At 36.3% G+C, this 72,089-nt stretch overlaps 1 protein-coding gene across 4 annotated transcripts; it reads right to left on the bottom strand.

Moving 5' to 3' along the window:
- Positions 1 to 7,221: 7,221 nt before the first annotated feature.
- chl1a (cell adhesion molecule L1-like a) lies at positions 7,222 to 52,485 on the bottom strand. 4 transcript variants are annotated; one of them, XM_060893866.1, is made up of 26 exons: positions 52,345 to 52,485; positions 45,504 to 45,663; positions 40,025 to 40,133; positions 39,675 to 39,865; positions 39,458 to 39,580; positions 35,815 to 35,985; positions 35,516 to 35,545; positions 35,311 to 35,413; positions 35,006 to 35,187; positions 34,328 to 34,462; positions 29,468 to 29,608; positions 27,171 to 27,282; positions 26,813 to 26,979; positions 26,369 to 26,534; positions 25,924 to 26,048; positions 25,376 to 25,477; positions 25,046 to 25,243; positions 24,821 to 24,891; positions 24,275 to 24,497; positions 23,403 to 23,518; positions 22,821 to 23,025; positions 22,109 to 22,231; positions 21,533 to 21,712; positions 18,568 to 18,699; positions 13,391 to 13,463; positions 7,222 to 9,315 (listed from the first exon to the last, which is right to left on the bottom strand). In XM_060893866.1, the coding sequence occupies exons 2-26, from the start codon at positions 45,583 to 45,585 to the stop codon at positions 9,129 to 9,131; spliced, it is 3,447 nt and encodes a 1,148-aa protein (XP_060749849.1). In that variant the 5' UTR covers positions 45,586 to 45,663; positions 52,345 to 52,485; the 3' UTR covers positions 7,222 to 9,128. The 4 variants fall into 4 exon arrangements, with proteins under 4 accessions (XP_060749849.1, XP_060749852.1, XP_060749850.1 ...); XM_060893869.1 differs by having other exon boundaries at positions 45,504 to 45,645; positions 52,345 to 52,479; XM_060893867.1 differs by lacking the exon at positions 52,345 to 52,485 and adding an exon at positions 47,889 to 48,026.
- Between the last annotated feature and the right edge of the window lie 19,604 nt (positions 52,486 to 72,089).

The raw sequence follows: 72,089 nt of genomic DNA on the forward strand, positions 1-72,089 counted from the left end.
TGTGTGTCCTTTTCTGGGTTCATTTGTTCATATGTGTTTGGGGTGTGTTTTATGTGATAATTCCTAGTTGCCCGTGATGCGTGAGTGCAGATAAATAATAAACCGACAAAACCTTTTTGACTCGCGTGTCCTTTTATGTTACTTGCCCCCTCCTCTACGAGCATTATTGAAAGTGGGGGTTCGTAACATAAATGGGGGATCGTCCGGGATAATTGTTTCCCGAGGGTTTAGTTGTTTGTAATCCACATTGATTGGTGCGGAGTGCATTGAGTTTGTCCTACACATTCTCCGGTGAGTTAGAGTAAGCCAACAGGACTGTGCTTAGCGCCAGTTTTGGCTACGGTTTACTGTTTGTTGTTTTCTTTATTATTTTAGTTTATTTTGTTTGGAGGTATTCCGGGGGAGAGAGTAAGCTCTTAATCGGTACCCTCCGAAGACTAGAGATAGGCTATAGTTAGGCTTCCGGTTAGGCAGGTAGGACCGGAGTGTGTGTGTGTGTGTGTGTGTTTTTGCTTATTTTGCTTCCTCACCTTTTTTTTTTTTTTTTTTTTTTTGTTTTTTTTATAAATGGCAACTTTCGACCTAAACATATTCATAGATCAGCCTAGTGTTGAGGCGTTAGAGGGATGTCGAAAAAATGATTTGTTTCTGGTCGCTCAGCATTGAGATTTCTATTTTTAAAACACAGCGTAAAGCGGAAATAAAATCTTGTATTATGTCGGCTTTGATTGATAAAGGGGTTCTTCCTCCTACGGAGACGGTTTCTGTGGAAGCAGCTGGTCCCGCGATATCTGCTGCAGGAAGTCCTTCTTCACAAGTTCCGGTTGGTGATCAGTCGACTCCCGTGACTGTTAGTGCAGCGGTAGGTCCACCATTCTCCATGCCTAAATTCGACCCAAGTTCTCTTTCTTCCGGGGCTTCGCCTGAAATTCGGGCGGATATGCGTTTAAAAGTTCGTTTAGCTCGTCTACAATTAGAGACTCAGGATAGGGCTCAGGCGAGACAAGATGATTTAAAACGTCAGATTGAAATGTATCGAATTGATGCTGATGCAAAAGTGCGGCTTCGGCAGGTGGAGTTGCAGGCTGCACAGGATCTCTCTAAGCCAACGATTCCTAAAACATCTATTAGTTGGAATGAGCGTTCTGAGGCGGCTGCTGGTCCATCTAATCCTAATGTTGTCTCCAGTCACTCTGTTCCATCAGGTCATGTATCTGAGTCTGTAGTTGAGTCATCCCTACATTTTGACGTGGCTAAAAATATTGCAATCGTCCCGCCTTTCCGTGAAAGAGAAGTTGAGGCTTATTTTCAAGCTTTTGAACGCATTGCGAGTGCTCTGAAGTGGCCAACTGAAGTTTGGGCCTTGATGTTACAGTGTAAATTAACCGGTAAAGCACAAGATGTGTGTGCGTCTCTTTCATTGGAAGGGAGCGTTCAATATGATGCTGTGAAAACTGCGATTCTGAGGGCGTATAAATTGGTACCTGAACATTACCTACAGTGTTTCCGTTCCACGAAAAAATCTGCGTCTCAAACTTTCGTTGAGTTTGCTCGTGAGAAAGCAATGTTGTTTGACCGCTGGATTAAAGCGTGTAAGGTAACGGATTATACTTCTCTGCGAGAGCTGATACTGATTGAGGAATTTAAGAACTGTGTTCCAGAGCGCACGGCTTTGTATTTAAATGAACAAAAAGTCAGTACGGTGCAGCAAGCTGCTGTATTAGCAGAAGAATATGCTCTGATGCATAAAAGTGTTTTATAAGCGTTCAAGTGATTTTGGAGGTACAGCACCACATGAGGTTGTTTCAGATGTTAAAAGCAAATGGGTTCCTAGTAGTCCAAAGGCTCGTAAAGAGTGTAGTTATTGTCACAAAATGGGACATGTGATGGTTGAATGTCATAGCTTGAAACGAAAACGCGAGCGACAAGATTCTTTGCCTGTTCAACCTCGAGGTACTGTTTTAGTAAAAGCTCTAAATCTACTTCTACTCTTGATCCCTGTTTCCAGCCTTTTGTGTTTGAAGGATTTGTGTCTATACATGGTGTAGAAGATCACAAACCAGTGCGAATTTTACGTGACACTGGAGGGTCTCAGTCCTTCATACTGTCGAACATTTTAGATTTTTCTGGGAGTTCTGCTTGTGAAACCAGTACGATTGTGCAGGGTATTGAGATGGGGTTCGTAACCGTTCCTCTCCATCGTATATGGATAACTTCTGAATTAGCATCTGGATGTTTTGAAGTCGCAGTTCGCCCTTTGCTACCTGTGAAAGGTATTGACTTTATAATGGGAAATGATATTGCTGGTGGTAATGTCATGCCAGTTGTAAAGGTAACTGCTGCTCCGAGCAAAGGGATGCAATCTGATGTGCTGGCTGAAATGTTACCTGATGTTTTTTCTATAAGTGCTGTGACAACACGAGCACAAGCAAAACGTGACGTACCGGAGAAAGTTAATCTTAGTGAGACTGTCTTCTCAGGTATTTTAGGAAACGATGCCTTTCCAGAATCTTTGCATGCTGCTAAAATAACGCAGAGTTCACAAGTTTGCTCTGACTTCCTTTCTGATGCGTCAATTTCTCGTGAAGTCCTGATTGATGCACAGAAAAATGATGCGACCTTACAAAAATGTCGTGCGAGTACCGGGAATCTACTGTCACCGCGTAACCAACAGTTTTGTTGGTGTGACGAAGTGCTGATGCGCAAATGGAGCAGTATGCTTAATGCTGAGCAGGTAGATGATTGGAATGTGGTGCATCAAATTGTGCTTCCCTCACAATTTCGACAACATGTACTACGTTTGGCTCATGATCATCCTTGGTCTGGACACCTCGGTATTAATAAAACCTATAATCAAGTGCTCCAACATTTTTTCTGTCCAGGTTTAAAATCTGATGTCTCTAAATACTGTAAAACATGCCACATCTGCCAGGTCGGGGGGAAGCCTAACCAGGTGGTGCCACCTGCTCCTCTCTGTCCTATCCCTGCTGTAGGAGAGCCATTTGAGCGTGTTTTGGTAGATTGTGTGGGTCCACTTCCTCGTGCTAGGTCTGGGTGTCAATATTTATTGACTATTATGTGCGTGGCTACCCGGTTCCCAGAAGCTATTCCCTTAAGGAGTATAACTGCTAAATCTGTGACAAAAGCCTTTATGAAATTCTTCACGACTTTTGGCCTCCCAAAGATTGTCCAAACAGATCAGGGGTCCAATTTTTTTATCTTGTGTTTTCCGTAATGTTTTAAAAACTCTAGGAGTGTCTCATGTGGTGTCGAGTGCCTACCATCCTGAATCTCAGGGGGCTCTTGAACGTTGGCATCAGACATTGAAATCAAGATTCGTTGGGATTCAGCCCTTCTGAATTAGTGTTTGGACATAATGTTCGTGGGCCTTTGAAAACTTCGAAAGTATTGTTACCTCTTCCCACTCAACTGTCTAATTTGCCCAGTGAACACCAGCAGGACATTAAGAAATTGTTGGATAGATTTCCAAACTTATTTAATGATGTCCCTCTGGGTACTAATGTCATTGCGCATGATATAAATGTCGGTGGTGCATTACCCATTAAGCAACATGCATATCGTTGTCCGGTAAGAAAACGGGAAGAAATGAAACATGAGGTGACGTATCTTCTGCAAAATGGATTTGCGGTTCCAAGTACCAGCAGTTGGAGCTCACCATGTATCTTGGTGCCAAAACCTGATGGAACCTTTCGTTTTTGCACAGATTTTAGAAAGGTTAATTCCGTCACTGTGCCTGATGCTTTTCCGTTGCCGATGGTATCGATAATCTTGGTGTGGCAAAATATATTACAAAATTAGATCTACTAAAAGGTTATTGGCAGGTGCCTTTAACTGAGCGTGCCTCCGAGTTCTCTGCGTTTGTCACCCCAGATTCTTTTCTCCAGTATACACGGATGGCGTTTGGCCTGCGAAATGCACCGGCGACGTTTCAGCGTTTGATGTCCATGTTCAGCGTTTGATGTCAATGTTTGATGTCCATGTTCGAATTGTAACGTCTATCTGGATGACGTAGTCATCTATTCATCTACCTGGGCTGAACACTTGTCAATTTTGCACGATGTATCATCGTTTATCTACTGCATCTCTTACATTAAATTTAAAAAAAGTGCGAATTTGCTAAAGCTTCGGTCACATACTTGGGAAAACAGGTCGGAAACGGGCAGGTTTGGCCATTAGATGTGAAAGTGGCAGCGGTTCTTGAGTATCCGGCACCCACTACGAGGCGAGAGCTGCGTAGATTTCTTGGAATGGTTGGATACTACCGGTGTTTTTGCAAGAACTTTTCGAGTGTTGTTGCTCCTTTAACTCAATTGTGTAGTCCTAAGGTTGATTTCTGTTGGACTAATGACTGTCAACAGGCATTTTTGTCTGCAAAGTCTCTTCTTTGCAGTGCTCCAGTCCTCTCTGCTCCGGATGTATATCGGGCGTTCCAGCTGGAGGTGGATGCCAGTGATGTCGGAGCAGGAGCTGTTCTCCTGCAAGAGGGTGCTGATGGAATAGCTCATCCCGTATCCTATTTTTCTTCTAAGTTCAATTGTCATCAGCGTAACTACTCAACCATTGAGAAGGAGACCTTAGCACTCTTATTGGCCTTACAACATTTTAATGTTTATGTGGGAGCCAGTATGCATCCTGTAATAGTTTATACGGACCACAATCCGTTAGTCTTTCTCAGCAAAATGTACAATCACAACCAACGTTTGATGAGATGGGCTTTAATGGTGCAGCCGTATACTCTAGAGATCCGTCATAAGAAGGGATCTGAAAATGTGGTCGCGGACGCTTTGTCATGGGGTTAACTCACCTCCTGTATTTATTTATTTTTTTTCTCCAAACGGAATAAAAAAAAAAAAAAGAGAACTGTTTCTAAGCCTTGATTTATGATTATTGATGTGTGTTTCCGTTCTATTGACTGGGTCTTCCTTTTCTTTTTTTTTTTTTAGGGTAAGTTCCGCCCCTGCACACCTGCGGCCCATTTCTGATTGACGCGCCGGGTGGGGATAAAAGGGGGGCCGACGTCGTACTTGAGGGGAAGAACTCCTGTCGCCAGGCCCCTCCGACTACCAGTCTTTAGCTCTCTGTGAGAGCGGTACACACTTGAGGGGAAGCTCTTTTTTGGCCGTCAGATTTGTGCTGACGACCGGTGGTGTTGAACTGAGCTTCGTGTGTGCGTCTTGTTGCCCAGCCATTGCTGATACGCTGTGTGTCCTTTTCTGGGTTCATTTGTATTCTCCTTTTGCTTTTGTGTATGTGTTTGGGGTGTGTTTTATGTGATAATTCCTAGTTGCCCGTGATGCGTGAGTGCAGCTAAATAATAAACCGACAAAACTGTCCTTTTTGACTCGCGTGTCCTTTTATGTTACTTGCCCCCTCCTCTACGAGCATTATTGAAAGTGGGGGTTCGTAACATTGTTTATTGTTATTGCTCTGCAGACAAAGCAATTTTAGAATGGATAAAGGTTTATACTGCTATGACTCGGATTATCACTGCGATTGACCAGTATTTGAGTGGAAAGGCATGAGTGGGGGTGCAATGTCACATGATGGATGGCAGAAGCAATATAATTTGGCTAAGTAATGTGTTATGGATGACAATTGTGTATATTTGTTTAATACATAATCCACACAGTCCAACAGCACTTTCATAAATGACATGAATAGTTCTGTGTATTATAAAGAGTTGGAGTCCTGATTAATAATTAAACAATATCTCACAAGAACGAGTGCACAGCTGTGATTTGGCCATAGATATAAGGCAGGAATTTTCAGAAAGATTATGGCCAAAGATTTTGTTCAATTTGCTCCATTAGTAAAAAAAAAGCCACAGTTATATAGAACATTGTGTGCTGCCACACAGACTGTAGTAATGGTTTCAACATATTGCTAGAACTAGAATTTTATATGGTGATCACAGACATTGAAACAGTGAAATCTGCCAGTGTTACACTACATATCTACATTTTTGGAACATTGCCTGCCCGATCAAGTGAGTGGACCAGAACTGTTAGTAATTAGACAAAAGTCACTAATCTGATTTGAAGAGCGATGTTTAAAGTGTGCTTATATTTAGTACAGTACAACTGTGCTGGGAAGTTTCACTGCTTATATTTCTCCATGTCCATGCTCACCACATAACATTTAAATAATAAAATCATTTTTCTGAAAACCTTGACAATTGTAGACTTAGAAAAATCATCAGCAGATGTGTCAAAAATAGGTTTTTATTCACATAACTTTTGACTTAAAATATGAAAGCTCATGAGTTGTAGATGAAATGGAAGAAGGGAAGCCAATTTCACTGGCCTGCACCTTTAAAATGAATGAGAAATCAATATCTGTCCAACCAGCAGCAAACCAGCCAGCTAGCTGACAGACTATCAGTTTTTTTTAGCCAATATTTACTTTTTATAAAAGGAAATAAAACATTTGGCTTCATTGTGTCTGTTAGTGTATATTAACTTTTGTATAAAAGTAATATTGTACTCACTCTGGTGCAGTCTGGCACTATATATTGGCACTGCTGATTATCTGCAGCCATTCTTAACCATGTGATATTGCTTAACTCTACCACAGCTAAGCCGTGGTAGAATAACAACACATATAGTATAGTTGTAACATGAATAACATGAATGAATCTATTAATGTGCTCATTCTAATACATCATTGTTTCTATAGTAACAGCTCATATACATGTACTTGTATGGTGGACGATTTTAATTTTCTCAGTAAAATGACAAGCCTTTTGTGTGTGTGTGTGTGTGTGTGTGTGTGTGAGTGTGTGAGAGAGAGAGAGAGAGAGAGAGAGAGGGAGAGATATGATGTATAACCGCACGGCCTGTCGTGTTATTCTTTACATAATAAGTAAATATACATAGGTTATGGTTATTACTGTTAGATTGCACATTATGTGATGAAGACCCAATCATGTAATAAAAGACAGCAGAGGCAGTGAGAGTTATTCGGAGAGACAGTAATTATTCTAAATGTAACATGCATTGTGTCATAGATATACATACAAAACGTAAGTGCTGTTTTGTGCAAGTTAGGGGCTACTTACCACATTCCCTATTCAGTTGAATTCAGAGCTTCCAAATAGATTTTGGTTGGCACACTGTTCACCCTTTAGATGGAAGAATAAGTAGCACCTCAAAAAACGTGAACAAGGAATTACTTTGCACGATAGAGATGTCAGAGACCATGTGTGTTTATATTTTATTAGGGTCTTTTTAGTCTAGTCTAGTTTAGGCAGGCTGTCCAACTGTATATTTACATCACTGTTATATCAATGTTATATCTGTAAAAAAAAAAGGAGCAAATTGTATGACAATACATATACATAAAGCAAAATACACGATCAAGGTTAGACCCACATTTCTCAAAAAACTTGCACAGGCTGACTAGTGATTCTTGCCCTGCTAATATGGCAGGAGATCACTGTATGAAGCTGGTTGCAAACAATAATGCAAATAATGCAAAAATAATAATAATGCAGCATCTAAGCTTCCCTTTGTCTATGCATGTATACACTGTCTAATATTCTGAACAACATTCTGAGACTTCAGTATGGACGACAGTATTTACTGTACAAATAAAGTAAAAAAAAAAAAAGAATGTGCAAACATACAAAAATATATATTCACTGAAAAGAAAAGAAAACTACATTATGTACATTAAACCTCTGAAAGATCTTTTAAGAAATGAAATAGAGGTAGGCATAAACTGCGATACAAGATAAGTGCCAAGCAGGTTTTAAATGTTTTAATGACTGTTTTTAATGAAAATCTCATGTATTGGAAAGGAATGGATTTTTCTGGAATGACAAATCTCTAGAAATTCTGTACGCTTTAAGTATGTTCATTAATCGTGTAAAAAAAAAAGTGAATGTATGTATGTTAAGTATGTTCGTTATGCTCTTTAAGTAATGATTGGTAAACTGCACCACTGTGTATCTGCATGCATAATTTATGTAAATAAGAAAATACTGCTATGCAAAAACAAAAGTATGGGTCATAACTTTTTTTTTAAAACACTTTCAGATGGCAGTGTAAATGATTATTTTAAATGAGTACCTTACTAGAAGTGCCACGTTTTCAGATTTACATTTCAAAACAATCAGAAATAATTATGTCAATCTTCTGCAACAATATAAAACTAGATTTGTAAAGTTCGTCGTGACAAACTTTGATGTTGGCTTTGACGAGGCAAGTATTCGCAAAGGCTGGTGCTTTTTGGAGGTGAGTGGACATAAGGGTCAGTGTTACTTTTGGAGGCAAGTGGACAGAAAGATAGGGTGCCAAAACATTTGGAGGCAAGTGGAGACGAGCATGTGACATCATCAGAATACACGTGAGGAAGTTCCCCTCATTGTTCTGAGTGTTTTGATATGTCACATGTCCATGTTGTAAAAAGTTTTTTGATTTTGCATATTTTGGGGGCGGGGCTGCGGCACAACTGAAAGGCCAGTCGGTACACCAATTTAAAACTTTGTTCAGAGTATTGAAAGCTTGCTGAGTTATAAACCTCCAAAGTTTATAATGGGAGTCTATGGGAAAAAAGGCCAGTTTGAGACCCAGTACCGGAAGTACCGGTACTCGGATCGCTTAGAAAAGTAATAGCAACAAACTTCAGACCAGGATCTAAAACATATCCGAATTTGGTTCATGTGGCTCGAAAGCCCTAGGCCGCATTAAATTTTATAAATTTTTGTCTAAGCTGAAATAGGAAAACAGAATGTTGGCTTCTACAAAGCCAACATAAAAATTATACCTATAATACCTTATGACTTTCTGAAAGGACATTTATGTGCTCATGTGTACCATGTCTAACAAAAAGTGTGGTGTCTTGACATGATGAATGATTTAACAGAACAGTTTTCTGAAAGAATAACGTCTAATCCTCCAAGGTGTTGAACAAAGAAGCATAGCTAGTTTTTATGTAAATAAGAAACATAGTTTGTTATGATAATTACACTTGTATGTTCCAGTGTTTTTTACACTTTACAGAAAATCACCATTTAGAGACACACAGATCCTTAATATACATCCATTTGCATCTTTAAATTTCACACAGCCCCACTCATTTAATAGTCTAAAAGAAGAAACAACATGTCAAACTGTCAACTCCATGGATAACCTTTGTTTGTAGTCAACATATTCACCAATGAAAGATCCGTCCTCACTGAACTCACAGTCCTCGTTCCCGTAGTCATTGGAGCCGTCTATGCTGCTGCTGTCTTCTTTGATGTCTCCCACTAGTGTAGGCCGGCTGTTCTTTAGAGGCTTTTCATCACTGTCGCTGTAATAAAAAACAAAACAAAATGACTAACTTTACCTGGGGAAACTGATGGAAAAGGTTAATAAGAAGGAGAAGGCCGAGGTCAGAATGGAGTCACTGTTTTTCCTCTAATTGTAAACTTCAAATAGCAATGCTTCAAAGGACAATAGTTTATAGTCTGTCCTCAGAGACAGACTGCTAACCAATGAGAGAAACAGAGTGTGTAAACAAACAGTCTGTTTGGCTGCTTTACCTCATTTAGGAACACACAGAGAAAATAAGTGGACAAGTAATCTGACTGATTGCTAGATTCAAATACTTGGTTGAACAGACAATGTGTTTAAAACAGACACACAAAAAGACACATAGAAGGCACACCATTTTAAACATTGCAAGAAAGTCTGGGACTAGAGAGGTGCATCGGCGGGGATCCAATGGAATGAAACAAAATAGGTCTTTTTTACTTCTATTCATTCATTCATTCATTCATTCATTCATTCATTCATTCATTCATTTTCTACCGCTTATCCGAACTACCTCGGGTCACGGGGAGCCATCTCAGGAGTCATCGGGCATCAAGGCAGGATACACCCTGGACGGAGTTTTACTTCTATAATTTATACATTATTTTATGTTTAGTTTATAAGTAAGAGGGTCTTTATTGTGATTGTATACAATACAAGAAAGTTTAGTTTAACAACTCTCAGACTGCAATGAGACCATTTAAACATAACACTCTGAATTTAAAGTAGGGTGTCCTAAACAGAAAGCTCTAAAAGTGGTGGACAGAGTATTGAGATACTTAAGTAAAAGTAATAATAACACTATATGAAAATATTCCATTACAAGTAAAATTCCTGCATTCAAAAACTTACTTAACTTAAAGTATCATAGTATTATCAGCAAAATGTGAACCAGTGGTAATGTATTCATCAATAGAGACTGCAAAGCACTTTTGTACATCACTCTAGATAAGGGCTTCTGCCAAGTACTGTAAATGTCAATGTAAATGTACTTAAACTCTCAAACGCATATACACTGCTCAAAAAAATAAAGGGAACACTCAAGCAACACATCCTAGATCTGAATGAATGAAATAGTCACATTAAATACTTTGTTCTTTACATAGTTGAATGTGCTGACAACAAAATCACACAAAAATGATCAATGAAAATCAAATTTGTATATATCAATTGGATTCAGGTCTGGGGAATGGGCGGGTCAGTCCATAGCATCAATACCTTTGTCTTGCGGGAACTGCTGACACACTCCAGCCACATGAGGTCTAGCATTGTCTTGCATTAGGAGGAACCCAGGGCCAACCGCACCGGCATATGGTCCCACAAGGGGTCTGAGGATCTCAGCTCGGTACCTAATGGCAGTCAGGCTACCTCTGGCGAGCACATGGAGGGCTGTGCCCTCCTACGGCCTCCTCCACGTCTCCTGATGTACTGGCCTGTCTCCTGGTAGCGCCTCCATGCTCTGGACACTATGCTGACAGACGCAGCAAACCTTCTTACCACAGCTCGCATTGATGTGCCATCCTGGATGAGCTGCACTACCTGAGCCACTTGTGTGGGTTGTAGACTCTGTCTCATGCTACCACTAGAGTGAAAGCACCGTCAGCATTCAAAAGTGACGAAAACTTCAGCCAGAAAGCATAGGAACTGAGAAGTGGTCTGTGGTCACCACCTGCAGAACCAGTCCTTTATTGGCGTGTCTTGCTAATTGCCTATAATTTCCACCTGTTGTCTATTCCATTTGCACAACAGCATGTGAAATTGATTGTCAATCAGTGTTGCTTCCTAAATGGGTTTGATTTCACAGAAGTGTGACTGACTTGGAGTTACACTGTGTTGTTTAAGTGTTCCCTTTATTTTTTTGAGGAGTGTACATTATATACTCAATGTCCATTAAAAGGATCCCTGTCAGTGTTTTACTATTACATATGATGCTTTTGGATTAATATTAATGCTGCAATAATATGTATGTGGCAAATTACTGGTAGAGTTTGAACTGATTTTAACTTTTTTATACACTGCTGAGTAGTTTAATGTACAGCAATACATCATATTCTATAAGATCTAAATATGACATCATCACTGCTGTCCTGTGAGAACCAAATATCTGAAAAGTCAACTTTCCATGAGCTTTGTAAAAAATGCATTTTCCAGCTATTCTTGGTGGGGGTGGGGGTGTTGGTGTTGTTTGTGTGTGTTAAATAGATTATTTAGATTATTAAGAAGTATGACAATTTTCTAAATCTATAAAGAAATGCTAATTATATTTGTTTATACACAGCATATAAAACCACCAAATTATATACAGATATACAGGAGATATACAGATTTCACTAGACATAAAGGATATGAAAAATATTTCAAATAAAATACAAGTATCTCTAATAATAAAGTACATATAATTAGTTACGTTCTATGCAGTTATTCTCTGCAAAATGCTAATTGTTATTGTATTTTTTGAATGAAAAATTATTTTTCTTGGTGTTTCCTAGGACATAGCGGTAGGGTCCACATTAAAAACACAATATAGACCTTGCCCGTGTCTTATTTAAATCTGAATACAGATACAGATTTAAATAAGACAAACACAGACAAATACAGACAAACCCTGAAACCCGAAACCTGACACCTGAAGCTAATTCAATTGCTAATACAAATTATTCCAAAGCTGAGGTAAAACTGTTGAGATGAAAACTGGTAGTGTTGCACAGCCATTTTCAAACAAAAAAACAATATTAACAAAATTGTTTAATTCATATTTTGTATGTAACATGTTTCTATTTATTGTTATTGGAGTATTAAACACAGAAAAACATATTTAATACTAACTAGTTTAATAGCTAACTTGACTGCTGTAGCCAGTTGAACCAGTTAGATTTGAATATGTTTAAACTAAATCAAACTGCTAAATTACAAAAGAACTATAAACATATACCTGAGTGGACATAAGAGAATGGTCTCAATTTCAGATTATTGGTCTCGATAATCTTAATTTGTGTCATTGGCAACTTTAGCTGATGATTTTAGTTGCTTATAGATCAAATGCTGACTGCAGCACAGACGGCAGTATGGGCCAGTATGATTTCTGCCCCACTTGTCTCGATTAGCATTTGCTAGTATATTGAAATATTAACTCTGTGGTGCTGAGTGGGTCAGTGAACATTGTGATTGTGCAACATCTAGAAAAGCTACCAAAAAAAGAAAACAGGTTTGTAAAAAATAGCATTTTTAGTCACTTAAAAGTGATAATTAGAACCTTGTATTTGTATTATTTGTAATTTAAAAAATGTATGAAGCTGTAAATCAGGATTTTATTAAGATTAACATTGGTGGGGCTCTGCCTCACCCACTGCCACAGATGTGTCTGCCCTGATGGTCTGCACAATGAGCTATGATTTAATAAGCAGATTTACAGATTTCCACCATGGTGAGACTAACTGTCTGTGGCCACCACCTGTGGCTGGTGCCTCTCCAGTACCTGTTATCACTTTTGTTTGCACCAAAACAGGTGAAACTGATTCACAATCACATATGCTTCGTAACTGGATGATTGATACCCCAGAGGTTTTACTGAGGTTAATGTTATACCGGGATGACTATGATGGAGTGTTACTTAGAGTAAAGTGGATGAAGTGCTGCATTTAAGCAACTAGAATTATCTCTGAGCTCAGTAGCTTCACACAAATTTGTGAATACCCAACACAAAGAAAAAAGACCTTGCGATTCATATTGCTGTATGCTGTATGTTTATTATTCTCTTAATTTCATTCCGCATATAATATTTTCCAAAAAGGCATAGAATCTTTCTTTGTACCTAGATCTACAGCATAAACATGCACACACACACACACACACACACACACACACACACACACACAAGTTCACAGTTTTGCACAACATACTGCTTCACGTGCCATGCTTTCTGTGTGGATCCAAATAAATTCCATGATTTTGTAAGATTTGTTAAGCTTAAGGTAAGATTTGCTTGCAGAAGAGAAAGACACGGCATTATGAACATTGATTTATATAAAAAGCCTCACATTAGCTTCCAACCATATCAGATTAGTTTAATTTACCTGTATTCACAAGAAGTCTCATCATTCATTCCTCTAGGCTCTAGATGTGGTCGCATATCTTCCTTTTCTTTCACTGCAGAGTGGAAAATTAAAAAAGAATCAGTGAACTACTTTCATCAAAAAAGTCACCTTTAACACTGATGCTAATCTTTGAATTATATTTATATGTAACAGTGTTGAAAATAAAGCTACTGTTTTAAAATATGAGATGAAACGTGACAGATGGGTTTTCTGATGATTTTTTTCTTAGTATGATCCAAGGACATTGATTACCTTGAACATTGACTATGTAAGTGTAATGTGATGTTGCCGGTGCGCGGCCACCTGCACACTATTTTTTATAGCCTCAGTTGCTGGCCAAGCCACAGCACTGGCAAATCATGGCCCTGGCAACCTTGTTTACTGAAGTCTGAGGAATCTGGGCTAGGACAGTCTGGTAGCACAACCTGCCACAACCACCTCACAGCTGGTTCACACCCCTGTGGTCTTCCAGTGTTTTATTAATGAGGCCCTCAATGACACACTGAACCACTATGCATTTATCTACCTTCAAGACATTTACAGCATTTAGAAGACCCCTTATCCAGAGCGATTTACATGTTTATCTCATTTTTTTTAATACAACTGTGCTATTGAGGGTTAAGGGCCTTGCTCAGGGGCCCAGCAGTAGCAGCTTGGTTGACATAGTAATCAAACTCACAACCTGCCGATTGGTAGCCCAGCACCTTAACCACTAGGCTACCACATCCCATCCCAAGACATTTTAATCTTCAGTAGCTCCCTAACAGAGCATGTGATACAAGTTCGTCAGATCATTCAGCTCCTCCTTCTGAATGACCTATATGTCAAGCTAGAGAAGTCACAGTTTCATGGTGCTTTGTTAAGAATTTTAGTACCCTGGAGATCCCACTTTTTGCTCTGTCCAAGAAAACTCAGGGCAAGTTTATATGTACAAATGAGGAAAAGAAGGCACCCAAAGCCCTAATTTGGAGGCTGAATTTTACCCCTGGATATCACATACCTGACCCCAAATCCCCGTTCATAGTGGACTATCCCAACAGTCAGGGCCTAAAAAGAATCCTGTAGGCAAAGCAGCTAAATCTGCAGCAGGCCAGGTTGTCCTTTTTCTTTGCCCAGCAGAGGACCCCGACTCCCAACCAGCAGAGGACACCAGCCCCAGCCTATTATTCCACCTCCTAAAATAGTACCACCTCTGGACTGATGTTTTGAAGATGTGGTCCTCTTGAAGATGTGGCACTCCAACACAAGCCAGATCCAGGTTGTGGCCCTTCTAGGTAAGCTGTATGTCCTAATGTCTGACTGACCACAGGTTTGCTCCTGGGGACTTACCTCACTATTTGCTGGTATGGTCAGAACTTTGACCATTGACTTGACTTTACTTGAACTTTGAGTTCTTGTGGCATCAATTCTGTTGGCCCACCATGGATAAAGACATCCAGACATATGACTTTATACATGACTGCTAGACCTGTGCCCATAAGATTGAATGTGCCTAGTCCATGGAGACACCTCTCCTTGGACTTTGACACTGTCCTACCTCAGGCAAATCTGCAGCCAACTGCATGCTCTTTTATAGACTCAGTCCTGTGCAGGTAGTCAGGGGTTGAGCGGTATCAGAGGAGTAATTTCTCTAAAAGGTAATTTTCCACTAGGGGTAATCTCCCCAATCTCTGAATACCCTACTGCACCCCCACCCCAATCTCTTCTCTTCCGGTTTCTCCCTTTGTAGGATTTTTGGATACTACACAGCAGTTAAGCTCCAAAAACAGGCATAAACAGGAAACTTGGTGCAAAGCTAGTAAGTTTGCAAATTCTACACTCAGATCGCTGTGTGTTGTAACAAAACAACATCTCTATATACAAAAAAACATTCACGTTCTACCGTATTTTATTACATAACTGAACAACCTACCCAAATAGGAAGCATCTAACATTTAACACCCCTCAACACTTTTTAATAACCTTTTTCGAATTGAAAAATAAATCAGGGGGGCACGGTGGCTTAGTGGTTAGCACGTTCGCCTCACACCTCCAGGGTTGAGGGTTCAATTCCTGCCTCCGTCTTGTGTGTGTGGAGTTTGCATGTTCTCCCCGTGCCTCGGGGGTTTCCTCCGGGTACTCCGGTTTCCTCCCCCGGTTCAAAGACATGCATGGTAGGTTGATTGGCATCTCTGGAAAATTGTCCGTAGTGTGTGATTGTGTGAGTGAATGAGAGTGTGTGTGCCCTGCAATGGATTGGTACTCCATCCAGGGTGTATCCTGCCTTGATGCCCGATGACGCCTGAGATCCCATTGACCCGAGGTAGTTCGGATAAGCGGTAGAAAATGAGTGAGTGAGTGAGTGAGAAAAATAAATCAAATCTTTACCTAATAACTAACCTACAACTAGAGGGCATCTTTTAGCATTCATCTTGCACAATGATTTTCTAGTTATAGCAATTCTAATTTATGATTCCATAATCTATATGAACATTTATCTAATATAGAAGTTCTTTTACCAGTGAAAGTGTTTTTTTACTTCATCTTCTTCTTATGGATTTATATTTTTTTGACTTACTTTTTACATCTTCCATTTCAAACCCAAAAGTGTTTTGTTTTTGCTTATGATCTCAAGCCTGCCACTAAATTCACATTTAAATGTTAATTTGCAAATCTCTACCAAATGTCCATTTTCCTTGGTGGCTTAGCTTTAATAATTGCTACAATAAAAACTAAACTAAAACTAAACCAAAAACTAGCTCCTTTCTGCAAAAATCACAATGTTTAGCTTTTTGCTTAATAACAATGTATTGGAATGGGCCTCCGAAAGCGGTTGATCATTTACCAGAAGGAAATGTGGATGGAGAAAGAATCCTCGTTGATAGATGAATATTCCATTTTTTTTCTACAAATAGGAATTTGCCATGATGACATGGCAGACATGAGCCACAAATTGGATAGTATAATTCAAGATGTCCAAGTCACCATTTCCACACAAATCTTCAAGATAACTGTGGAGGGCATTCAATATCTTAGGAATAATCTTGAGATGCCATTTCACAAAAAGCACATTTAGACCAGGGTAATCTCTCATCCTTCTTCCATTGTCAAAAAGCAGATCCTAGTGCTCATCACATTATATCAAATGAACCAGTGGCTCTCTCCATTCTGTGCTCTCTTGATTGCAGCAGCTATCTTTATGGCAGAAGACCTCATCAGCTCATCAACTGACAGATTCCCTTTAATGACTGTTTTGTCCATTCATGCATTCAATTTTAATGAAACAGGACTCCAATCTTTGATCAAAATGTAGGACTGATCTCGCCATCAATTTATTAGAAGTTAATACACCACCAAAAATTTACCCTTTGTCATGGAAGGAGATTAATTTGGGATTGGCCTCAATATCTACATTTATTTCATATACTTTAAATAACTATCATTTCTTTGCAAACTTCCACCTCACATACAGCTAAGTCTTCATACATGTGAGTGATTAATGGGAGATTGATTTCCTTGTGTTCCTTCAACGTTTCAAGCATTCAATAATCATGCGTTCTGTGGCATAGTAAGCAATAGTATATATTGATGGCACCTTGATACCTGAAGCTTCTCTGCCTAAATGCATCCAGCAGGTTCTAGGACTCTCACTTGCTAATCACTTTTACATGAAAGCAGAAATATTGCAGAAACCATTTCCTTGGATCTCTGTTGCCACTTTAACAGGAACTTGATCTGTATGGGCTCCCCTCACATCTGTGCTCAAAGGAGGTAAAAGCCGATCTCAGATGGAATTCTCAGACCACAGAGGCCTTCACTCAAAAAAGTTTTAGTTCAGCTCCAGTTCTCATGCAATCTGATGCTAAGTTGTTGTTTTTTTTTTTGTGGTGAAAGTGAATTCCTCAAACATGGTAGTCGAAACCATTCTGTCTCAATAAGGTAATTTTTCTTCTTTTTAAGGTAATTCTTCTGCACACAAAAAATAGGATCTAGGTAAACAAGACCTTCTGACTTGCAAATGACCATGTAAAAGTGGAAAGATATTCTAGGTTTGAGGGCACTTTGCATATTTTTCTAGCCCTGATGGTATATCCAGTCAAGAGCTTGACCCCTGTTAAAGCAAGTGGTATTTGTTCTTTTCACAATTACATTTTACTATCTCCATATGCCCATGCTCCAGTGATGGGAAAGCTGACAGCCTTTAAATAACTCATGAAAAGGAACCAGCCAAAGTTGAGAGGGGTTTCATCATTCCAGAATGATGTATCCTAGCTTCCGTACTCAACAAAGAAATTGGACATGCCCTGGAGACAGAGAATAATTGCCCAGAAGGTTAATGTATGTCACACAAGTCTTGGTTTGAGCTCACATGGTACTAGCTAGTCGATACCCAACTATTTCCTTCACTATCCAAATAGTATGACAGAGGTTTGGTGACATTTTCTGACCCAAGATTTTATTATGTGAACACTCTTGCAGCATATGTGCAACTGCTAAATGTCGATCTCAAAAACACAAGCTATTACCCATATCGCACCAGCCAAATTTTGTTGTGTGCTTTTAGTCAAAGAAAACCAGTAACTTGCAAGATAAGGATAAAAATGATTGATCAGTCTATTCATAATACTTCCCGAGGTTTGTTTCGTTCCATCTTTCATATAAACCTTTGACAAAGCTTTATAAATGTTTCCAGCAGATCTTCAAGGACATTAATCATCAATCATTGTCATAAAGATCCTAATTTATAAACATCCATATGAAGTGTAATGTGTTTGCATTCTGTATAAATTAAATAACCTAACTAATATACAATTGCATTTCTGACTTTTTCAGAATTATTAGTGTGTGTTTTTAAGGAATTTTAAATGTTTTTTTAAACATTCTTAAAATATGAAATAAGTAAATATGATAAAAAGTAAAACACTGCCAGTTACTATTTTCATGGGGAAAAAGTCACATTTTGTTGGCAGAGAAAACTCAACAGATGATGAAATATTTAATGTTTTGTGCACGGTATTGTGTGTGTTTGTGTGCACTTGAGATGAAAGTTGAGAGAAAGAGCCTTAGGCATGCAGCTTGGATGTAGAAAAGTACAAAGCTGTTTTATCTTATTTCGACTGACACTCCTTGTAATGCAAAAGGTGAGTGTAGTACTTCTGGAACCATCACCATCATACCTGCATACATTCCACCTTTGTTCTTGGTCACAAAGCAGGCAATTAGAGCTACCAGTGTGAGCAGTGCCACAGCACACATGATTCCAATAAACCAGCTGTTAGTAGAAATACTCCCATATGCACCTGTTGCACCTGCAAACACATAAATTAATCAGCATTAGTTCACAGGTTAACAGATGTTTTCTTTAGTGTAGCTCATGTAGACAAACCTAATGATGGAATCTTCCCTAACACACGAGGAAGAAACCTTGAGAGAAACCAGAATCAGAAGGAATCTATCCTCTTTTGGGCGACACTCGATCGTGAGATTATCGTTATTCATCTACAGTTATATAGTCTATTGACAAACACTTTGAAGTGCATGGAAAGTATGTTCATGGTGAGTATCATAGTCTTCATCATAACAGAAACAGTTCTTTGGTACAAGAATGCAGTACCCAGGAAATATTATCCACTGCAGAAAGGGTATGACTTAAGACTGGTTTTGAAAGCATATTCTTTAGGGGACCATTCACAGTTGCAGACAGTCAGGTGTTGAATCTCCAAGCAGAAGAAGTATTAGGATGCATCAGGCATGACCAGATGGTGAAAAGAGTCTTAGCAGATGAAATGTATCAGGACCAGGCAAACAAGATTACACAAGAGATGTCATTTAAAATGGATTAACTTATTGGCCAAGTGACAGGCAATAACCCACAGTGACTAAGTGATTTTGTTTTGAGAAATTTATCAAGAATAAAAAATTTAAGTGCTCTGTGGATCTCTCAGGTAGTTGTGTGCTCTGTGGATCTCTCAGTATTTAGCTGCCCTTCATTACCGAACAGTCCTAATTTCCTGCCACTAAGAAGCACTCGAAACTATGACGCTGTTAGCAATGTGCTTCACATTAAGCACGGTGTTAAGGAGTTGATGAACAGTACCTGGTTTGTGCCAGATGCAGTACTTAATGATCAACCTTAACAGTTTTTTAAGTGGCTGCCATATGCCTTTTACTCAAGAGTGGCTTCTATCCATCCACTTAAATTTAAAGACCTGAATGTTGAACTTATTTTAACATGATAGAGCCCAGTGTACTTCTTGGAAACTTTTAAAATATTACAAATACTGTAATACCAGATCTATATCTCAAAATAGAGTTAACATACAAGTTCCTTGGGCTTACAGTATATAAGTCCTGAAATATGAATGGTGGTTCATTGTACTGTACATACAGATTTGTGCCATTTTAAATCATGTCCAATCAACTGAATTGTCACTACACAAGTTTCAACATTACAAGACAATCAAAGCAAACAGGTGCTTGTGAGCTACATTTGGAGAGCTTTAGACAAGGATCTTGATACTTAGCCAAATCAGATCTTTCAATTTCTTATTTGTGTTAAATTGGTTAAACTAAAAAGCTCTTTCTATTTTATCATTGTGTATTAATTTACATAGATTAATGGCCAGTTAATTTAACATTAAACTTTAAGTTACTTTAAAATGTACTATTTTCAACAATATGCTAAAGGGTGTGAATACTTTCTGAATGTCACTGTAATACTTTGATATAAGTCATCAAAGTAAGGCAAAACCCATAGATAGCATTCCTTTCTTGGCTAATTAATAAAAAGTACCTGAAATTTGTATCCAGATTTCAGTAACAGAGAAAATTGTTGATATAAGTTATATATGAGTGTCTTTTTAGCCATAGCCGGGATTTCGCTAATTAATGGTGCTTGCAAAGCAACATTCTTGTTATCTTGCATACTGATTATGATTTTTCCGGACAAAACTTCGGCGCTTAACTTGTCCCGCAGCTTTTGTCCTAGAGCCATGAATGAGGTGTCAAATCTACCGGCTCATTGAGGAGAGGTGTGTTATGACTTTTATAAGCGATCCAACCAACGATGTTCGCACAGCGGACGAAAAAGCGGGCAAAAAAGTCCCATAGACCTGAATGGGAAATTCCTAAAATTTCCTGAGCAGAGCTCAGGCATGGCTTCTCCTCTGAGTGCCGAGATTTGCCACGTGCAAGCACCATTCACATTTTCTTCAGGAAATGTACATTCTAGTTATTCTTACTATCCTCTCTTATATACTTAAATACTGTTAACCTACTTTAAGTACTTTAAATCCCTAATCAGTTATAGTTTTATCTAAAATAAGCCTCAGATGTGAGGGAGCTAAAATTTATCAACCCGAAGGTTGTGGGTTCGAGTCTTGGGCCGGCCACAACTGAGGTGCCCTTGCGCAACGCACCGAATCCCCCCCAACTACTCCCCGGGCACCACAGCATAAATGGCTGCCTGCTGCTCTGAGTGTGTGTTCACTGATGTGTGTGTTCACTGCTGTGTGTGCACTTTGGATGGGTTAAATGCAGAGAACGAATTCTGAGTATGGGTCACCATACTTAGCCGTATGTCACGTCACTTTCACTTTAAATGTTACCCAATCTATAAACCCTCATTGGAACACCACATCTGGCAGGTCAGGGATTGGTCTAGAGCATATCACAGCAAAGAACATTGCCTTCATGAATTGACACATTTCTGCAGTCTTGCCGTTTATCACTTCTGAAAACCTGTGCTTCATTATATAAGAGTCTTAGTCAATCCTGGGCATTTGTAGATTTTGGACTACTAGAATATTTTATTTGTAATGCATTCTCATAGCTATGTTTTTAAATTTTTATTTATTACAATTTGTGCAACAACAGACGGCCATTTACGGACTATGGTGAAAGAAATATTTATGGAAACATTGGCCTTATTGATCAATCTTTTAGTAATGTGTAATATTTTAATAATGTGTAAATGTTTGTGTAAACTAAACTGTACTGCGGATTTACAAAAGTTTTGGGAATCATAAAAATAAGTTAAATAAAAAAAGTTGTGTTTTTGCCCATGCCTCCTGACATGCACACATCTGGCCCAGACTACAGTTCAGTCTAATCATTATGTGTAACAATGCAGGGGAAACTTACGTGCTGAAGTAGCAGTGAAACTCTCTTCACTGATAGCTGGTCCACAGCCCACAAGTGTACAAGCACTCAGATTGAACTTGTAGTAGCTGGCTGTCTCCAGATCATGTAGAACCCATTGTGTTGTCTCTGGTCCACTGATGTTAACTCTGTATACTTCACCAGTATCCATTGTACCATTATCTAAAATAAATCAGGAAACAATTTTTTTTAATGTTTGTTTGTGCATATTTTCATTTAAATAAAAAATCAACATCAACAATGTTCTAAAAGGTTTGTTTTGTAGGTCTTTTTATTTAACCAGAGCTTTCTCAGTAAAATCAGACAAAATTTCAAATAAATAGGTCCTTTCTGCTTAACTTAATGCAACTTAACAAAATAATTCATCTTCAGTCTTCATGAAATAAGTATTTCACGCTTGATCTGTTAAGTCTATTTTCTAGACAATTATGTATGCATAAAATAAGAAATTTGCAATTTGTTCAAAATGTAGTTATTGATTAACTCTAACCGTCTAACTAACTGCTGCCAACCCATCAAAATGTTTGGTGTAAAAGAAACAGAATAATATTGCCATACATATCTGGTATTGCAGCTGGTATCCTGTGAGAACACCGTTGGCCTCAAGCGGTGGAGCCCACACCAGTGTGATGGAGTTATCCTGAGGGTTTGTGGCTCTGAGTATAGGAGGCATTTCAGGAACTGCACACAGTGAAACCTTACAGTTAGTTTACTTTATAAGAGGAATGAGACCCCAACTAGCTACTCATTAGTTTGTTTTATAGCAATACAATTACTAAATTTAAAATGAAGGTATATGTAGATTTCATGTAACTAAAATGATGTTATTTAACAAAATTTTCTATATTTACATATAAAATATTGCTGCACTAATGTAATACTATGTGCCATTTTAATTATAATTGCCTTGTGAGATTTTTACAATGTAATTGGTTTATGTCAGTACTATGTGAATGACAATCACTTTACATAATTCAAATCTAGTAATTAAAACATTTGTTTAAATGAATTTTTACAAATTTTATGAAAACAATAGATATTTTTTATGAAATCTTTTTGAACACAAATTAATTTTTTTTGTGTATGTGTGTATCATATATATATATATATATATATATATATATATATATATATATATATATATATATATATATATATATATATATATATAAAATATGCCATTTTGAACAAAACAGCAAAAAAGGTTAAAACCATTTGCAGCCCTATGTGAAGCTCTAGTTAAAATGTAAGTGATGCAACTAGTGCTTGCCTCCCTGCGGTGTTGTGAAGGTGATCGGCTCGCTGCTGGGACCATTGCCCTTCCTGTTAAAGACATTGACAATGAGGCGATATTGGGAGAAAGGTTTCAGCCCAGGCACAATGGTGCCCACGTGATAGCCTGGAAGGATCAGAAACTGCTTCTCAGCATGAATTTCTGTAGAAGTCAACAGGCTTTTTGTTCTCCACAAATGCACCTGAAAGAGAGAGACAAAGAAATGGGGAAAATGGAATAAAAATAAAAAAGGAAATAAAGGAAGGAAGGGAGAGAAAGTTTAAGGGGGTGTATTTAAACACAGGTCTGGAACATGTTTTAATCATTTGACACAACCTCAGAGTATTGATAATCATAATGATTTACTATATGAAACATTACACCAATTTCCAGTAGCCTACTACACTTCAGTTAGATTTTTACACCTTACACATTTAAAATGATATTTTCTTACTTTTAGCGCAGAATGTAGTATACCAATATTTCAGGACAGAACATAAAATGATTGTCTCTATATCTACTAGGGTCTTAGCAAAATGGTGATTTTCACCAGACCTTATTTAAAAGATGGACACTCACATTGTAACCTTCAAGATGGCCCCTGAGCTGGTCCTGTTCAACAGGAGACCAGCTGACATGAAGCAGCGTGGAGTTAAACACCTTTACTTCTACATTCTCAGGAGCTGCAACTGGCACTGGTGAGGACAAGATTGCAATAACTTCTAGGTAAAATGTTCACTACAAACAAGGCGGTGGACGTAAGCATACAGATGGTTGAGAGAGAAATACATCCAAAAATTCATTCCAAATACATTTATAGACTATAACTAGCTTCTATTGATTATATGGGTCACAGTAAAACTAAACTAAGCTAGTTACAAGGCAGTAACACAAAAAACACAAGTTTTATTTGTTTGTTTCCTGTAGTTTTCACTCTGTTCTGTGTTTATATTGGCTTGGTCACTCTAAGCATATTGATGATGGAATGCCCCATATGGTATCAGTAAGCTCAGGCATAAGCCAGTCTTATTGTAGGATTAAAATAATCAGTAAAAAAAAAGGTTAAGGTACTTAATATTCCTTGCTGACAAAGTAATATGCTTTTCTGTAAATGTATCTTTAATCATTTTATTTCAGCCATCAGCATTGCTTCACTAATTACAACAGAGAAAGGAAATCTATAACTATAACTCAGTTTTCAATGAGCTGACTTACTGCCTAAGCTGAAGATTTTGCAAAAATGCATATGATAGGATAAGAAGCAACAGAGGATCTGCTATAGACGTTTCATGGTTAGAAAATAGTCACTGAACTACAATTAGCTCTGCAACAGTATTTTTTTTTTTTTTTTAACATTTTACACTTCTCTGGCCTTGTGTCTTACCTTGATAAATGTCATTGGTCATTATGGAAACATTAACCATTTAAGAGTATAGCAGTATTTTACTCACAGTCCTCTCCAGAAAATCCAGTCACCACATTGGGTTCCATTGCCGAACCATAATTATTGTAGGCCTGGACCTTAACCTCATAAGGAATATATGTCGGGGTATCTTTCACAATAAAGGAATGCCTCTTGATTTTCTCCTCTGTCCAGCTTTCCTCAACACCCATCTTTCTGTAGCTAAGCTTGTACTCTAGGCCAGGTCCATTGTGTTCAATAGGCTTCAAAGGCTAAAATATAAAACAGTGAAAGCAGCAGTTATCAAAGTGGAGTTGTGGGGTGAAAAGTATGGTCTCATATAAAGCTTCTAAATTAACATCACAGGAAAGGGTCAAGGTCAAGCAAAAAGCAATATCTACTATCAAAGATTACAATGGTACATAATATCCAAGTAAATGTCACTGCTCCAAGAGGAATGATCATATAGTATAGATGGATTCATTCTTATTCATAGCAATATTCTCAGAACTCATTAATGATGTTTTTTACACTATATTTATTTTGCCATCTGTAGTATACCTATAGTATATCAACAGCAATGTGAGTTTGTTACCTCCCAAGTAATGTCCATCTGATGAGGTGAACGACCAATAATCGTTATATTTTCCGGATTCCTATCTGGGGCTGTTGAGGAAAAATTCTGTATTAATAAACCGTGTCTTGATTGTTAATAATATGTCATATTTAATTGTCAAATCTGCTTAAAGAACTCTTCATGCACTTTCATGGTCACTTTCACTTTCATAAAATAAAGACTCAGTGGAAGGCATTTTCTTACCAGCAGAAGGAGTTTTATATCTCTCAGAAGGTTTGCTGGGACTACCTTTGCCAATGGCATTGACAGCACTGACTCTGAACTGGTAGTTAATATGTCCATATAATGAGAGTGGAGCAGAGTTCTTTTGGCCAGATACTCGCAGAAGTGGAATCCACTTTCCTGGCTCCCAGTGGTTCTCCTCAAATTCAATGATGTACTCTGCTCAATAATAAAACCATCAGTAGTCATTAATTACATAGAATATTTTACACACATTGTAAAACAGCTTGCAGTAGCAGAACCTTTATTTTTATATATGAATTTAGTGTAAGCTCTCATCATATACATTACCTGTTATGGGACTGTTATTGTCCTCGGTAGGCATCCAATGAAGCGTCACACTACGAGGCCGCAGATCCGTTAATGTTAACTTTACTGTTGGGCCAGGGACATCTACAGTGCATCATACATATAAAAAGTTTACATCATTGTAATCAAACTAAACAACAGTTTGATTTTTGTGATCTTTGAAAAGCATGACAGAAGAAATTTTGAAGTCACAGTGTCTTCAATGAATTGTTTTGTTGGATAATTTCTTTTATTGTTTTATTAACACCAGAAATCACAACAAATAAGAACATCATCAGAATTGCTAACAACTAACATGTTTACTGTTGCACCTGCTTTTAACAAATCAAAAAGAACCTTCTCTTCCATTAAAAAGGTCTCATGATTACTATATACAGAAATATAATTATATACTCTTGGGGTGTGTTTACATTTACATCATTTAACTTTCTGTTGATGCAGCATAAAAATACAATACTACATTTTATATGGACAGTCAATAATTATATTTTGAAATGATTAATCATTAAAACTAATGATAAATAACATACCTAGCACAGTTACATATGCAGATGCTGTATCTTGGTCGAGAGACGTTCTAGCAATACATGTGTACATCCCTTTGTCTGTGTGGCTCACATTGTTTATCTGCAATATTCCCTTATCAGTGTAGAATCTGTTGATATCACAAAATATTCTTCAGTACTATGACTGAAAACAGTAAGTCTGCAGTCCTCATATCAGCTCAGTGTTCTTCAAGTTTCAAAGATGTGCAATTTCAGTCATGATCCTTTGCTTACAGATACTGTATGTGAATGTAATTTTATCTTACTCTCTTATCTTATTTAATTTAGACAGGTTTTTAAAGAGTTATTTTTTAAAGAAACATTTTCAGTTTCTAGACAAGGATAGCACTTCAGCCAAATATTAAGCAAATACTACGAATGGTGTTGACTTGCAATAATTATCTAACAATTTATAGTTTACGCTTCCCACCTTGAGACCTCAGTGTAGTTGGAATTTATATCTTTTCCATCTTTCTGCCAGAGAATTTCCAGCTCATCAGTGAATGACTGATCATACTGCACCTTGCACAGAAGCTCTGCCAATGTCCCTCTCTTGATTTTTATATCTTGAGGAGGGGTCACGATTTTGGTTGGGTCTATTAATCACAAAGAATTGGATATACTTCACTTACTATAATTTCATAATTCAATTCTATTTATTTTTATAGCTTTTTTAACAATTCACATTGTCAAGAAATTAAATAAAACTATATATATATATATATATATATATATATATATATATATATATATATATATATATATATATATATATACATACATGTGTATCTGTAACATCGATCCCATAACCTACGCCATAAATGAGAAAGTAAGCAGTTTAGTCAAATCAATTTAGTTCAAGAACATCACTAACCTTTTATATGAAGTTTTGCATTAATGCTGGAGTTGCCCTCTGAGTTGTTAACAAAACAAATATATATTCCCGTGTCTTCTACCTCAGTTTTGTGAATCTGCAGGGAACCATTTTTAAGAAGAAAGAACCGTTTTCCTACCACAGGACCTTCAAGGCCTTCTTTTCTCCTACAGAATAAACAATAGTGTTTGTAGTGACTGGTGAGTGTACACATCAATTATCACTGTCAGTACCAAAGAAAAATATTTATCATTAAAATATCATAAAGAAGTGTACAGTTAAACACTTAAAGCTTTGCTGGTCATTTTAGCATATAAACAGACAAAAGAATCATTTCCAAAAAGTTTCAAAAACTGACCAGTGGATATCAGCAGGTGGAGAACTAAACACTTTGCAGTCCAGGGTGACACTTTTCCCACACACAGCCCCATACTTTAGATAATTTTGTGTCAAGATCAATGGAGGAAGATCTAGGAAGAAATCAGAGTAAATGAATAATTTATTAAATGTTAAAAAACATTTTAAAGATAACATAAGCAACAAAACAAAATAAGTATATATTAATATATTACATATACACACATGCTTACATGCATGTAGGCACAGACATGGACACTAATTATGTTTTATGTCAATTACAATTAACAAAGACTTGCAAGCACAAGGATTTGTCGGATTTGTTTTATATTTGTGTTCTTTATTTGTTCTTCTGACCGAATTTGGAAAAAAAAAGATTTTAGCTAGTTCAGTTGTATTTAGACAATAAAATCACTGATTAAATTCATTCATCTTAGTTAAAATGAATAGAATTAGCCTATGGAATGGACCTTTAAACAAGTTGTGATAGTTTAGATGCTCAGTGTTTATCTGTTCCACATTTTACTGTGAATGCCATGACTGGTTCTTTTATAAATCTTGATAGATATTGAGTAGAAAAAGAGATTTGATCAATAAAGGGAAGTGTTTGGGATTAATTAGCCACAGATCATCAGGGTAACATGAATATAAAAAAGTAATAATACATAAACAAAGCTCTAAAATATAAATAACTAATGAAATCTAGCTAACCAATATAACTAACCAATGGGATTTCATTGTAAAGTACTGTATACAGTACTAAAGATATGAATGTATTCTATATTCTGTGGAATTTAGCTTTGCTTTTTAGCAGTGCTGGCCTACTCTTGGATAAACTGACAGCGTTAGACGTATCTCCACCTGTCTGTCACTGTATTATCAATATCAATGTCACTGTATTATCAAAAATTATGGCAATCACAATGAGGGATCTTCAGCATTTGTACTTTCTAATACAGCTAACATGGCTAACTCAAATCTGCCACAAGAGCTACTGGTCTTATTTTACATAGTCACCACTGAAGTGGAGACAAATTCATTGGTTGCCATCTTCCCCACACACCCTCTCTCTTTCCAAAATCCCTTACATGCTCTTTACAGCAATAACTCATTTTGTGTCCAGTCACTGTTCAGGAATTTCTATCCATCCATTCTCTACCAAACTTATTCTACTAGGTTGTAGAGAATCTGGAGCCTATCCCAGGAGACCTGTGGCACAAGGCAGGGTAGACTGTGGACAGGATGCCACTCTATCGCAATCACACCCACTTACTTACTGTAAGGGAGACTTTCTGGCATGCTTTGTTTGTCTTGTGCCATGTGTTTTTTTGTTGTTGTTTGATCACGTGTTTGCCCTGCACTATACTTTACCCATTCTTACCTATGCACACCTTTTCCTCATGTCTTCCCAATTACATTCCATATTTATTCCCGTGGTCCTGTGTCTGTTTTTGTTTTTTTTGCTGTGTGCTTGTCGTTGCATGCCTCCTGTTTCCTGGATTTCTTCTCTGTTTTATGCTCTTGTTTTTGGTTTTGTTGTATCTTGTTTATTTTGTAGTTTTGCTTGTACTTTTTCTTCCCTCATGTTTCCCTGTGTTTGGTCAGTCTAGTTTCCTTTAATAATACCCTTGTTACCTGTCATCCCTGCATTTGAGTCTGAGTCTAAGGCACCCGTTTTCTGACACATACTCATTCACACACTACAAAGAATTTAGATATGCCAATCTTCCTACGACTGATTTGACTGAGGTAGGAACCCGGAGTAACTGGAGGAAAAACCCAAGGCACAGAGAGAACTCCACACACACATGCTAGAGGCAAGAATCAAAACCCCAACCATGGCTAACCACTAAGCTGCTCTGTTTAGATTTAAACTATCATTTTTCAAGAATTATAATTTTTTTTAAATAATCTTTTTAAAAAATAGTTTTAGATTTTGCACACCTCTTTAGCAGTACTTATTATCTGCTTACTTTTTGTTATGTATTGCTTTAGTGTTTTATTGTATTGTGATTGTAATGGTCTTTTAATATTGTATACAATTTATGTGACAGTGCACAAAAAAAAAAAAATTCTGAATTAGGTTCTTAGTGAAAAAAAAATTCATACTCTGATTCTGAACGTAAATAATCTGGCAGTGGAGCTTTGGCATTGGTTATTATTGGTTGGGTAGAAGGTTGGGTAGATTGTAAGCTTAGGAAAACTTTCTTGCTGTTAAACATGAAAGGTTTTATGCAGGAAGAGTTACAGAATTTTAATACTGTTCTATGCACTACAATGGTAATAAAGATCACTTACTCATAACCATGATGTTTGCATTGTTCAGCAAAGTGCCATGTCTGTTGGAGGCCTGACACTGATACACCGCACTGTTATTTTCTTGGGTGTTGTACAGAATTAATCTGTTATGTAGCACATTGATATTGGATGAGGGCAGTGCTGAAAATGGGAAAAAAGATTGTTCTTGTTAGTTCTTAACAAAAAATGGTTTGGATAAACAAACTGAATGCACTTTAATATTCAAGAATTCTATGTAACTGTAAATTCCACATTTGCTTTAGTCAAACCCACATTCCACATGCAAAGCTTGTTGGTTACTGATCTGTACATTTTGTTTATTATATATTATTCTCACTGGGTACATTTAAATTAACACAACTCTTTTTGTAAAAATATTTGGTTGTACATCATCAACCTCATTCACAGCAGGTACGCCATTTGGTTGCCTTTAAATGGTTGGCTAAGGAGGCTGTGATATCCCAGTGATGTTCCTGTTTATCTAATCCATCTGCCATATGAATCTCATACTTTTAATCCATGTTTTATCATCATTTCCATCTCTTCTACTACATTTTTCTCCCTATATTTACTCTACAGCTCTGTGTTCTTTATTCATGGCCAACAGATACCATTTTGTGGATCAATACCTCATTGTGTTGGAGGGGCCAGTGCACTACTAATGTGTACTTCAGTGCCTGAATTATCCCTCAGGGCTATGTCATGGGCAGCTTAATGCTCCCAGTAAACCCATTCTTAGTGAGCAGACCTGAGGGATGAGTTCAGACAAAGAGCCATCCTAATGACCCTCATGAATTGCACCCCACCCAGCTTACGTTTATTTGTGGTGCTTTGTGATTAAATGTGATTATAGAAATCAGAGCGCAGGCTCCAGGATTCTGCTACTTCAGGTATGATATCAAGAGAGAGGACACTCAAGTACACCCAAAATCACTGTTATTGTAACAACACGGAGAACAGATACAAGTGCAGTTAGCAGTGTCTGAACAAAACAATAAGATGACATGAAAGCCATAAAGAAGGAATCTTCTATGTGGCATCCAAACAAATAGGTGTGACACCAAACAGATGTAAACAGCAAATGAATGGAATAACAAAAGAAAATGTTAAAAATTCATGGCGCAGTGAATTACTTGACAGTTATTATCAGACAACAATTAGGAGATGACTTTTGCTTTGTGACATGGCATATTATCGTTCTAGAGCAGTGTTGTGCTAGTTACTAAGAAATAGTAACTAGTTAGAGTTACTAGTTACTTCATTCAAAAAGTAACTCAATTACTTTGTTGATTACTTACACCAAAAAGTAACGCGTTACTGTTAATGCGTTATGGTCTATACAAACACAAAACTGTTTGTTGATCTGTCCCTGGCTAACAGTCCGGTTAAAATCTAGTCGCTATTGTTTGGCTGGAGGGGCTTGACTCAGTTCGAGTGTGTCCACCGACACCGGGTTAGATTCTAGCTTTGTCGAGGCGTGTAGTTTCTACCTCCAGATTGGAGTTGCTGTTTATCGCAGTATATAGTACCTTCGAACCAGAAAGACACAGCTTACATTTGACTAAAAGGTTTTTGTCTTTATGCTTAACTAAAGTGAAATAATGAGCATATTTCCACTTTGAGAAACTCGTCTTGCTCTCGCCTTGATTCGCCATTACTGCCCCACATACTTAAATAAACGGAAACATGCCCACAGTGTGGCGTCTTCGTGTTTACAGTGGTTGGTACGGTGGCCGGGAAGTGCAAAACAAATTAACAAAACCGAAAACACATTAACAAAACCAAAAACACATTAACAAAACCCAAACCAAATTAACAAAACCGAAAACACATTAACAAAACCCAAACCAAATTAACAAAACCCAAACCAAATTAACAAAACCCAAACCAAATTAACAAAACCGAAAACACATTAACAAAACCCAAACCAAATTAACAAAACCCAAACCAAATTAACAAAACCGAAAACACATTAACAAATTTGAAAACACAACGACAAGTCAGACAACCTAGAAACGGTAGTGTATCGTTTTTGAATGGAAACTTACCGATCATTGGACAAGACACCTGTCACTCAAGATATACAGGTATGGAATCTTATGTGTAATGTGTAAAGTTCTCCGTTTAAATAAAGTTCTCCGTTCAAGAAAATAACAGAATTAATCCACAGTAATCCATTCCATCAATCCATTCCAGCTTTTCCCTGTGGCAGACTGTTGAACTTCATGTATACTTTGAGTGACAGGTGTCTTGTCCAATCACAAACTATACCAACCGCTTCCGGGTTGTCTGAAATGTTGTTGTGTTTTCTGATTTGTTCATTTGATTTCTGATTTGTTAATTTGTTTTCTGATTTGTTAATGTGTTTCATGCACCGATTCAGACAACCCGGAAGCGGTAGGTATAGTTTGTGAATGGAAACTTACCGATCATTGGACAAGACGACTGTCATTAAAGATATAAAGGTGAATGAAAGGTGTCTCCTCCGATGATGGTAAGTTTCCATTCACAAATTATACCAACCTCTTCCGGGTTGTCTGACTTGTTAATGTGTTTTCGGTTTTGTTAATTTGGTTTGGGTTTTGTTAATTTGGTTTGGGTTTTGTTAATTTGGTTTGGGTTTTGTTAATGTGTTTTCGGTTTTGTTAATGTGTTTTCGGTTTTGTTAATTTGGTTTGGGTTTTGTTAATTTGGTTTGGGTTTTGTTAATTTGGTTTGGGTTTTGTTAATGTGTTTTCGGTTTTGTTAATTTGGTTTGGGTTTTGTTAATTTGGTTTGGGTTTTGTTAATTTGGTTTGGGTTTTGTTAATGTGTTTTCGGTTTTGTTAATTTGGTTTGGGTTTTGTTAATTTGGTTTGGGTTTTGTTAATGTGTTTTCGGTTTTGTTAATTTGGTTTGGGTTTTGTTAATGTGTTTTCGGTTTTGTTAATTTGGTTTGGGTTTTGTTAATTTGGTTTGGGTTTTGTTAATGTGTTTTCGGTTTTGTTAATTTGTTTTGCACTTCCCGGCCACCGTAGGTTGGCATCCAATCCTACAATACGTTGCTGCTGTAAACAGGTTAGACTGTAGGCTACACATCAGCCAAAATGAATTAATTTAAAAAGTAACGGACAACCGCACCATATGGTAACAGTAACGGAGTTACTTTATTTAAAAAGTAATGCGTTAGAGTATTAGTTACTGTCAAAAGTAACTGCATTACAGTAACGCCTTACTAGTAACGCTTTACTGTCCAACACTGTTCTAGAGGTAGCCATTATTAAATTGATAAATACAGTAATACCATTTACAGAGGTAAACATATATCATAGCCATAAAGCTATGTAGTAAGCAACAATACTTATAGGTTAAAGCATTCAAATAGTGCTCAACTTTTATTAAGCATTCTTAACTGTCCATGAATTTTGTGCTGCTGTCACCAAATTATGACCCAAATATCGCCATTTTGCTGCAAAGTTAAGATTTATCAAACCAGGCAATGCTTTTCCAATCTTCAACTGTCCAGTCATCCTCTTCCCACTGTATCCTCAGGTTCCTTTTTTTTGACTGGCAGACGTTGTTGTAGCCTCCCTTGGGATGTGTATTCTGAGATGTTTTTTCCGCTCAGCATAGTAAAGAATGATTTTTTGAGCTATTGAATCCTTCCTGTGAGTTTGACCAGGCTGGTCATTCTCTTCTGACTTCTCTCATCAACAAAAGATTTGTTGAAGCACTCTGGGTGTTTTTCCCCTAGATCATGCTGTGTAAACCCTACAGACTGTTGTGTGTGAAAATCAAAAGATACTGAAATACCCATCCTGTCCGGCACCACCGACAACAGTTAATATCACTAAGATCCTATTTTCCCCATTCTGATGTCTGATGTAAACACTATCTGAAACTCTTAACATGTATCTGCAGGACATTATGCATTGTGCAGTCTGGTCATTCTACTCTAATAAAATATAAATGTTTCAGACAACTTTACATTAAGATTAAAATGGTATCCATTGAAGCCACAATTTGAAAATGCTTGCAGTGTGGAACAGCACATTATCCTCCTGAAAGCAGCCTCTGCTATTAAGGAATACATTTGCTCTTTGTGTGCAACAGCATTTAGATAGATGGTTCCTATCAAAGTAACAACTATGTGAAAGACCCAGAACCCAAGACCTTTTACTAGACCTTGTTTGTCTAGAGCATCACACTGCCTCCTCCAGCTTATTTTTTTGCCATAGCGCATTCTAGTGTCAACACTCACTCACACACACACACACACACACACACACACACACACACACACACACACACACACACACACACACACACACACATGAGGCAGTCCATATTATGCAAAACAAAACATGTTTCATCAGCCCAGGCCACCTTCTTCCATTGCTCCATGGTTCATTTCTGATGCTTTCATACACATTGTAGGCACTTTCAGCAGAGGGCAGGGGTCAGCATTGGTACTTTGACTGGTTTTTACAGTAGCTTCCCAGCCCAATATGCAGCAAGCTGGGAGGCACTATGTTCTGTACTGTATTTCATTTGCTACAGTAGATGTTTTGTGAGATTTGACCAGACAGGCTTGCCTTCACTTCCCACACACATCAGTTATCTTTGGATTCCCATGTCCTTCCTTGGATCACGTTTGGTACTGTAGGTACTAACCAGCTTCCTGGGGACACCCCACACGACCTGCAGCTTTGGATATGTACTAACCCATTTGTTTGGCCCAAATCAATGAGGCTCAGGTCCTTATGCTTGCCCTTATAATTAGCATTGTGAGATAAATACCATTATAGTATACTATGAGTTATTTTGCATGCCTATTCTGTTTATATGTAGGTATGTTATAAGTTAGTTTAGAGAACTTACCTTGGAGAGGTTCACCATTCCTCATCCAGGTGATTGTGGGTGGTGGCTTTCCGGAAGCATGACATTTTATGTTTACTTCTGATCCAATTGCCACTACCATACTTTTTATTGGCTCTTGCACCCAATGTGGTGGCTCTAGGAAAACAGGATAATGATTAATTAAATGTCCAGACTTGAGCAATACTTTCCTTCTTGTGTAGTTCCATAGTTGTTCTTGTTTGGGCATTCTAATGGTAGTTCAGTGAATTATACTAGAAACAATTGTAATTGTAAATTATAGTTTATTGTTCATTATGGGGTCCATTTGAAATAATGGAAATTGTCCAAAGTGGTTAAAATATCTAAACTTATTTATTTAGACTATTGAGCACTACTGAACATTTTTAAATCAATGAAAATGCTATGAAATATCAGGGATTATATTTTATTTCTTCTCCCATCTTTTATCTGCACTATTGTGTACACATGAGTATATGTTAATATTTAAAGTGTATAGGCAAGACCGTTTCTACAGCTACTGTTTCTAATAATCATGCAAAAACATACTATTCAAAATAATAAAAAAAATTAAAATCATGGTCAAGAAAATCTGTGGAATATACTTGTTAAGAAGCAGAAGAAATATCCTTAAATCATTAATTAATAAAGCCATTAATAATCTAAAGAATAAATTCAAACCTTCTACTGTAATGTCAAAGGAATGAACTGCTTCACCAGCAGAATTCTTCGCCTTGCACTTATATCTTCCACTGTCTGCTTCAGTGACATTTGTTATAATCAACATTTTCCCATGGTTCTTGATATTGGTGCGTTTTGGCAACTTTTCTCCCGTCTTGGTCCATTCTATTACTGGTGTGGGGCTAACAGAAAGAAAATATTAAAATAATGCAGATCATACAGCATGCAGCTTAAGCAAATTAAGTTCAACACTGTAATCAACACTGTGATCTAAATAATATTTTACAACATGAACACAAACTTACTATCCTTGTGCAATGCACTCAATCTCAAGATCCTGTCCTTGCACCAGATATGTTTGGGACAGATCACCAGGGGGCACCAGAAGATTCGGTTTTTTCTCAGAAACTGAGAATGCAAAAGAAATTCCAAAAGAAACAGTAACTCAAACGTAAACCACAGTCATCAGATAGTCATTAACTTAACAAATTTGAAAGATGTTTGACTCACTTGTGACATCTGTTTCACCATTTGGGTTTGCTAGAAGGGAAAAATGAATATTTTCTTATACAGATGCACACAAACAAATGGATCAGTATCATAAGTGTGGGCCACATGTCTGAAGACTCTTTCCAAATTTGTTTTACATAAAATGGCTTGCCTGCTCGAAACCTGAATGTGAGATTTGTTGTTATAAAGTCTTTATTTATTATTATTTTTTAATGAAACAGATCTTGGTTGTGGTCTCAGACATATGGGACAGTATATATTAGTGGTGGTTTAGTTGAAAGGTTGAGGGTGTGACATACATGATATGACCACAATAGACATGGCAGTTTTCTGTACGATGGTGCGAATACTTGGGAATGAAGCAAAACAGCAGTAGTCACTACGGCTGTCTTTACTCAATACGTTTGAAAAATACAGGTTCCCATTCGATCCCATGGACACTCGATCATCCTGTTCAATGTGTTCAAGACCTGCAAAAAGTAGCAAAGAAGTCAGTTATGTGGGAAACAGATGATCTTATGATTCAATACAGTGCCCTTCAAAGGTTTTGGCACGCTTTAATTTTGCACCCATTCATTTTGGCATGGAAGTGAGCAAAACTTAACATATAATAACAATAACACATACAATTATGCAATTAATATTTTGAGTGGAGTTACAGAAAATTCTTCATCCTATCAAGATTGTGAGAATCCAGACAAATCCAAGTGATGAAAATCGGCCTTGCTCTCTGGGTGAGCAGGATGGCATACTGTCTCTCCTTTATCAACCACAATGATGCTAGCCAATCATGGACTGTGAGCTCAATGGATGCAGTAGGGAGAGTATAGTGTGTTCTTCTGAGTGTATTTTGCTGCTTCGTGACACTGCATGAGCAGCAATTTGAAAAGATGAGGTTGGCTGGCTTCAAATGGAGGAAGAAGAAGGAGGAAGCATATAAAAAGGAGGAAGCCTTTTACTCCTTTTTGGTAGCTTTCGTATGATAAGGGAGACCTAACTGCTGGATAGGAATTGGCCTTGGCAATTTTAGGGATAAAATCAGGAAAATAAATGAAGAAAATAATAAAGAAAGAAAGACAGAATAAGTTCTATTTTGAGTTCAAATATTAATGGTCATTTTATAGTTATATTGAAATATCTTTTAGTGAAACCAAAATAATTAGCATTACCATAATAAATGTTTTATTTTTTTTTTCATTTTCTCTAATTCAATTGCCTGTTCACACCAAGCAGGTCTCGCCAATCATACAATGGCTATCAGCTGAGAAGGGTGAAGGCTATTAAGTGCAGCAAAATCTGTCGCAAACCCACGGAGAAAAGCATAACACTCTTCCATATACATGAGCACACAGAGGCCCACTATAGGCTAGCATCCATTGTTAATGACAGGTCAGAGAGTGCAAGTGAACTCTAAGTGTAAGCAAGGCCAATTTTTCTCCCTTGGCTGCCATCCATAGACAGGTATGGCATTATTAGGATTCAAATTAATGTAAATGCTTTTATGCTCTGTCACAAAGGAATCCCACCCCCTACCTCCAACCTTAAAAAATGATTCTTATTTTATTTGTTTTAATTAAAAATCATGCCTTTTGGGTAGTAATAACACAAAATTATGATTACAAAAATTATTTTTAAAATTAAGCCTGAAACACCTGAAAAGTCAACAAATAGCCTCAAAGAATCAATGTTTGGAAGAATTGGTCTGCTCATTGTGCATCTTCTCTAATATATTTATATCTGTGATATGTTTTTGTGCATGTGAACAACCGCCTGTCATTTTCGTATAAAAATATAAAAATATATACGTATATATAAAAATATATACGTATATATATATATATATATATATATATATATATATATATATATATATATATATATATATATATATATATGTATGTATATATATAACGTATATATTTTTTCCATTGGTAATGGATAAAAACAGAATCTATATGTGTACACCTACCACAAACAAAACAAAACATGTTCAAAGGAACAGTAGAGTTCCCTGGAAATGAGAAGATAAGATAAGAAGTTTTGACCATAGAATGGCCAGGTATTTGCATTTATTCAAAATACTCCTTAGCTCTGCCATTCATTTTAAGACATATTTTTAGAAAGAACCATATTTAAAAAAAAATCCTATTAAGAATATATTGGTTAAAACTATTATTAGATCAGCTATTGTTTGAGTAAAAAAAAAATCAATATTTGTTTATAGTTATATTGTATAATTATGTTTCTAACATTTTTATTTACATATACAGATTTATACGTGTGCGTGTGTGTGTATTTTGGTCATATCTATAAAAGGAACTAATAACTTTGGAGTACAGTCAAGATAATTTGGATAGCAAACAGATCATCACAGAGAATACCTAAACAATACAGTGCGATAATACCTAACTTAATTCTTATTTACATATGAACTAATACTAAGTTTAGACATGTGCTAATTACAGACAAATGAAGAACTACAATGTGAGTCTTATGAATTCATAATGAATTCATGTTTATATAGTTTGTCATATGCAGCTGCATACTCAAACATCATTGGATGGCACTGAATTACTTTCTTAATTTACATTGTTCCTTCATATCACATATAGAAAGATGCACTAAAAATAAACACCAATAATTTAATCTCAGCATGTTTTGTATCTATTTCTCTTCTATTCTCACTGTCTTACCAGTCATATCTGCTCTGCTCATGGTTTGGCTGGTGCTCTGCTCCTTTACCCACAACGGTGAAATGAATTCAGTAACATTTAGCAGATGTTATTATCAATTAACATTTAAAACCAGTGTTCAATAAGATTATTTCCCAGAGTTTTAATCTTAGATGTCACTGTATATGTTGACTTCTTTACTGTGTTTAGGTCAGTCCTTTCTCTCGGATTTTAAAGTGTTTGCTTTTGCTTATGTTATGGGCCACTGCCTGCAAAATGTCAGTTCATATTTTTTGTTCACACATGCTAATTAGCAAATTAACTAACAAACCTGCAGGTACTAACAGGTACTGATGTAGGTGGTCATTATTCATGCAACAGAGTTAAAGATAGGGTCTCCGATTTTTGAGAAATGCTTCAGAAAACTGAGTCGGGCCGAATACTAAACACAAATCAAAACAAACGTGTAGCCAATGAGCAGAAAGGGGTGGGTCTTGTCAATATGTGGCAGAGAGAGTGTTCAGTGCGCACGTGTGACATTAGAAGAAAGCGGTTTTAACGTTTACATGAAGGATAAAAACAAAGAAAGAAAGCGAAGAAAGGCTTACGATAAGGCAAGAAGTAGGACCCGTGTTAATATAGGATCAGTTTTCCAGCGCTGGAGAGAACTGAAGGAGCGGGAAGTTGGCCGCATATTCACAGATTGGAGTTTCCCGAGTCAATAACTCCTGAGCTAAACGCTGTTACTACAGAAATAACACCTCTTTTCTATCGTAGTAATGTAGAGAGGCAGCTACAACTGCGTTTTGTGTAGTAACAGCGTTTATACAGTATGCCGTCCTTTGCATGATTATGCTTGTGTGTCATTTTTGCTTGTTTCTTTATCTGCAATCATATTGTTCTTCCCTTCAGCTATGATAAAGACACATTTCTTTCCATTAGTTGCCTGGGTTACGTATGTATGTGTGGGTGGAGCTATCAATACAGAGGTGGGACCCATTTGGGTTAGGGACGTGTTTGTTTTGGTAATTTCAAATGTCAACATTGGCTTTCAAAAATCGGAGACCCTACCTATAAGGTTAGCTCTTCATTAGTTTGTGATTAGTACATGCCATAACTCATCATTAGGTCATATTAAAGTAGCTATTAATTCAAGTATTAGTGCAAGATTCTTCATGTACTGTCACTGAAAAATGTTACTAAGTATACAGCACCAAGGTACACAGTTATTACATTAGCAATGCCAAATGACTTACAAATAATGACTTACCCATCGTCATCCAGTAGAGATGGCGAGGTAGAATGCCTTGTGGTGGGTTGCATTCCAGGACCACTGGATCTCCCTCATTTACCGCTAGTGGTTGTATATTTTCTTTTGGAAACTTTGGTGCAGCTTTACAACAAGAAAAAAAAACTTTTAATCAAGTCCTGTCACAAAGAAATAGCATTTAAAGAGCAACATCTGAAAAAAAAAATAAATAACTTACAATGTACAATGAAATTGATTTCCTCTGACATTGATACTCCCAGTTTATTGGATGCATAGCATCTGTATGTACCCTGATATTCTACAAGGTATTTGTTGTATGGAATGACAAAACTTCCACTGTTTTCAAAGGTTTTGAGTCGGACGTCATTATGTGGGTTAAAGTCAAGGCCATTTTTAGTCCAGTAAAACCTATCAAGTACAAAAATCAGAACAGACTTAGAACAGACTTTCTTGACTTTATAATAGGGAAGAACAATATAAGTCAATAGCCTTTTTCAGTGTAAACCCATATCATATTTACTATTTAAAACAGCACAGATAAGAGATCACACCACCAGTCGTACTCACTCTGGTTTCGGATTCCCCGTAGCTTCACATGTCAATGTGAAATTAGAATCAAACGCAAAAGCAACAACAGAGCTTTCAGATTGAGCTGTGATTGTTGGCGGCTGCTCCACTGCATAAAAATATATATAAAACAATCCAAATGAGAAAGTTACATCTTGAAATTATTAACCCAAATAGTTCATATAATATGAGTGTTCACTTAAATAATACACACCACTAACCCACTTTGAGAGAGAGAGAGAAAGAGAGAGAGAGAGAGAGAGAGAGAGAGAGAGAGAGAGAGAGAGAGAGAGAGAGAGACAGAGACAGAGAGAGAGAGAGAGATGTTAATAAAGCATATAATAATCATATTGTAAATCACTAAAAAATTTAATTCACTTAATTGCTTTTTCTCACTTTATCACTAATACTGTAAGTCAAAACATAAACAGCTACATGGACAAACAATGCAACTACTCTACATGTTTGCATCTGTCTTAAGGACATGTTATATAAATACACATTATCACATATCACAAGTGTATATCAGAGACCCTATGATTAGATTGTATGATTAGCGTATATTGAACACCTTCCTTCAGTAAAAAAAGAGGCAACTGTTTTATACTGACACGTGCAAATATAAGGAGCTTTGTTTCAGTGGGTATGGGAAATGTGTATACACAACCTGGACAAAAAAGTCACCAGCTGGATTTAACAAAAAGCAAACAGGTAATTGACGCCATGAGTAGCTTCTTATTTCTTACACAGTTACTCTGATTCAGAAGTGTCAAATTAGTGACGTACATCAAGCAAAGGAAACAGTTAAGGAGATTGTTGAAACTGCTACTGAAATTGGGGTAAGAACTGTTGCATTATTAATATCTGGCTGGATAGTGTTGAAGTATCATCTTCAGGTAAATAAGTTTTGGTCCTATGAAATCACTTAAAAGTTTGGTGAAATCAAATCGGAAATAAACAACAACAGTAGAACTCATGTTTGTTTAATAGTGAAAATAAAAGCATTTTAACATGCAAGGGTCAAGGGTTTGAGATTAAACAGCTGTGAATGGCCTTAAAAAAAACACCTATTAATGAAATAACATACTTTATTCTGCTTCTGAACAAATGGACTCTAGAGCAATGGAAAGAATTCCTGTGGTCTGATCCACAGTCCAGATTTACTCTGTTCCAGAGTGATGGGCACAGGGTTAGAAGAGAGGAAGATGAAGTGATGCACCCATCATGCCTCGTACCCAGTGTGCAAGCCTGTGAGGCAGCGTAAAGATCTGTGATTGGTTCAGTTGGTCAGGTCTCAGTTCAGTAATGTTATGTGCCCAAAAAATGAGGTCAGCTGACTACCTGAATATACTGAATCACCAGGTTTTTCCATCAGTGGATTTTTTTCTTCCCTGATGGTATGAGCCTAATTCAAGATGATGCCAGGATTCATCAGGCTCAAAATGTGCTAGAGTGGTTCAGGGGGTATGAGACACCATTTTCACACATAGATTGGCCACCACAGTGTCCAGACCTTAAACCCAGTGAGAATTTTTGAAGTTTGCTGGAGAAGACTTTATTCAGCAGTCCGACTTTCCCCATCATCAATCCCATCAGCACAAGGTTATTGAAACAATCCCATGGCAAATTTGTGCCATAATCAAAACAAAAGATGATTTTTTTTGTATATACTGTATACTTTTTATATATATATAAAAACTCTTTTCAGTGGTAGTCAGTAGTAGTGGCATTAGGGAGAGAATACCAAACCGCCAATTATCCTGATGACAGAGAAACCAGATCTTCCTATGTTTAGGAAGAAACACATGCCATTTTTAATCAGTTCTTGCATACATTTTGCATGCTGACATGGATTTAGTCCCAATTAAGTCCCAATTATTTAGTGTTTATAAATATATTTAAATAGTGAGTCTGTTTACCATCATATTTTGTCCTACATTTTCTGACATCCAATTACATTAACAATAAACGATTTGTAAAAGTAATTTGTTGCATTAATTATACTATATTATATAATTCAGAAGTTTTGAATGAATTTTCTTTAAAAGTATGGTTCTGGTAGAAGTTCAAGCTGTAACATACTGTAAATGACAGGTTTCTATTAATGTACTGTACTAGTTCTAATATGTTGTACTTCCTATACTAACAGCTCTCACATACAGTGACACATTTGTCACTTTAACGTTTCAGATCATCAAACAAATTCAAATATTAGTCAAAGATAACACAAGTAAACAAAACATGCCTCCTTGTTAAAACATAACTTAACTGTGGTTTATCACACCAGATTTCAATTTCTCTAGCTACACCTGTTTGCAATCAAGAAATCACTTAAATAATTGACAAAGTGAAGTAGACCAAAAGATCCTCAAAATCTACACATCATGTCGAGATCCAACGAATGAGAAAGAAAGTAATTGAGATCTATCAGTTTGAAAAAGGTTATAAAGCCATTTCTAAAGTTTTGGGACTGCAGCAAACCACATGGATAGCCATTATCCACAAATGGCGAAAACATGGAACAGTGGTGAACCTTCCCAGGAGCGGCCGGCCGACCAAAATTACCCCAAGAGTGCAGCGATGACTCATCCACGATGTCACAAAAGATCCTACAACAACAGCCAAAGAACTGCAGGCCTCACTTGCCTCAGTTAAGGTCAGTGTTCATAAGAAAGAGACTGCATGGCAGAAGAAAAGCCAAAGACTTTTGGGAAAATATTTTATGGACTGATGCGACAAAAGTTTCACTATTTGGAAGGTGTGTGTACCATTACAGTACATCTGGCTTAAATGTAACACCACATTTCAGAAAAAGAACCAACAGTAAAATATGGTGGTGGTAGTGTGATGGTCTGGGGCTGTTTTACTGCTTCAGGACCTGGAAGACTTGCTGTGATAAATGTAACCATGAATTCTGCTGTCTACCAAAAAATCCTGAAGGACAATGTGCGGCAAATCACCTTTGAATGGCTGAATAAAAATAAAATGAAGACTCTGGAGGCCTAGTCAAAGTCCTGACCTGAATCCTGTTGAGATGCAGTGGCATGACCTTAAAAAGGCGGTTCATGCTCTAAAACCCTCCACTGTGGCTGAATTATAAAAATTCTGCAAAGATGAGTGGACCAAAATTACTCCACAGTGCTGTAACAGACTTATTGCAAGTTATCACAAACGCTTGATTGCAGTTCTTGCTGCTAAGGGTGGCCCAACCAGTTATTAGGTTTAGGGGCAAGCAATTTTTTCACACAGGGCCATGTAGGTTTGGATTTTGTTTTCCCTTAATAATAAAAACCTTCATTTAAAAACTGCATGTTGTGTTGTAAATTGGAGGAGACTCAAGTATCAAGAGCCAATGGTATAAATTAAATGAAATTGAATATTGTATTGTCATAATGAAGAACTACAGACTCATTGCCATATGTTTTGTTTAAATTTTACATTTCAGTTCTGCCCAGCCATCCAAAGAGACAGTGGGACAGAGTTCAGGTAGACCGGTGTTATCCTATTGAAATGTTAATGTTATTTATTTGTTTATTTGTATGTTTGTTGCCATTATTTGACTTGCCCTGAATTTTCAATTAAGAGCAAAAACGTAGTCTCTGAAAAAAGAACAGAATAAAACAGGATGTTGATAGGATAAAGATGAACTCAAATGATTTATTTAAGCATATGCCCTATATGATAACAATTATTATACTTTTAATGAATGCATTTTTTTTTCATGGCTACCACCAACTATTGTAATTGTGTTTTCTCTAGAGGGTTTATTAGTATGAAGAATTATGCTAAACTGGGAAGGTTTTTGATGATGGAATGGCTGGTTGTCGTAGGATCTACGTTAGCATTTAGATTTTCTGTGGATTCTAACACACTGACACCTTAAACCTGGATGTGGATTTTCCTTCTGGTATAGCCTAAAGACAATCATTTCTAAGAACAGGATACATTCATGTCTCTATAACCGAACGGCCAATAACTGTAGAGCAGGGGTCACCAACCTTTTTAAGACTGAGGGCTACTTCAAGAGAACTGAGTAGCACGAAGGGCTACCGGTTTCATACAAACTTCCTCAAGAGCAAAATTGCACAGATCACTTTTTAATATAATAATAATAATAATAATTAAAATATAAAGAATTAATATTTATATTAATATTAAATAATAATTTTAAAATCTACGTTAATGCAAGCGTTTTTTATTCAAAAACTACAGCAAGAAAATTTTTTAGGCGTAGCTATATTTTGACCAGTGCTATTTTAGAACGTGCCTCACGGGCGCCTTAAGTGCTCCTTGCGGGCAACCAGGTGCCCGCGGGTACCGCGTTGGTGACCCCTGCTGTACAGTTTGATACAAGAAACCTAAAATTAATACTCTATTGATGATCCTTTTAACACTTAATACTTAAGGAATTTTTCTTTCTGTTTCTGTCTTGCTCATTGTGGATATATATTAAATTAAACTTTTATATCCGTTGTTCATTGTTAAAAGTGCCGTATAAATAACTCTTTATTTGAATTACTTGTGATGAGGATGTAGAAAAACATTGTGATTGTGTGATCATTTTAACGTTGCTGTAAATCACCATTATGACACCTCTACTGAAATGATTGTAATAACATGTCATTAATGGGGAACAATATGCATAAATTATTATAACTCATGACCTTTTGTGCATCCATGCCCTGGGGCCCATTGTCTCATAATCTATACCTGGTTATCTCTGCTAAAGCGGGTTCTACAAATTATTAAAAAAAAAACAATGTTTTTGCATGTTTTTAATTATGGATGATGTTAATTAAATAATTATTGAATGAAGATAGGTCACATTTTATGATTCTAATGCAGAACTAAAAAGTAATTCCTCAGGGTAAGGTCAGCTTGGACATTTCCCATTAGCCCCATAAAAACAGCCAGATCTCATGATTGCCCTTCTATTGCCCTTTTGAATACACTTACCTGTTTTTGTGTTCAGCTACACTTGATTAGTGTAGCTGTTTATTTTCTGAGCTATCTTTGTTTTACTGATAAGTGTCAAGTTGCCTGTTGAGTGCTTTATGCTTGTTTTATGAATCATGTTCAAGTATATTATTTGTTTAACTGCACAAGCAGACTTTCAGACTCTGTTGCAACAGTTTGGCAAAGCCCAAAGAAACTAAGCCTTGGGAATCAATGAAAATACTTGACAACATTTTGCACCATGGTGTAATATAAATGAACTAATTAAGTCCCAAGACTTAACAGATGCACACAATAAAAGAAAAATGGGCAAAGAAAGAACCAAAGGCATGTTTAGAACCATGCTGTGTGTGAATGTACAGTTTCAAAAAGTTAATGTTATTCATATCATAGTTACAGAACAGCAGCATGTATAATGTATAGTTAGTTAACATCCTTTACATAATACTTTATATAAAATGTTATCAGATAAGACCAGTTTCAAAGAATAAAATAAAAATATAGTAAAGACAAGCAAACCTACCTTCAGAAGGTATATGTAGGCTAAAGGCAATAGAAAAGAAGATAAACTGGAGCCCAGCTTCAAAGCCCCGGAGTCGCCTCATCCCATCAATCTGATGTGGGCTCTGATTCCAACCAACTTCTCAGTCAACACACTTCACAGACTTTTAGAGAAAAGAGATCTATAAATGATAAAGTAGTAAAAAGCACATTGTAGCTTTCTTTTCTACAAAGGTGTCAAATTCCATTGTAATCAAATATGCTAAGAACTTACGTTTAACTTAGTGTTAAATATGCGTAACACTTTACAATACTGTTTAACTACTCAAATGTAATGATGCAGAAACTAAGCTGGAATGAATGAGCAGTTCTTCAACACCTATCTTATTCCTATTACTTATGCCGAAACAACTAGTCATTTATTCAATATGCATGTTAATAAGAGTTTAGAACCACTCGCTAAATACTGTTTTATTAAAAAAATACTGAATAATAACTACTCCGGTTTCCTCCCCCGGTCCAAAGACATGCATGGTAGGTTGATTGGCATCTCTGGAAAAATTGTCCCTAGTGTGTGATTGCGTGAGTGAATGAGTGTGTGTGTGTGCCCTGCGATGGGTTGGCACGCCGTCCAGGGTGAATCCTGCCTTGATGCCCGATGACGCCTGAGACACAGGCTCCCCGTGACCCGAGGTAGTTCGGATAAGCGGTAGAAGATGAATGAATGAATGAATGAATAATAACTGATTAGACTATGTCCTTATTATGCCTGATCCTATTGTAAATGGTTTTTTTGCATCATTATAGGTCTCTTCAGGAGATCTCAGGGTAGGATTGATAATTATAAACCAGTCCAATGGAAATAATCAACAGTAACTACTTAACTACTGAAGAAGCTACAGTAGCACATCATCATTAGTAATGGGTTTCACTTATTTTTTGTTTCTATATACAGTATTTCAAGAACATGAAAACAACCCCTGTAACTGATGCATGAACCTTGTAGCTGTTCTGATACAAAACAAGGTTTATAAATTAATTCAAATATTGCATTATAATTACGGTTATTTAAAACAGCTAAAAAAATCAATAACATTAACCATTAACATAAAGAAAATTGTAAGAAGATAATGTCTTAATTTTAGCATTTACTTTAGTTTTACTGTATTATTCTTATATATTATTGTATATTAAATTATATATAATTCATTACCAATTATTATAATATAATAGAAAGTTATTTTCTAACAAGTAAATAAGATAATAGAGAATATTTATTACTTATTGCTATATTACAGCCTAATAAGTTTGTAGGTTATTGTTGTCCATTTCTTTCTTTAGAACTTGAGTGACTAAATAAAAAAGAATCCTGGGCTCCTATGAGGATACCTATAATAACTCAAATAAGAATTTTAGACACAGAGGTACTGGAATAGTTTGAGGCTTATATAAGTGGTAGACCTCCATGAGGAGTTTTTGATTTTCTTATTAGAAATTTATACTGGTGTGATCAATAATTAATCAGTAATTATTACAAAAGATCCATGGTTATAGTAGTACTCACTGATTAATTTACTAGTAGGTCTTATTCATATTAGTAGTTCCTAATAGTAACAATGATAATAAAGAACCATTATTTATGTCCAAAGTGCTGGCTGTGGTCACTTAATAATTCTGTAACTACATAATATGATTGAACCATATCAGCAGTATCATGGTTGCATGGTTGTAATAAACTATCCCTATCTGCAGTGAATACGCCAAAGGCTCATTCCAGACATACTAACTCACTGTGGCATGCAAAACAGGAGTAAAAGACATCACCCATCAGCCATGTCAAATAACAACAGCAACAAAAGGAAGAAAGAACATAACAATTATATATAGAGCGCAACAACTGTAAAACCCCAAAGACAAGAAACAGTACAGTTTATTAATTTTATAAAGTGTAACCATAGGCCTACAGGTTGAAACCATTATATTTTCCTTACCAAACGTTTCCCCAACAGAACCTACCCAAAACCTGTGTCGGTGAGGTCTCCTGCTACATATACTAGCAATAACACACTGTGAACTACTGACATGCAAAGTAACTTCTCCGTCTGAACATTTAGACCATGTTTTAGATATATAGTCATAGAAGCTGGTATAGTTTAGTTTAAAGAAATATGCTCAGCAGCTTATAAGCATTAATAAGCATTAAAAAGGTAAATGAAAGTCAGTAGTCATATGACTACAAATTACAAACACAAGCTAATCTAATACTACCAACAAATATATAACATATTTTGGGGAGGATTGTGTCAACTGTCAACGTGCAAAATGCAAAGCCTGAGAGTGTCCTAGATACATTAAACTTTTCACAAATTATTGCACTAAATCAAACAAATGAAATCTCTTTACTTACTTACACAAGTCCCACTATGCAATATCCTCAAAAATCAGCCTGACAATTTACTTTTATGCCAAAACACAGGGCAGAAACTGTATTAGATACAAGTCCAAGCGCTCAGCATGCTGCACTAAGCCACGCATTCTCTCTCTCTCCCTCTGTCTCTCTCACACACACACACCCACCCACACACCCACATGTATATGCCACACCATTTCAGCAAAGCACTAAAGGAGAGTCACTTAGATGTGTGTAAGCAAAGCCTCTCCCTAGGCTAGAAAGCTCACTATGCTGGGGACAAACATTCCAGCAAAGTCTGATCTTTTCAAAAGTCATTAAGGTATGGCACAGGAAGTGAGGACGGGAGTTCCTGACTTTTGTCTGTAGTAAATTCCAGTTATTATGAATGTAAAACAAATAAGAAGATAGAATTGCTAGTGTTACAGTGCTTTTGTCTTTTTTAGGATTAGAGTATAAATCCTCAGTAAAGTCTATCTAATGCTTTGTGATTTTCAGTAAACACTTTTAATCTGTTCCTTGGCTAATTATATTATTGCTTTCTTAAAAAGCATTTAATAGATATCATGTGTTTTTCAGGTTTTTTGTTGTTTATTTGTTTTTCTATCATGCGATTTGTCCCATCGATTTATATGGTGTACCAGATACAGCATGTCTGTTTATATTATGTATGTGGAAGTTGACCATTTACAAAAAGTTAAGGAACACTGTTTATCACATATGGCTGAACATGTGGTATGACTTTACTGTGATTACTGTGTAAATCCTGTTCAGTTCCTCTCAAAACAATACACCGGATACAATGGACCTAAAAAGTCAACACACCTGTAAGAAGGAGTTTTTATGAAAAAATGAAACTAAGACAAAAATCAGGTGAAATCCGAATGAAATCATTTTAGGAGATGAAAAAAAAATCACAATAACTGATCACATTAATGTGCTGAACGTTTATATATATATATATATATATATATATATATATATATATATATATATATACTTATATATACCCATTATATATATATATATATATATAATACCCCATTTATATATATATACATATATATATATATATATATATATATATATATATATATATATATATATATATATATATATATATATATATATATATATAAATGGGGTATGTAACTGTGCTCAGATCAAAAGTAATTATCATGTTCCTGTCATCAACGAAATGATTCTGATTAACTTCAAATAAAGATCAGCTCTTCTTGTAGTTTTATCCTTTTGCTGAAACAGTGGTTGGCAAAGAGCTTACAAAGCATGTACTCAAAGCGTGTACATATGCATTACAAAGCATAATCTCATTATTGAAAGTTGTCAGGAGAGGGTATTAAAGAATTTTCAAAACACTGACGTTACCAAGAACAGAACATCCTTCCAAAATTGACTAAACAAAATGTAAATTTATCAGGGTTGATGATAACAGACCTACAATAATATTAAAAGTGTTGTGGAAATATTTGGCTTTCACCAATTACAACAATCATGTCAAAACCAACGAACCATAAGTCAAATGTCACGGTAGGTTACTGTATGATGAGTCCATGTGAGAAATGTTTGATTTTAAGTCTTAAAGTTTCTAGTTTGTCAGAAACATGACAGCTTATCACCCAATGAACACCATGTAGATGAAGCACGGTGGTGGCAGCCTCATGCTATGGGGCTATTTCTCCTCAGATGGACCTGGGGCTCTAATGAATATTGAGTGAATCATGGATAGCTGAAAATGCAAATAAATTTTGACACACAACTTGCAGGTCTCTGCTAGATAGCTTAAGGTGAAAAAAATCCAATCAGCAAAGGAACAGCTTCAGAAGAAGATCAACATTTTAGAATAGCCCAGATCAGAGATATATCGAAAATCTGTGGAATAAAAGAGGGCTGTGCATCAGAGAGCCCCTCTTGAGCAGTTTTACAGGAAAGAGTGGAATAAAATTGCCAAATTAAACTGTGCTAAATTGGCAGACTCTTTCCAAGAAAGTTCAAGAAAGTGCTTTTATTAGTTAGAGATGGGCCACTTCACTGTAGGTGCTATCTGTTATTTACACCCAAATTATTTGTTTTTTCTTTAATTTCTGTTAGAAATAATACTAACACAGAGGTTGTGCTTGGATTGTTTTAATTAAAAGTAACTCTGAAAGTAATGTTGGGTTTTCCATGAGTACACAGAAATCTGGGCGTTCTCTTGCAATTGCATGATACATTAGAATAGCTATGTAAATACAATGAACTTCAAATCTTTAGAAATCTAAATCTAGAACAAATTAAATGCAATTAAAATCAGTAAATACTTTTAGCTAATTGGTGTGCTAGTGTCATTTAGGGAAGTCAGAATGAAATCTTTATCAGATATTAACGTGCTAGTCCTTTTCTGATGGTTATTCAAAAATAAATAAATAAACAAACAAACAAACAAACAAACAAACAAATAAATAAATAAATAAAATGTGTTCAGGAAAGCTTGTAGTTTTCAGAACTATGTCGCAAAACTACTATGAAATTATAACTGTATTATTATCAAAATCCATAAGTCATGAATCAGAGTATTTATGTAAATAATTGAAAGGATGTGAATTTAGGTTTGCTCATGAGAACAGTCTGTTCTTTAGAACTCTTGAGGTGAGTCAGCTTCTTTACTAAAATGTAATTGTTCTCACTGATAGGAGGTGCATTTTGAAGAAGAATAAGTGGTAAAGATGCCCTGACATGTCTAATAAACACCGAGGATTAACATGGGAATGTGGGTCTATCACTCCAAAGTGTAAAAAACAAACAAGTCAAAGCTAGTGTGACAAAACCAGGCTGATTACATAGCAGTTGGAACAAAGGATGTTTTCAAGAGACCCTAGGATGTTTGTGGATTAAGGCCTACCCTACAACCCTACTAATCATACAGTATATTAGAATACTGACACCAGAATAAACCATACAGAAAATTTGTAGTAAAAATAGGACAGTGGTAGACAAGGTCCTGTAACACATGGCATGTTTGGTAAAATAATAAAACGAATGATTCAACAATAAAAAGCATTTGATATGAGTCATAGAGAAACTGAGGAGAGTTCAAACCAGAGACACTTTCATTTTAGCAGCTTTGAATGAACATTTTATAGGACGTTTCTTGGTAGAAACCATTCTAGGCAGGTATAGTAGGTGCTCCATCCATATACATAATATACTGCACTTGAGACTAACTTACACACTATTGTTATTGAGGACGGTTTAAAATGCATTGCTGCTCCTGCATTTCTCTCAGTGGAAGGTAGGCAACCTTCTAAGTTTGTTATTGTGTATACATTTAGAGATATCTTCTCATGTTGCTGTGGAACAAGTTTTTGTATGTGATACTAAAAAATATTGTAAAAAAAAAAAAAATGAAGGTTTAGACAATTATTACATGCTATAACAGTGTCACGACTACTTTTAATACTTCTAGCTGTGTTGTAATGTTACTGTTGTATTGTGCAAGTGAGATTGTTGTTATAAAACAAACTCAGTAGTAAAGACATACCAGTTATGAAGACTTTGTGTAAAGCGTGTAATTCATTTGCTATGGATGCATGACATTTAAACCAGACTATCAAAAATCATTTTACTGTATATGCTATTTGAAAAGAAACATTTATTATCTTTACAATAAAATACATTCAAGACATCTACAATCAAATAGGCAGCGCTAAAACATACAAACAAGCTATTTATTCTAATCATTAATTATGTCAAATAAAAATGAATAGAACCTTCTAAAAATGGCAGTCCTTTTATTAACCTGCATCTTTTTAAAACCATACTACATACAAACATATACTGCATTAAAAACAGACATAAGGCATGCTCATAGTTGTCTAGGAAGCAGAAATTTAGCTGTGTTTGTCCCATATAAGCATTTAATCACAGAGACACTTTCATAAAAAAACACACACCCACACAGACACGTTTCTTTTCTTTTTCTTTTTTTTTTACCTAAAGAAACAGTACAAACAGGAGCTACATAATTTCACTGCATACATGAGTGTCACGCATGGAGTATGCGCTGAGACTTAATAATTATCTGGTGCACAAACATCTTAGCCGGATGTTTGTCTAGAATAATGACACGTGAGTGTATACTTTAAGAGCACACAAATACATTTGCACTTCAATGCACAAATGAACCTAAACTATGATCTAAACTTTAATATTATATGCCCCAAAATAACTATTAAACACATCACTATTTTTTAATGTATACTGATACATCAAGTTATGAATGTCAGTGGTTTTTCAGCAGGATCAATATTAATCTTTGACATATCCTCCTTAAGAAAAATAGCATTTTAAAGTAACAAATACACTATAAATAAAAATAACATAATAGAACAAATGAAAATTTAGTCTTCCATTAGAGAGACACTTTTATTAGAGAAAGTTCATTAAATACTCTTACCTTTAGCAGCTTCTTTCTCCCTGACACCTGCGTAATCGCTTACCGCTGTTTAATCTTGTGGTGAAAATAGACAAGCATGAACACAGCCATGAGAATTCCCAGAATTGAACGCAGCTACATCATAAAAAGCTGCTGACAGTCTGGAACCTGTAAAACCAGTGGGCTTGCACAAGGCTTGTGGAGGGAAAAAAAAAGGTATGTCAATTTACATTGTGTACGCCTCTGGCTCAAATATCAAAACGATTGAAAGGAGACAATATTGATTGTAGATATGGTATAGAATGTATACCATTCTTTAGATAAACACTTGAATTACTATATCTCTGGTTTGTCTAATGTTACTCTCATCAGATTAAAATGTAACATAGCTGTATTTTACTCTTTATTTACTGAATAAAACTTTCCATAACTGACAATTCAGAAATAATTATAAATATTTTAGTTCTAATAGTTCTAATGCAGAAAAAAATAAGTCTGAGACCGAATTATTTGGTGCAAATGTGTCTCGTAGGCAGTAGGAAACTATGCAAACATTAAGTGGACAAAAGAGCAGCAGTTAAACAGATGCTTAATATGTTAAACATACTGAAATCAATATACAGCATATAAACACACAAAAATCATTGATTGTGGCTACTGTGAGCTACTGCACCAGTCTCCTTACAGTACATATTTCTGGCACAGCACATTCCAGGTTATTCAAATAATTTTTTTAAAACTCACTGCACTTTCTTAGAAATTGCATATCAGTTTGTAGCACATGGGGTACAGAGAGAGAGAGAGAGAGAGAGAGAGAGAGAGAGAGAGAGAGAGAGAGATCAGTGTAGGCAGTGCAGCTTTTATGTGGATTCCTCCAATATTTGGGACATGTAAAAAAAGGACCTGAGGGCATCTTAAATTCCTCTAATGTGTCATTCAGAAAATCACTGGATGTCAGAACTCCTGCTTAATCACAATAAGCCTGAGAGTATAAGCAAATTGCTACTTAAGCACTTATCTCATATGTACAGAAAATAGTATTTTATTACTCAATATGCCACTTCACTTGAAACTCAAATGTTACAATTCACATGACAGCGACATACTGTAAAGCAATGTAAATTGTCAAAGCATGGCTGACTGAGCCAAAAGTCCAAGACATTGAGCGAGCTTGACACAGGTATCACTACTACAAGACAGAAATGTGTAAATATCTTCTTGTAATATGGTGTGAATTATGCCATTTTGGGGACTGTAACTGTAAATGAAATGATAAATGGTGTGCCGGAAGCCCTGCCTTCCAATCAAATACATTGCATTCAGAAAAAGCTTGGATAAGAAAACATCTCTTCAAATCAAGGATAAGAAATGAATAAATGAAAGATTAAGATGAGTCATGGGTAAGTCTTTAGTCCAGCCCATACATGCTTGCAGATTAATATCTGCTTCCCATCGATTCACCTATTATACTCTCTTGCATGCTACAACAAAGACCCAAGTAAAAGTGATAGAATCATTATTGCAAATCCCATGTTCAGGTAAAGAAAAATTAAATAACTAAAGATATATTATATTGTGGCTGGTAAATATTTTTTTTTTTCAGTAGATATTAGACATAGTATGCTTATGGGTTTTTGCACAAAGCAGCAGGCCAATTTATTATATAACTTATTTATATAAATTTCTTATTATATCATTCATTAATTATCAGAATCACATTCTGGTACAAACTTTGTATTTATTGCTATAGTATTTCATCATTTACTCTATGATTGTATGTACATGAATTGCATCATGAATGTTTGCCAAGCAAAAATAAACAGTTTCTGATTGTTGACACTATGTTCATTTAACCACAAGCTTAATAACACTGATACAATGCTAATTTATCTAGTCATTTTTCCCTGTTCTTGCCCAGTTTCTGGGAGTTGGAAATGAATTAATGGTGATGGAGAGAAGCAGTACAGACTGTGACACTTACAATTGTGACACTGTTTTTTCTGAGATACTCAAACCCACTTTCTTACACTATGCAAGCAACAAGAAAACAAGACCTTTGAACAAAACAAAACAAAAATCTTTGTTCAAGTCCTTTCATTTCTGCAACTAATGTATTGAAATTTGTACGTAAATAAAATTGTCATTATAAAAATGCCACTGCTCTGCACTCCATATACACCCAGTCATTAAAGAGGAGGAGACAAGCTCATTTGATTGTGGAGTGCAGCAGCACACCTATCCTCATCTTGTGATGTTATCTTCATTCACACCCTATTCTACAGTTCTGAGGCTCGTTGTCTGGGTCCAGCCTATACCAGTGTTGACCTAGAAATGTATTTTCCACACCCACCAAGAAAAAGCTGTGCCCTATTTTTGCGTTTATATAATGATGACAAAAATAAATGACTGTTTATGAATTGGACATGTATGTAGTTTATGATCAGCTTACAGGGTTTCCTCAGTGCTAAAAGCCTGATATATTTACTGTTCAAAACTTCTTTCATTAACACTTAATATACCAGTGCTTGATACAGTACAAGAAGCTTAACAGTTACAATACGTTGCGATCATGGAATTTATATTATTTCCAGTGCCACATGACTGTTCTTCACTTTCTATAAGGGGAATTAGACTCTGTAATTACAATGCTTGGTGAAAATGTGGTGTAGCTCAGCCACATTAGCATTTTGATGCATGATGCATGAATGAATGGGTTTGTTCTAGTCTGTGCATCCCAGTGAAAGGCACCATTAACACCAGGTCTAGAGGACTGCAGAGTGTTAGGTCATGGCAAGAGTGAGGCATAGGGCACGGGGCAATACTTTTTCTTTTTTTTTTGCTTTTTCACCAAAAATAGGAATCAGATAATAATGGCGTGTGTGTGTGTGTGTGTGTGTGTGAGAGAGAGAGAGAGAGAGAGAGAGAGAGAGAGAGAGAGAGAGAGAGAGAGAGAGAGCGTGAGAGAGAGATTAAAAAAAATAAAAAAATACAAACATATTCAACAGCATCTAACCATTCACCTACTAAACTCCTTATGACTCATTCTAAGGACATGAAATTAAACCAACAAAGAGGCACTGCCTAACACTGACATCCAGCTGTACTGTGTGTGTATGAGTGAGTGAGTGAGTGAGTGAGTGAGTGAGTGAGTGAGTGAGTGAGTGAGTGAGTGAGTGAGTGTAAAAGAGTAGTAGTGTATTAATGTATATAAGTGTATACAATGAATGCTAGGTTGTTTGGTAGGTAGGTAGCTTGGTGAGCATGATCTTTAAATGTGTTATCACAGATCAGGGAGGCTTTATTCTCTATTATCTCTGTATAAAGGACAACATCAGTTATTGACTGTTATAGTATTACTTTCAAAAGACGTGCTCTATACACCTAGATACAGGTGGAAAAATGAATGTGTACGGCACAAGCCTTTTGGGATTGTTTGTGTGTGTGCATGTGTGTATGTGTGTGTGTGTGTGTGTGTGTGTGTGTGTGTGTGTGTGTGTGTGAGAGAGAGAGAGAGAGAGAGAGAGAGAGAGAGAGAGAGAGAGAGAGAGAGAGAAAGAGAGAATGCATGTATGTGCATGCATGTGTTTGTGTTATCATGTTCCCAAAACCCCTAAAGGCTTTTCAGCAGAAATACTTTGATCATTCATATTACTTATCTGTAACTAATGGTAGAGAACACATGACATTTGAAAGTCAAACTATAACAGTCAGTAGCAATAAATAATTATGGTTTTAATAATTTAAGTTTTATGTACCTTCTTTTCTGATGTGTGACAAGAAATGTAAAGATTATGCTTCTCATCCTACCTACCAACCGACATATAATCAAATTCAAATATATTTTATAGTATGTTCTTTCCTCACTGACATAACATTCATTTCATGCCCTTGCCCATGTACAGTACATGAATGAACATAAACATGAATATTCTTCTTTTATTAAATTTTTTTTTATCAGACCTTCGGAAATTGACTTTTTAGCTACTGCTCAGACAGTAACTATGACTCTTGAATGGTGTTATAAAGCCCAGATATACCTCAGTCATAATTATGACAATATGCTGTACACCTTTTTTTATTCTTAACCTAGCTGTATGTAATCATATCTATCAGGTCGTGACACAGTCTAAGCTTTAAAGCCAGCTGACAAAAGCTTGCTTAATATTCCTACAGTACTGTATCTTGTATACAACACAGCTACAGTAATCAGCAAAGTATGTTGATCAAGTTATTTTTTATTATCTTTTCAACTTATTTGCATTTGCTATCCGCAATAAGGCATTAAGCTTTGTCTGTCCTTGGTTGTGGGTAACCGTTTTAATCTTTTTAATTTAATAGCAGGTCTTTTTACATGAATCATTTCACTAATAATTCCTCAAACATGATTCACAGCAGATTCCCTGAAGACAGATTTTGCAATCTGCATAATAAAAATAAAAATTAAAAACCAGTCAATGCATATTGCTTCCTATTTACACAGATTATATTTTTAAATGATATAAATTACATTAAATGACAAAACACTGGAGAGATATTGCATATTTGGGTATCAGGAGATTTGTGATTATTCTATATTTGGGGGATGTGGTAGTCTAGTGGTTAAGGTGTTAGGCTACCAATCAGAAGGTTGTGAGCTTGATTCCTGCTGCCACTGCTGGGCCCCTGAGTAAGGCCCTTAACCCTCAACCGCTCAGTTGTATAAAAAAAAATGAGATAAAATGTAAGTCGCTCTGGATATGCTGTAAATGTAAGTTTTTTTTCTATGTTGAGCTGATTGTAGGAAAGTGTATGAAAATAAATGAATGATGCGTGGACCTAATTTTCTTCTGCTAATGCATACGTAGCTAAGCCTCACCTTCCTGAAGATCTTGTACTTACTATACTTCAACATATTCAAATATCTTAAGGTCTTAAATAAATGTGTCTATATGTATTACAGGTCTTCTCAGAGGAGCACAGAGGCAGTGGGTTGTTTTATCTTTACCCAGTCAAGGTCTAAAGAGAGACCTATTACATATTACATGGTTGTAATATTACAATGAGTAACACATATTCTCCATTAACACACCTACATACTCAAAAGGTGCCTAACAAACAAAGAAGTAACAACAAAGTTTTAAAAAAGATTGTGTATAGTGTCTGATTAGGTAGGTATTTGCACTTGTGTAATTAATTATGTAAGCCCCAAATATGTGATAACATTTTTTTTGTTTATCACAATATACCACCATTGCTTCAATACTGAAATCATCTAAAAAGAAAACAAAGAAATGCTGTTGATATGACGATCTTTATATATATATATAGTCTGTTAAAGTGAAACCGTGACTATTCTCAAGTACAGATCAGTTAAAAAACATGTACCAACCTGTTATAAAATGGCTCTGCTGGAATATCAGTTTACATGAAAAGTGACAGCCTTTTATTGTGCCATTGTAGGTACTGTATGTGTCAGATAACGTCTACAATGTAAGTCCTCAGGATTGTATTTGAACCAGTGCATGATATTGTTTAATTGTTGGCCAGCAGACCCATGCAAAAGAAGAGATGGTAATGGAGGGGCCGAGTTTGTGACAAATATAAAGCTTGCTTACATCATGTACCAGAAACTGAAGAACATTGTTGAACGAAAGTATTTTGGGTCTTGGATGTGTGACAAGAAAGTGAGAAAGCAAAACAGAGTGACTTTAAATTGGCACAGAGAGAGCTCTGTTGAGCAGGGCAAGCATGGCTAAAAGTGATTTATACTTCATGCCCAAAGCATGCCCATATTCAGTAGGTGAGATATGCACAACTGTTTCTTGTCAAAGCGAAAATGATGCATGAGTACAAGAGGCAAGTAAACATTAACACGTGACATACTTATTCGATCACTGTTTTTTCTTTCTTTTGGTTGCTCCGTTTGGCTTCGGCAGAGCGGATCATGGGGTCCGAATATTAGATTTGGCACAGATTTTTCTGTCCTCTCCTGATGCAACCCTCCAATTTTATTGGGCTTAGGCCTGATACAGAGAGCTAACTCCTCAGTGGCTGGTTTAGCTCCGTGCCTGGGCATTGAACTCGGGCCGTGACAATGACAGCGTGGAATCCTGCCGCTGGACCACCTTGGGTGCTATTCACTTCCTATTACTGATCAAAATATATTGTGTTATTCAAGCTACTGTTAAAACTAAAAAAAACTTTTTCATTCCCGTGATAACATTTTTGTGAATGCTTGTGAAGATTATTTAAATCTGTGACTTTATACTTTATTACTACAATTTTTTTCTTGTCAGGAGTATAAAATATCCATGTCAAAAATTTAATCACTTTAGCTACAGCCACCTGGAGAAGACATGGCCTCCTTCTTTGTTTCCAGAGGATTTTCTGTGCTAATTTAGCCAAAATCTGAAACAACATTAAAAGAGTAAGCTAATAATGTATTACAAATGGATTGTCAAGGATCATTATTTGAGCTTAATAAATAGTACTGTATGTATACAACATGATCCCTCAAGGTTACATTTCAAAGGCAACAACTGTCTTGGTCACAGCGATATGTTAAATTGGCATGGCTGTAGACTAGAAATTGTAAGATGACTGATGTTATACTATACTGGTTCAGGGGCCCCAAAAAGATTTTTTTACGCTTAAGACACACTTACAATATACTGTATACTTACAGCACACTTTTCAAGCTAAACATTTAACACAAAAAAAAGATTATGTTTAAAAATAATAGATACTGTTAAAATCAGACAATGAGATAACTGGACACTAAATAGTGACCTCTTCACATCTTCATCACAACTAACGTTTTTTTAGTTTATCATCTAGTTTAACAGCTGGGCATGAACTCAACCAATTTCTGTAATAGATTAGGAGAAAATTTCAATCAACAAAACATTCAGGTCTTCCAAACTAGATCATTGAAAATCTGAAATTTCTTTATCATTGCATCCTTTGATGCTTTATATGGTTAAAGTCAGCGCTCTGGAAGAGACCATTGAAGATCATTATACTGCTAAAAATCCACTTCTGTCACTTGAATCATTTCTTTTCATTCGCTATTTCTCTGTCTACTTATTCTGAGTTCATGACGACAGCAGTTCATCAACACCACTGCAGGGAAAACACTCGCAGACCTTGACATTTCCACCTCTGTGAAGTTTGGTTGGAATTCATCTCCTGGCTTTCCACACAAACATCGTGCTGTCTAATCTGTGCAAGTGAAATCTGGATTCATCTGAAGATAAGACTCTTCTCCAGTAGCTCTTGTCTTTCTGTTCATGTTCTTTTGCAAATTTCTTATCATCTTCCTGAAGATGATAAATTAATGGTTGATATTATATTGTCATGTCATTTAGATTTAGTACATCTTTGGTACAACCCTGTAATAATGATTGATATTTTGGCTGAAGATCAGTGTCGAATTCCTCCCTGAGTGCTCCCTGAGGACAAAACGTACAGCTTCATGCATAGTGAGTTATGTGTCCTCATGGTTTAACAAATATCCACATGTAAAAACATGCCTTTTGCACCAAAAAAACTACAAAACATTTTATTTTTTATTTTTTTCAAACCCCGTTGTAGTGTTATTTTATATGAAAGGTAAGCTTTATCTTCTGAGAGGATCCTCATATATATATATATATATATATATATATATATATATATATATATATATATATATATATATATATATATATATATGAGGATCCTCTCAGAAGATAAAGCTTACCTTTCATATAAAATAACACTACAACGGGGTTTGAAAAAAATAAAAAATATATATATATATATATATATATATATATATATATATATATATATATATATATATATATATTTTCACCTAGATACAATTTTAGTTCAGTATGATTCTGATTATATGATAAATTATAATGATGCAATAATCTGGAAGATGTTGACACTTTTTTATTGGCAAGATAAGCAAATGTGCTCACCCCCACAATCAATGGCTGTAATGTGAATACATCACCACTATTGTATTATGCGTTAAATTCCAGAGGGAACCAAAGCTCCTAAAATGCTAAATGCATATTTCAACGATGTTCACGCAACCATGACCATACAGCATCCTTTAAAAACATTACCTCATTAAGCACTTAGAATAGGACTTGTTTAGAAAAATGGATAATCATCAGACTATAGTTAGGTTTTTATTGATGACAACTTTTATGTCACGGAACCATTATATTATCATTTACTAAGAAATAACGATGAAAGATAACATTTGTTTTATTTTGATGAAAGAAATCCATTGTAGCATTGCTGCACTTCCTCAATTAAGTGTTCATTCGAATAGCCATAAACTTAAACATATTTCTTATTCAAATGTTGTCTTGTTAAATGAAATATTGTTTGTTAGTGCATGAATGTGGTAGGTATCTCATTCATGCACATATCTACAGTACTCTATAACATGAGAAGGATTCAGACACTTCTCTCTATCCAGGGCACTCAGCTACTCTGGTCATCTTGAGCCTGGCCTACTGCAGCTCACGCCTGGCAGGTCTGCCTCTGCTTGTCATCTGACCCTTGAAACTATTCCAGAATGCCGTTTCATAATTGCTTTCATGCTCCCCTCAAGTTCCCCCACACCATTCCTGTCCCCAGTTTTCTGTAGCTCCCTTGTCAGATTTAAAACACTGATAATTGTTTAAAAGGCCAACAACAGACCAGCCCACACCTGCCTGATAACACTTATCAAAACCTTCCATGCACCACATTCCCTTCAACCATCTAACTTTGATCAACTGAACTCCAGTTCACCATTTCAAGGAGAACAAGCACCAGGACTTTTCTACTTCCTGGCGTGCAGGTGGTGAAATGAACTTCCCATGACTGTCCAAACGGCAAGTCACTGGCTGTCTTCAAACAAAGACCTTCCTCTTCAACAAGCACTTGAAATAAAAATCCTTTGAGTTGTGTGTCTTTTCATGCTGTTCTACCCCACTCTTAAAAAGGTTTAACTTGGAATTCTTAGTTCCAGACCTGGATATCTATTACTGGGTTGTGTTTTTGACACAAATCCCTTTAATAAATCACATCTTGTGTCTTTCTGATCTTGAGATATTCCTTCTAATGACGATATTAGTAAATCAAATTGTTCAGTGATTTTAAAAATTTAAATATATATACATTCATTCATTCATCTTCTACCGCTTATCCGAACTACCTCGGGTCACGGGGAGCCTGTGCCTATCTCAGGCGTCATCGGGCACCAAGGCAGGATATACCCTGGACGGAGTGCCAACCCATCACAGGGCACACACACACACTCTCATTCACTCACACAATCACACACTACGGACAATTTTCCAGAGATGCCAATCAACCTACCATGCATGTCTTTGGACCGGGGTAGGAAACCGGAGTACCCGGAGGAAACCCCCGAGGCACGGGGAGAACATGCAAACTCCACACACACAAGGCGGAGGCGGGAATCGAACCCCGACCCTGGAGGTGTGAGGCGAACGTGCACGTCACCCTAGTTCTGTCAGATAGTCTACTGGTCTAAAGTCTACTGACCAGATGCATCATGGAAGCCAAAGGGTTTTTGATTCATGTTGCATTGAATGTTGTTTAAACTTAATGTTGTTCTAATGAATGTTATAGCAAAACCATTACAGCTAATTTTACAGCGAAATATAATGCATTTTTGTTCCAGAAAATTTACATGTCTGTAACACACATTAACCTAATATAACAGCAGTTGTAATACATGTTAAAGCCATTATTGGTTCATATTAGTTTAGTGCACCTTAAATGCAGGTACACTATATGGTCACCTGACCATCACATCCTAATGTGCTCTTTGAACATCCCATTACAGATTTATTCCACCCTTTGCTGTTAAAATAACCTCCACTCTACTAAAAAGGCATTTTATGAAATTTTGAAGCATGACAATTTTTCCCATTAGCCACAAGAGCATTAGTGAAGTCAGGCATTGACACCAGGTGAAAAAGCCTGGGGTGCATTCAATGTTCCAGTTCAGTGGGGTTGAGGTCAGATTACAGGTTACTGGTTATCTGTGCAGGTTACTTGAGTTCTTCCACTCCAACCTTATGAACCATGTCTTAATGCATATCACTTTGTGCAAGTACACTGTCATGCTGGAACAGATTTGGATCTATTAGTTCTACTCAAGGGAGAGTGTAAGCTGCAGCATACAGAGATATCTAATACATGCATGCCCATGCATTTACAAGAAGAAAAGAAGAAGAAGAAGAAGAAGAAGAAGAAGAAGAAGAAGAAGAAGAAGAAGAAGAAGAAGAAGAAGAAGAATTTTATGATTTATGATATATGATTTTATGAATCTAAGTTTTATATAAAAAATATTACTACAAGTCATATACTACAAGTCATTGTAGACTTTTGCCTGGTGCAACACTAGAGAAGTTTTAAGAATATTTGTTAATTGCCTATTGTGGTTCACTGTTGTTTGTAGAGCATCCAGTGTCTACTAATGCTATGGAAGACTTCTATGATCTCTGAGGGATTCTCACAATCCTGAATCTACTTTGCAGAAAAGCAGACTGTAGAGAAAACAGAGAATTTTATTAAATTGATGGTCTCTCTTGCAGAGATAAAACTGGATATCAGTAACATTTCCTCTTTGTGTGCCAAAAAAGGTGGGTAAGCAGAGAGGTACTTATCAGTAATGCTGACAGTAATGCTGCCGTCTGTTCTATTTTCCCTGATTATTCAGCGTAAATGTTCTGACTTGCTTGAATGCACTCTGTATTTTTTATGTATATGTGTGTACTATTTTGCTCTGCATCTTACTGTATAAATTCTTGTGAATGTAATTTCCATAGAGACTGCAATATCTTTTCGTTGATAGCTGTGGAGAGAATAATAAAAATTAAGTAAGTAAGAACTAGTAAGAACTAAGAACTTCTTCAAATAAAGAAAAAAGAAAAATTAATGGTAAGGCAGACACAAAACACATCTACATATTATATTTATATCATTGCTGAAATATAACCTTATAGCCTTGTTTCTATTTGACAGTGCTTTACAGGAGATCACTTCTGAATATCAAAATTCCATTTATAACTTTTATTCAGGCAGCATTCAAGATGAATTGAGCCATACTGTATTTCATGAAGGTTGAAGAAACAGCAAAAATGTCATCATGGTCCTGAAGATGTTTGGCACGTTTTGTTTCGGTGATTCAATTCAGATTTCTCACATCATATGCCTATATTTTATTTTTTTTTTATTTTATGCCTACTTTATTCATGTCTTTTTTATGTTGTTGCCTTGCTTCGCTGTCGTCATTTTGTTTCTTGCACTTTGTGTTTTGTGTGTTTCCACCTAGAACAGTTAGGACATTTAGAACCTAGAATATAGATGTTAACCATTAGAATAAAAAAAAAAAGAATAGCGTCCGATTGTGACCCTTTGATGAATCAAATTATCAGACTATCAGACATTATGACTGGACCCCCAAAGAAGACAAGCTAAATCTGGCTCTAAGACTCACTGCATAAATAGTGATCCCATGCATACTTGCTTTTCTTGAAAGATGATGAAAAAAGATATAATAAAATTATTATTGCATTTTGTGTGATTAATGTTATTGATTTATAGGTGTGAATTAATTTTTGCCCGGAATGTAGTTCTGCCTGTAACATGAATAATAGGTTACTATTGATGAGCTAAAAAATTATTATTTTTATAGCAACAGCTCATTCACAGGGATTTGTATGGTGAATGCGTCGCACTATCTCAAACTAACAACAAAGTTAACAATGTAAAACCTTCAATCGTAGATGTTTAATGTAGAAAACATTTGTTTATTTATGGAAGGAGTCTCGGTTGCAAGCTCTTTCTAATAGTTAACTTCCTGGTTTCACAATAAAATGAGAATTGCATTTTTTTTATTGTGCTTTCTTTTGAGAGATCGAGAGAGATAAGTGAGGACCGTGATAGAATGATGCATGTTGATGTTTATCCTAGTTATTATATAATTTTCTCTTCTCTTTGATGGTAGAGATCATTAAAACTAAACATAACCCGTTTTAAAAAATAGGATTTCTTTGTATTTATGAAATAAACATTGTTATAACTGATAAATTGCTTTAGTATAAGTGGCCATACTGTTCTACTAAAATAATTCATTTCATGGCTATATTATGCTTGTGCTTTGTGCCACATAACACCACTGCAGCATGCATACATATTGTATAAAAATATTTGTTATGATATTCCTCATGTATTATAGGCAATTACAGGGGGCATCGCCTGATTCTTGCAAGAAGCTGAGCCCTGCAAAGTGTTAAAAGTCATGATATTATTTCCATGTTAACAATTTTAGGTCTGGGACCACAGATTTACAGGAGTTAAGTGATACGCCACAAGAGCAGGTCAACTGGTAAACCTGGTACTTCACTGTACAATCACAAGTCACAGCATAATCAGAACATCTAATGGTCCTGCAATCAAATATATGGTCAAGTGACAACACAGTTGACTTTACCATGCTGATATAATGGAAAGTGGGTCGCTAGACAAATTCGAATGGAAAACGCTTGAGAATTCTTCATGAATCATGCCTTTAGGGAAAAAAAAGTATATTTTCCTTTGTCCTTCTGTATTTCTCTCAGTCAGAGATGTTCTAATAGAAAAGCAGTTGCTTGTACATTTTCTCTGCTCACAGATTGCAGGGTTAATAATGAATGGCGTCAAATGCTACAGAAAATATTGCGGACCTGTTTGTGGGGACCAATGACTTCTTGGACCCCTTGCCCTGTGCCCGGCAGGCCAGTTATGAACCAATCCTTGAAAACAAGTTCTAGGGCAAAACAGGAACGTACCATTTATCATATAACAGACAATAGCAACTTAAATAGGGAGATTAATCAAGAGGAAAGACAAAATGTCAAATTGATCTACAGGACATGTCACAAGGTCATGTGATATTGCTGTAGTCTGTGTAGTTTAATGGGAGTCCAATGCTGACAAGACAATGACGTACAGTAATTATGGACTTAACAGTATATTACATATATCTGTAATATAAAACCATGTCAGCTGGAATAAAAAGAGTTTTAAAATACTTTGTTATATCTTATGACTGCTGTCATATCTCTTGACCTGATTGGTTCTCTGGAATGTGCACACACATCATTCCAAACAAGTCTCACTTTGTAGTGTTCACATTGTGCATAGAGGTACTGCCATGCTGGAAGATGTTTGGCTTTTAGCTCCAGTAAAGGGAAATTGTAATGCTACAGAATACAAAGACAACATAGGAGTTACAGCATACAAAGAGACTCACATATGAGTGTGGTTTTCAGGGGTTCGTATATTGTGTCCATATATGGTTATATAGTGGATTTATTCATGTATATTTTAAGTGGTACATAGCTACTTATTAGGTATGTTGTAGAAATTATTTCATTGTTTCTCTCATGGAGAAGATATGTTTGTTTTTTTCACTCAGGCACTAAACACAACATATCCCTGAACAAAAGCAGAAATAATTGAATGCCATTATATCAGTGTAAGAATATCATGCTTCAACAAGCACTTGTAATGTTTGATTGACAAACCCCTGTCTTGAGAACAAGTGCTCGATGATAGACACTAGGCTCCTGGCAACACTGTAGGATCAGCAATACAGAGAATGGATGGATAAATGGACCTTGGGTGAAAAACCTGTCCATAAGAATTGCTAAGTGTAAACAATTAAATGATTAAATGAATTAAATGATGCAATATTTGCAACAGAAAATGCATTAAAATTGCACGGAGCTATTTTCAGGCCAAAGATTTACTATGTAAATCAGTGAACACTGAATATTATGGATGATTTAAAAGTCATCATTGCACCCTAAATATTGTTGTTGTTTTTGTTTTTAATTATTAAATCAACAGCTAACAGATGTGACTGAGCTCTCTGTGGGTATTTAACTATCAGGACTAAGATTGAGTGAATGTAGTTAAGGCATCACACATAATTTAATTGTGCACTGATGTCAAAAATGTACAAATTACTTTTAAAGGCTTACATTTAGTGCCTGATGGCTAAAGTTCTTCATCATTGGAAACTATTCAATTATGTAAATTTCTACTGATGACGCATATATGGACTTGTTATTTAGTGCTGACCTCTAGTGTACTACTTAAGAACAGCAACCAAAGATACACTCAACACAATAGCAAAAGCACCACACCTTCGTTCTTGGACCTTTTCAGTTATAAACCATACATAGAGTTTTACATTCACAGCATCCAGTCCCTGCCTTCTCTCTGTGGTAAACGTATGCAATAAAAGGGTCAGTCAGTCTGGAATGAGTGCTATAGGCAAAAAGAGAACAGAAACCCAACAGTCTACTGGGGATAGCCAGTGGTGCTTCTGTTCTCACTAAAAGCATGTCTTCAGCCACTGGTGCCTGAGTGCTTATGTTTGGTCTCTGGTGAGAATGAGACCATTGAAGCCTGTGGCAGTGTGCTTCAAACAATGCTTCTGAACAGGTGTGTGTGTGTGTGTGTGTGTGTGTGTGTGTGTGTGTGTGTGTGTGTGTGTGTGTGTGTGTGTGTGTGTGTGTGTGTGTGAGTGAAAGAGAGAGAGAGAAAGAGAGAGAGAGAGAGAGAGAGAGAGAGAGAGAGAGAGAGAGAGAGAGATGTGGCCTGTAATGTTAAATAAAGTCAATAATACTCAATATTTACTTTATAAAATATAAATATGTTTACAAGTTTAAAATTTCAATACCATTTAGGAATGCTGAAATTGATTACAAATACCTGTCAAAAAGATAAGATTGTATTGGCTCATTGACCTGACTGACTTATATAGAATTTACTGCATTTACAGCTGCTGGGATTTTTTTATTTTATTTCACCGTCTTAAATTTATTGCAATCTTCAGAAACTCACAGAAAAACATTTCTTAATGAGTTGGGCTACACCACATGTTCAATACACATTCAATGAAAATTTAAGGCAGTGTTCCAAGTTAAATACTGCACTGTACTGTAGTTTGCTTAAATATAAGGACACCAAAGTTGTACTGACAAACTATTTAGTGTGGTATTACACAGTTTGGGACACTATCCAATTATTCCTGAATCTGGGGATAAACAATTTGCTGCTACTATGGAATAAGAGAAGTGGATTTGAGAATAAAACTTTATAGTGCATGTACATTTTAACTGTCAAATTTTCCTGGGTAAAAAAGCAAAAGACAAAATCTGTCATTTTTAACTATCACCAGCCAACCAGCTCTAAATGTGGTTGACTGATCAAGCAGCAGTGCCTGGGCTGACATGGTGTAACTCTGCTAATTCTGCAGAATAAAAAATTTACATAACCTCCAGAGTGATCTAGTTATGTAATGACAGCTACTGTAGCTAGTTTAAAAATATGTTCTGATTGACAGGACAGGGAAATTTTATATCAGTCTCAGCACTGGACTGGACTGCAGGCGTTGCACTTCTCCAAGGCCAATGGGAGAAGGTTAGCCACCTAACTCTAATTAGCTAGCTAAAGTACAGTATAGACAGAAAAAATGTCTGGTCCCTAGAATATACAGAATGAATGAAATACCCATGCTGGTGGCAAGTCTGTAGCATAATAAAACCCCACACAGAAACACACTAAACAGAACTAAATATCAAACAGCAATAAAACCATATGAATCAAATTTGCTTGTATTAAACTCTTTCACTCTCACCCTGTCTCACCTGTATATGAACTGACGAATGTAGAGATGACTCATATGTTTAGATAGAACACAGCTTAAATACAGTGGCTGCCTTCTTAACCTTTCTACTTCTTATATAACAAATTCATACTAATGGTTCTTATAAAATATATGTATATAATCTTCCCATATCCCTGAATACAGGATATATGATTTTCCAGTAGGTCTTTAAACAGATATTTTTGACGCCTCACAGCTTCAGCTTCTGCGGTTTGACCTTTAGCTTAGGCGACTGTCCATGCATTATTTTACATGGAGTTTCATGTTTGTTTTCTCTGGGTACAAACAGGTGTATATAGCTACAATAGCTACAATAACACCTTTAAAGTATCTTCTGTCATGGATAAGCCTACTTTAGTCCTCACTTGCAGTCTAGTCACAGTCTACACCCTTTAAGACCACTATATGATCAGCGCATGCCTAATAATCTGCTCTTTCTCTCTATCACTGTATGTGCACTCGTACTGCCTGATGAGATGCCAGCGTCTGATCCTGACACACACTTCGTCTGACACATCCTGATGCGCTACTTCTGCTTGAAGCTTTCCAAACTTCTCACCTTCTGATGCTCTGAATGGAACAACAATGGAACAGCATATTCTGATGCTATGGATGGAACAGCAATGGAACAGGATGCTGTGGATTGAACTACATACAGTAGATACCCTAATGATTACTATTCCATTAAACAGCTTGTGCTCAAGGAGATAATCTACCATCAATACTGTAGGTTCATACACTGTAGAACTGCTCCTGCAATCATGACTGTAAGACTGTCCTCTGCTCACTGTTAGTCATAAAATTTTAATACTGAAAATGTATTCTCCAAAAAAAGTAGGGGGTACTCTTTGATTTTTTTTGAGTAGTATTGTGTATAGAGGAGTATATGGTGTCAACCATAAGAGAAGAGGGTCCCTTTCAACGATTCTTCCTTATATCAGACAGTTTTTTTCTTGCTAGCCCTGAGTACAAAAGTGTGTTTTTAGCCAGTAGTGTTCTAAAGCAGCACTCAATCTTGGTTTTTAAATTGCCACAATTTCAATTCACCTTGACATAAGCTACATTTTGGCTGTGTTGTTAAGCAACAAAACACATGATTGACTATAATTGCCAGCTCTGTATGTAGCCTGACTTGTTACAAGCTTTAACTTGCGGAATACTAAGAAAATTCATCAACAGTGATCCAAAACATTGTTGTGCCAAGGATGGCATGATTAGCAAACAAGCTGCATGTAGCATTGCTGAGACTTAATGTACACATGTTGTGCTGAGGTTAGCTTAATGTGTGTGTGTGTGTGTGTGTGTGTGTGTGTGTGTGTGTGTGTGTGTGTGTGTGTGTGTGTCCTAGCTGGATGCCTTTTCATCTCAAGGCTAAACAGCAAAAGAATTCCAATCAGATTTAGTTTTACAATACATAGTTACCTCCCAAGGACACCTGTTGTAAGCACTCAATAAAAACTATATAAAGAAATAAATAATCACAGAAACTGTTTTATTTAACAGAAACAAAATAATTATCTGTGGTTGTCAGAGGCTTGATATTGGGTGAGAGCTCACAGTATTCCATTTTAGATCGTGATCACTGTCCTAGTTTTTTGTGACTATGTTTAAGATGCAGAAAAATAGTAAGATATTATTCCACACACCTCAGTATTTTTCTACGAATATCAAAGAAGTGAGTGATTATAGCAGTCAGATTAGAAGGAGATAGATGTGACTTTAAATGTGATTTCAAAGCTCTACAGCCTACTCCCTGAAACATGGGAGCTGAAATCCTGCTTCATTTGTGTTACAATACAACAGAGCAATACAATCAGCACCCTGGAAAAGGGTTGGCTATCTTGGTGCAGTTTCATGTGTCTTTAACATATAACCTCATCAAGACATGAGTAAAAAACACCATTTGCAAAAATCAGAAACAAGCTGAACATTTAATTAGCCTATTCATGAAGTCAAAGAGTGCCGTTCTAGTACCAAAGGTAAAACTTGTTGCAAAACTAGCTTGCATCCAGCTCTAAGACTATGTATCTATACTTCAATACCATTTCCTCCTCTGCGACATAGTCTGTGGATAATAACAGGGCACAACCAGATAACAATGGATGCTAGTATCATAGAAGTAGACTTTACACAGAATATCTTTTTGTTACTGTGCCTGGCTTCACAGAAACCTATGGCTTTGCCAGTGGCATTTAGGTAATGTGTTATTATGTGTTATATGTAATTATTTCTATATGTAATATGTGTTTCTATAAGTTGACCATACATATCCTGTTCCAAGTTTTCAAATGAATTAATGAATTAATTCATGTGTTCATTACAGAAACACTAAAGATACATCAAGTAAATAAGATATCCCCAGTTCAAAACTTAGCTCAGGTTGCTGTCTGTGCGGAGAACTTTTTTTTGGCTATGTTGGTTTACTCTGGGTTCTTCAGGTTCTCACACGTCCCATGCCAAAGTGTATTGTCGATGTTAAATCTCTCCTAGTTTTTGCATGCAATGGTGAATGGTGCTAGTATCCCAGTTCAGGGTGTGTCTCACCTCACACCCAGTATTCCAGGGAGAAACAGTTACAGTAACAGAAACAGTTCCAAGTATATGTGTTGTAATGGAAATGATGCAGATTTGCAGCAATAAACTAATGTATTTTATTAGCTTGCAGGATAAGAATTAAAGTAGATAGATCTATCAGGTCTTTTAGCTATCATTTCTTTCACTAGTCCTCCCTAGCAAGATGTATGCTACAAGATTATTATTACCTTTACTAAAATTCAGTAACCTGGGTTTTAGCCAGATCATTAGGAGCTTGAAAGAGGACATGTTACATGTCATTATGAAGCATTATATGCACTTTTTATGTATACCATTGTATTTAAAGCTGTATACATTATCTTGTGTTTATTTTTTAAACAAGCTATATTTTATATTTTATTGCTGTGTTCACCTCTTAAGTTTATATTGTATGCCTCATAATCTTTTATGTGACTTTAATTAAATGAGATTTACAGTCTAATTTTTCCATGCAAAATTCTAGGTCATATTTAGCTTACATAAAAAGCAATGATGGCAGAATGATTTAGCTGTGTAATAGATACTGTGTGAAAAAACACTTAATCGGTTTAAATCATTTGGCTATAAAGGAAAGACAAAGTACTCACACTTTAGGAAAAAAAGTTAAACAAATGCAATTTTTTATCCAGAACCATTTCTTCATTCTGCTGTCAGAGAAAGCAAGAGAGAGAAAGAGATAGAGAGAAAGAAAGAGAGAGAGAGAAATAACAAAGCAGATCTCTATAGGAAATGAATATTCACAGTGAACAGGATGAGTGCCGAGGTCTGTTTCAGCTCCTTATGAAAACCAGCGACGTGTGTAAGATTGGATACAAAGGCTTATTAACAGTGAGAAGATAAAAGCCAGCTCTAGGAGAGAGGACTCTAATCTTCCTTCTCAGGTCTAGTCTGTTGAACAGGACCACCAACACCATTACTAATTACTGATAAGCCTAATTAAGTTTCAGCTCTGAGCCCTTGGATTATTCTAACCAATCAAAAGATTTATATAATGAGCACATGACCAAAGAAGACCATTTATATGTGTGTGTGTGTGTGTGTGTGTGTGTGTGTGTGTGTGTGTGTGTGTGTGTGTGTGCATGAGTGTGCGTGGATGTGTGCATATGTATAATATATTATAAGTAATTATATCTATTTAGAGGAGACAGCTAATGCTTACTGTCAAGTCGTGTTCTCTAGAATATTGTATAACAGAAAGGGTTCTTTCTCCAAAGACCAGTGCTATGCAGAGACCTAAGGATTGCTAAACCCCTAGATGCTCTTTCAAGAGCCTGTGCTGTGAGGGCCCTTATAGAGACTCCATATCAAAAGGATCAGTCCCAGTCTCTGATGGATTGGGAAGGGTACAGTCCAGAGAAGAGATCTTGGACATCTGTCCAAGATGTCCTGGATCATCTTATCAAGGCATGAGCCTACACTTCACCCTCATCATCCATATAACTGCCTGGTTGATAATTATAGGACAAAGCCT

This window comes from Tachysurus vachellii, chromosome 19 (genome assembly GCF_030014155.1).
Source record: "Tachysurus vachellii isolate PV-2020 chromosome 19, HZAU_Pvac_v1, whole genome shotgun sequence".
Classification (NCBI taxonomy): Eukaryota; Metazoa; Chordata; class Actinopteri; order Siluriformes; family Bagridae; genus Tachysurus; species Tachysurus vachellii.

Excerpts from the sequence above, each read along its gene's own strand:
- chl1a (XM_060893866.1), bottom strand. The coding sequence starts at position 45,585 with ATGAGGCGACTCCGGGGCTTTGAAGCTGGGCTCCAGTTTATCTTCTTT. Across the intron at positions 35,546-35,814 it reads GTCTATTGTGGTCATATCAT|CAAACCCAAATGGTGAAACA; the intron begins GTATGTCACACC and ends TTTCCCTTCTAG. Across the intron at positions 35,414-35,515 it reads TGGTGAAACAGATGTCACAA|TTTCTGAGAAAAAACCGAAT; the intron begins GTGAGTCAAACA and ends TTGCATTCTCAG.